Source organism: Catharus ustulatus, chromosome 1 (genome assembly GCF_009819885.2).
Source record: "Catharus ustulatus isolate bCatUst1 chromosome 1, bCatUst1.pri.v2, whole genome shotgun sequence".
NCBI classification, from domain to species: Eukaryota; Metazoa; Chordata; class Aves; order Passeriformes; family Turdidae; genus Catharus; species Catharus ustulatus.
This window is the reverse complement of record NC_046221.1, coordinates 70041808-70113400: the sequence shown is the minus strand read 5'-3', so window position 1 is coordinate 70113400 and position 71593 is coordinate 70041808. Positions and strand designations below refer to the sequence as shown.

Below are 71593 nucleotides of genomic sequence, written 5' to 3'. Positions count from 1 at the left end.
ACTAAATACCTGTGATGAAAATACCTGTGGACAGCCTGTGCTTTAAGGTGAAGGCTTGGAATATATGAAAACTTGCATGTGCCATCCATTTTTCTATTCTTTGCAAGCTTCCCACGTAGGTTCTCAAGTATCACCTACCAGAAGATCGGCAAGATTCCTTTCAAAAGATGGATTTCTAGATCACTGACTGCCTCAGATCACTTCTCATTAATATAGAGGAGAAAAGGAAAATGATTCCTCTGTTCTCTCAAAAAAAGCTGATTCTTAGCACTGTGGCAATCATATTAATCAGAGCATTATCCAAACTTATTTTTCATGAGCAACATTTCCTTCTGAAGACCACTGCTGGAGGGAGAGTGCTGGAGCTAGATGAAGAGAAAGTCTGGGAAAAATTTGAAGCCTCTATGCTCCTTTTCCCATTGAATACCCAAACTTTCTACTTTCCTTGCCTCACTGCTCCACATGGGGATGATGCTCAATAGGGTTGTTCCAGCAATCACAAGAAGAAGGGAGGTGGGCCAAGGCCAGCAGGGCCAGGACAATACAGACATGAAGGAGGTAAACCCACACAATATTTGAAAACAGACATTTCTGCAATCCAGTGGTTACCTGCAGTGCAGCAAATCCATCCCTTGTGCACAGCTACTGATATCAACAGATTTAAATGCAAGATGTGTTTGGCTCTGTGGGTGGAATCAAATGTTCTCTAATCTGGTGGTTTTCAGATTAGCAGGCAGGATCACAAGCTGCGTAGAGAGACCAGTGTCCTCCTTGAACCTCCCAAGCAACTTGCAGGAACCTGGGGAGCAAGGCAGGGGCCGCAGTTCTCCCAAGTGAGGCAAGAGGGGGCAGAGGGCCAGATCCTTACCCTCCTCTCATGCCTTTATTTAGCTGGAACTCAAACGAGCTTATTGGGGACTGGGATAATTGCATTTCGTACGTTGGGGGATGGAGGCCTGCCTGTATTTCCCCGTTCTTTAGCATGTGTGAAGACAACAGATATAACAGAAGGGACCATGAATGGAACATGCTGCAAAAAGAAGGTAATTGTCTTGATGAGATTGCACTTCATAAATATAGCAACTCTACAATCTGAGAAGGAGTTTCTGTGCCAAATCCTTCTATGTTAGAAATAAACCTATTTCATCATAAATCAAATATTTCTCCAGGCAGCGTGTTTGTGCAAACTGAACTTTTTTACCAGTCACTGAAATTAGTCTGCAGCTCTTTTGCACCTCAGGAGACCTTGGTTCTACTGTGCATAAGTGGAAGAACTAAAAATCCTGCCTGTAATGTGGATGGACATTTATATTTCTTAGTCTAAGTCAAGAGATTTAGATATAACAATACCCAGCTGGCATCAGACAACACCTAATCTTCTGCTAAGTCCTCCAAGGTACCATAAGCATGAAGTGCTATTTCACAGGATTAAATTAATTTCCTTTTCTTATACCAATGTTGCTTGTTTCAGTCAGAGCTCCTGGAGGCAAAGGGTTCCTGCTGCAAGAGGACCACTCAGGATTTCTTGGTTTTGGCCATACCCCATGTTACCCCTGGTCTTTTTAGGAGGTGAGTTTGGCAAGAGCCAGTTTTCCAGTGTGCCAGGCCTCCCTCAGGATATGCTGCCTGGCAGGGTTGTGAGGGGAGGGAAAGGCACGGCAGCTCTCTGTTGAGGCAGCACCACTTGACTGAAGCATGCCTGAAAAATCCTAACCACAGATCTGCTGTTAGCTGCAGCAAGATAAAAGGCATATTTTATGAAAGTAACACATGCCTGTATTACACATGCGAGTCAGGAGATGGACAGCATGCACATGAGTACTTGCTCTGTTTGTTTAAGTCCATAATTTTGCATCTATAGGATCAAATCTTTATTATTTCTGCTTAATAACAGACCTTGAGACCATCCTACCTGGCTGTGGTGTATAATGGGGGTGTAATATGCTTTGCTATTTTACTGTGGTTTCTCCTTTGTTGAAAGACATTTTTTCGAATATGCTGTTTTCTGAGGTCAAATGCAAGACGCGGGAGTGGAACTGTGGTAGATGAGATGATTTAAGAGTAAAAGAGAAAAAGGTTTGTTTTTCTGACTAAAAATCTTTTGTCTGGTCAAGTAATGTGGCTGGAAAGATGGACAAGCTTTCCATCTCAGTATCCCTTCGTCATGTCTCTTTTTTTTCCACCTAAGCCTACCTAGCTGGTCCCATACAAGGTGGGACTTGCTCACACTCTTTGCTAATCCAGGGATAAGGGGAAGTCAAACTGTCAACATTCATAGACCTGTGATCTAAAATGATCCTCTGAAGATGAACTTTCCCTCTTGAAGCTCTTAACCACCTGACATATAGCCATCTGAAGTAAAAATGGAATTGCCTATCTTCCCAAAAGTTAGGCTTTAACTCAGCCACAAAATGTAGGACTGATAAAAGATTAGATTTACAAGATGAGATTGCATAGTTTGCCCTGTGCCAGGGACCAATTCTATTATCAAACCAGTTCCTTCTGGCTTTAAAATTTGATCTCTGTGAAAAGTAGCCCACTGTTTTAAGCTATGGCTGAATGCAGGATAGAGCATACTTAGAAAATGGTCCCTGTTACATCTCTTTTAGCCATCCTGGCTGGCATATCCATCTGTTTATTGTGTTTGCTGTTTTCCTGCAAGGTAAAGGTTTCCTGATCTTCTGACAGTGTCTGAGGGCATTCACAGATGAGAAGAAGGTGTGGAAAAAGTACCCTTTACCTGAAGCAAACTGAGATTCCTGCAGTTGCAGTGCTGGCAGCCCACAGCTGGATGAATTTCCCTGTTCTGTCGTGCTGGAGGCACAAGCTGCATTTTTGCAGGCTGTGGCAGCCAGGGAATCCTGGGTCTCTGTAAACCTGCTGGGTTTCAAGCAGCAATAAAGTCCACTTCAAGCCCTGTGCCTACCCATGCCTGCATTGCTCCTGAATCTCCACATTGCCTTAAAAGGTTTTGCTGCCAAGGATCACACTATACCACAGTTTTACTGAAGTAAATCCTTAGTACTGGGTCAAGCTGCCCTCTGCTAAAAAAATTATAACATTCATAGAAAACGTGTATGCCATATGCAGAAATATTGTGTTGCTCTTTTCTACAAGAAGTGACCAGCCCTCTTCTTGCAGGTATTAAAGAGAAAGATAATGTCAATAGGTCTGGAGAGGTAAGATCTGTAACTCATACACAGAATTTTTTTCTCAAATCCCTTAAAAAAATGACAAAATGTATTCTTTCAACAGAAATCATTGGTATCTAAAACTTGCAGGAAAAAAACAAAATGGTATTTTTGTAAGTCCTTGCTCTCATGGATTATTCTAAGTGCATCTATTGCTGAAGTCAACTTTCCTTCCTGCCATGCTGCCCCTGCACACCCCCTCTCTCCAGGTTTTCCTGTCTCTCTGCACTGAGTTTGGAGCCTCTTGCATTCACAGGCGATGCCCTTCCTGACCCCTGTCTCTGTATCTGCTCACACATTCCTCCCTTATCTTGCTCTCAGGCTGCTCCAGATTCCCTCTGGACCATAGACCATACCAGACCACACGTGTTTACAGAGCCCAGCTTGGTGCCTTCTGACAAAACTGGCTTCCATCCTGACACTGAGTCAGATGACTTTCCTCTCTTTTTTTCCAAAACCTTCAGTACATGCATGAACCCTCGGAACGGAGGCGTCTGAAATGTTTCTCCATCCATCTCCATATTTGTAAGTCTGTATTTGTGATCAATGTTTATATTAGGTAGCTATTATGCTATTCTGAGTCTGTTCTAGCTGCATTTTACCCAGACTGTGGTGACCTCCAGGCAAAGGCTCTTCTGTGCATGTTTATAAATCATTAAATATGCCAATGATGCTCAAAAAATAAGAACATTATTCATCTTTGAAAGGACTTTGAAATTAATTTTATGTGTGGAAGCAGCTTAAGAAAAATCTGTGGGGTGAGAATTTAGTCAATGAAGTCAATGGGAATTCTGCCACAGGGTGTTTTTGAGTACAGTCTTACAATTATTGTCCTGTTGCAGGTTTAGGTTATTAGTTTACTTTGACTTTATTTTTACATAGATAAACATTGTCTATATTAAACTTCCTTTCTCTCTTAAATGTCACAGATTCAAATTTGGCTTTGTAAATTTGTAAAATTGACTACATTTTTCTAGTTGAAATAAAACATATTTTTTTCTCAAATGGGTCACATGGGGCAACACCTCCTCTTTTAGGGTGATACCCAGCTCCAGGGAGAGAAGACTCTAAAATACACTGAATGCATGTTGCTATAACATGCCCGTGCCTAAATATGTGGCGCTGTTACAAACTTCAGCCCTGTAGAAACCCAACTGTTTATCGTTGTGAGAGGCTCCACCCCAAACAGTAATTAGAGCAAAGCTCCTGTCATAAATCCGCTGGCATCCCAAGTGAAGCCGGTGCTCTCTGGAAACAGAGGTTATCTCCTCCTTTTGCTGCTGGTCCTTTGAACTTCCTGTGGTCAGGGAATCCTCCTGGTTTCAGCTAGAATAACAATTATGAAACTATCCCATCTCTCCTGGCTGGGGTTCATGTCTAATTAACTTTAACAGGAGTCATAATTTTAAGAGTGATTTCTCAAAAGCATTATAACTCAAGACAATTAAGGCTTGAGAGAGAGCGTGCGGGACAGGGAAGGGAGGAAAACAGAGGCACTCCTTGGGGCAGGGCACTTCATGCGTATTAAAGAGATGTGACTCATGCCTGCCTCTAGTCCCAGCAGAAGTAATACCTTCTGAATAAGTTCTGCATGCTAGATAAAAACTTGTTTGCTGGTGCAAAAATCGTATCGTGCGTGTTAGAACAAGCACCCTGATGGGCTATTCCCATGAAAAGCAAGGGCACACAGCAGTTTGTTGGTGTAAATTTTGTACGGGGTTTTCAGCTGTGGAAACTCATCAAAGTCTTCAGAGATGAGGGATCAAGAGGAAGGAAATGCAATGAGTGAATGAGTGCAGTCGCTCTTCTGGAGCAGGGTGTTTTTATTCTTGTTATGCATGAAATAATGTGGTAGTGTATATAGAGTACACCCATCAGTCAATTTGATAGGCAAAACCTGATTTTCTTGGGGACATGTGAAACTGGAAGGGAGATCATAGCAATGTAAACATGAAAATCCTGGGGACCTCTAGGTCTGACTTTTTATGTGTTCATTTAAAAGTACAGTAATTTCACGACTATAAGGCGCACCCTTTTGACTAAAATCTCCCCCCAAAACCGGAAGTGCGCCTTATAGTCCGGTGCGCCTTATCTGATCTACAAAGTTGCAACATTTGCCACCCCGGAAGTGAGAGCCCGTCGGCATCGGGGCCGCCCCCGCGCGGGCCGTCCCGCCGGCATCGGGGCCGCCCCCGCGCGGGGCGGACCCACCGGTATCGGGGCCGCCCCGCCGGCATCGGGGCCGCCCCCGCGCGGGGCGGACCCGCCGGCATCGGGGCCTCCCCGCTGGCATCGGGGCCGCCCCCGCGCGGGGCGGACGCGCCGGCTTCGGGGCCGCCCCCGCGCGGGCCGTCCCGCCGGCATCGGGGCCGCCCCCGCCGGCATCGGGGCCGCCCCCGCGCGGGGCGGACCCGCCGGTATCGGGGCCGCCCCCGCCGGCATCGGGGCCGCCCCCGCGCGGGGCGGACCCGCCGGTATCGGGGCCTCCCCGCCGGTATCGGGGCCTCCCCGCCGGCTTCGGGGCCGCCCCCGCGCGGGGCGGACCCGCCGGTATCGGGGCCTCCCCGCCGGCTTCGGGGCCGCCCCCGCGCGGGGCGGACCCGCCGGTATCGGGGCCGCCCCCGCCGGCATCGGGGCCGCCCCCGCGCGGGGCGGACCCGCCGGTATCGGGGCCGCCCCCGCCGGCATCGGGGCCGCCCCCCGCGCGGGGCCGGCCCGCCGACATTGGGACGGCTCCCTTGCGGGGGGTGTTAAAGCCGCAGGAATCGGATCGGCTGCTGCGCGGGGGGGGCGAAAGCCGCAGGGATCGGATCGGCTGCTGCGCGGGGGGGGCGAAAGCCGCAGGGATCGGATCGGCTGCTGCGCGGGCGGGGCGAAAGCCCCCGGAAACACGGCGGTCGCCGCGCGGGGGGGGGCGAAAGCCCCCGGAATCACGGCGGTCGCCGCGCGGGGTGGGCGAAAGCCCCCGGAAACACGGCGGTCGCCGCGCGGGTGGGGCGAAAACCCCCAGAAGCACGGCGGCCGCTGCGCGGGGGGGGCGAAAGCCCCCGGAATCACGGCGGCCGCCGCGCGGGCGGGGCGAAAGCCCCCGGAATCACGGCGGCCGCTGCGCGGGGGGGGCGAAAGCCCCCGGAAACACGGCGGCCGCCGCGCGGGGGGGGTGAAAGCCCCCGGAATCACGGCGGCCGCTGCGCGGGGGGGGTGAAAGCCCCCGGAATCACGGCGGCCGCCGCGCGGGGGGGGCGAAAACCCCCAGAAGCACGGCGGCCGCCATGCGGAGAGGGGGAAAACCGCCAGAATCGGAGCGGCTGCCACGCGGGGAGGGGGCAAGCAGCTGGAATCGGGGCAGCGGCGGCACGGGGCAAGCCTGCCGGCATTGGGTCACCCGGAGCGCCAGGGAACTCCCGGAACAGCGGGGCCCTGGGGATGCTGCACGGAGCGGTGGTGGGCATAGCCCGGCCCTGCCGGGTACAGGCAGGCCCGGGAGCCAATGGCTGCCGGATTGAGGCGGGGCCTCGGCCAGCAAGCGTGCGGGAGGAGCTGGGGGCGGAGCCTCGCTGCAAAAAAAAACCCGGTGCGCCTTATAGACCGGTGCGCCTTATCTGATCTACAAAGTTGCAAAATGTGCCGGCTCCCGGGGGGTGCGCCTTATAGTCCGGTGCGCCTTATGGTCGTGAAATTACTGTACTTCTTGCATGCAGTATTGTATATATGATAGATATTATCTTAAGCCAGGGCATCCTACAGACCTCTCATAGACATGATACCAAGGAGGACAGCATCTCCATGAATGAAGGATCCAGCCTTCTGCAAACATACAGGAAATCAGGTTTTGTGACAGAAATCTTAAATGTTTGAGATCTGAAATGGTTTTAAGGAAAACTCCTGCTGCTATTACAGTGTGATCCCTCTTATTACTAGTAGCATAAGGATTCTAGAGGAAACAGGGTGGTTTTTTACCACAAAATTGGCTCAGAGCAAGTTTAACCAAACAGAGCCAAAATCCTAACTGATGTTCCTGGGGATGGACTGTTGCTAAACCCACAGTGGACTATTTCACCAAAAGACTATATCCACAGTTTTCCCTGGAGCAGCATTCCAGTGGCCCTGCAGAAAGCTGCTCATCTTCTCCAGATGAAGCAACACAGCAAAATGAGTATCTCAGTATGACGAGAGACTACGAGCAAGCCTACACAACCCGTGGTCTGCTTGGGAAGCAAACCCTGACCGCCTTGGGAAGAAAAGTCTGACCTAGGGAGTGAAGCATCTTGTGTCCTTGGAGCTGGGACCTGGGAATTTTGTGCCCTCTGGGAGGGAGAGAGTTGATTTTCTCAATGTAGAAGCCTGGGGGCAAACCAGCACATAAGTGGTACGGACAATCAGGGGCCCAGGAGTGACAGAGGGAGCAAACCGCAATGATAGTGCAGATGTGTCCTAAGGATGATGCTTAATGCTTTTAAAACATATAGTTGTAAGCAATGAACATTAATCTTCAGCTGTAAATCAGCTTGTTTGCCGTTTACTCATAAGAATTTTGCATTGTTTTCTGCTTGTTGCATTTCTAATGTTAGCATAGCTGTTATGTTCTCATCTCATTAGATTTTTGGCTCCTTTGGCACCTCTCAGCGATGCCAAAAGGGGAGATTATTGGAAAGTATTTTGTCACTATTGTTACTGGCAAAAGTATGACCAGCTCTAATGTTTTAGCATGCTTGAATATGAATATCACTAACACTTGGACACATCTATGTCCCTTATTCTTCCATTATAAAAACAATGCTAACAGCTCCATCTTATAATAATTGTTGCCATCTAGCAATAAGAAATAAATTTAAAAAAAACATGCCCTAGGAAAAAACTTGTCTTGGTCCACCCAAAAGGCAAAAGCACCAGGGTCTCTACTGAGTCTGTCAGAATTTGTGTGTATGCTACTGAATAACAAAGAAGGTGATTTACAGTAAATTCACGAATACAAGCCGCACTGATTATAAGCTGCATCTCTGGGTCTTGGCAAATATTTCGGTTTTTGTCCACAGATAAGCCGCACCCGAATATAAGCCGCTTTGTCGTTCGCAGCGAGGACCCGCGTGCAATTAGTAACAGAACCGCGGGAGGGCGGGGTTTACTGGCTGAGCTAAGGCTGTGCAGGCTCGGTCCGCTAGGGGCCGCTGACGGGGCCAGGTGGGCCAGCACGGCGCTGCCGCTCGGGGCCGGCCGCCGCTGCCACTGGGCTCGGTCACCCCGGGTCGGCGCTGCCCCGCGGTGGCAGGCAGGGACGGAGCTTCCCCTGCTCCTACGGCAGCGGCGGCGGGCGGGGACGGAGCTTTCCCGCGCCCGTGGCGCCGGCGGCGGGCAGGGACGGAGTTTCCCCGCTCCTGCCGCGGCGGCGGCGGGCGGGGACAAAGCACCCCGTCGGCTCCCCGAGCCACGGCAATGGCTGCGCGGGGCTCCCGTCGGCTCCCCGGGCCACAGCAATGGCTTGCGCGGGGCTCCCGTCGGCTCCCCGAGCCGCAGCAATGGCGGCGCGCGCTTCCCCCCCCTCCCCGGGCCGCGGCAATGGCGGCGCCGGGCCCCCCCCCCGTCTCTCCCCTGGGCTGTGGCAGAGGAGGAAAGAGAGCTCTCCCGCCTCTCTCCCCGCCCCCCGTGCTGCCTACAGGGAGCCAGGCTCCACCCGCAGTGCAACAGAGTAGCGATTTGTAACAATCGCAAAATGCCGACTTTGCAGCTGCTCGGCTCAGCACTCTGGCAGGCACTTCTGAGGTTGTATTAGCCGCTCCTGATTATTAGCCGCATTTCCGGTTTAGGAGCAAAATCTTAGTCAAATTGGTGCGGCTTGTATTCGTGAAATTACTGTACGTCCTTTGGAATGAGGACATTCCAGGGCAGATGTGGTGTGATCATGCTGCTAGCAAAAGTTTTTGAGGGACAGTGGTGTATGCAAAAGCTTTGTTTTATGAATGAGAAGGTGTTGATTTGGAATAGTCAACATGGATTTACCAAGGCTGGATCATCAGATCACACAGGCTTTGCAGGACCTCTAGAGGTCTCTCATCCCACCCCTCCACAAAGTAGGTCTGGGTAGAGCAGGTTGCTCAGGGTCTTGCCCAGCTGGATTTTGAGTATCTCCAGGGTGGAGATTCCACAGCCTCCCTGGGCACCTGCTCCAATGTTTACCCTTATGGTAAACTTATTTTCCCTAATATTGACTGGGAATTTCCCCTGCTTGACAAAACTGATTGCTCTGTGTGATAAGGAAAGAAGAGTGGTTGTTATCTGCTCTGAGTTTGACTTAATGTTAGGCATGATTTCCTAGAGCACCTTTGTATCTAGGCTGGAACATTCTGGTCTGGGCAGGTGGATTAGTAGGTGAGTGAAAAACTGCGTTGTTTTTTGTGCTTAAAGGATTCATATTCTACCTGGCAGCTTTTATAAACAGAATTCCTCAGGGATCTATCTGGGCAATTTAATATCTTTGTCAGTGACATGAAAGTGGAGAGAGTATGCACCTCATCAAGCCTGCAGCTGACACCAAACTCACCAAAGTAGAGTGACTGGCACGTGCCAGGGCAGAACTGCCACTCAGAGAGACCTGAGCAGCTGGGGAAAGGGGTCAGCAGGAGCCTCATGTCATCTGACAAGGACAAATGTGAGGTCCTGCAACTGGGGCAAAGCAGCTCCTTGCAGCAGTACAGGCCACTGCTGGGCTCTGCAGGTAAAACTCCACAGCCAAAGCTGTGCAATACATATGAGAGTCCCTTCCTTTCCCTGCCCAGCACTGCTGCATAGGAGCTCTCCTTGGGCAGTGTCTCTCTCATGCCAATCCCCGTGTGCCCTTTGCCCAGCTCACAGAAAGCTGGAGCAAGCCCCAAGTGCTCCCACCTCTCCCAGAAGAGCCAGGCTGTGCTTCTCCTTCTTCTTGCATCAATAAGGTGCATTAGCTACAAAAGCGCAAGAAAGTGCAGTGCTCTACACAGCAGTCTAGTTCATAATTACTATTTTATTACTTTCTTGCAGACAAAACTTTTTTCAAGGATGTGGCTAGAGTCTGTCCTGGAGGTGAGGCCGTACTAGTTGTGCAACTGGCAGGATTGGACTCGTTCTTAGTTTAAACTCATACTGCATTTAACAGAGTGGCATGGGCAAGTGAAATTTCTGCTTATATTGAAGGAAATAATGTACACAGTGTGTTACATATTCTTTCATATTGAGTGGTTTTTTAGTATCTGTTCACAGGTGTTTCAAACCCTCCTTGAGCACACACAGGTCACTGAGACCTATGCACAAGGCATAGGAGACATTTGTACAGTGAGCTGATCTGGATTACTGCAATGCCATTTGATGACAGTTTTCTAGCAATCCATGCAGAAAAAAAATAAAACTGTTGACCCCCTCAACATAGCTCAGAGCTATGCCAAGAAAGAAGCATAAAGTAATAATTTTTCTTCCTTGTTACCCATCAAAGTAATTTTGTATATGTAGAGGGTTAACTCTGGCTGGATGTCAGGCATCACCAAAGCCATTCTATCACACCCCTCCACAAGTGGACAAGGGAGAGAAAACAGAATGAAGGGTTCACGAGCTGAGATAAGGACCAGGAGAGGGATGACTCACTGAATACCATCATGGGAAAACAGACACAACTTGGGGATATTAATTAAACTTATTACTAAAAAAATCAAAGCAGGATAATGAGAAGTAAAATAAATCTTTAAAACACCTTCCTCCCATCCCTTCCTCCTTCCCATTTCTACTTTCTCTGCCATGGTGGCACAGGGAAACAGAGAATGGGGGTTATGGTCAGGCCATCACAGGATGTTCCTGCCCAGAGAGCAGCTTCCCCTGCTCCAGCTTGGGATCCCTCCTACAGAAAACAGCTCTCCGTGATCTTCTCCAGTGTGAGTCTGTCCCATGGCACCAGTTCGCCACACAGTGTTCCAGCATGGGTCACCTTTCCACAGGGTGGAAAGGCACAGCCTGCTCCAGCGTGGGTCCCCTATGGGGTCACGAGTCTTGCCAGGAGACCTGCTCCAGGGTGGACTCCTCTTTCCACAGGTCCACAGGTGGAAAGAAGAGTCTGCTCCAGGGAGCTTCCTATGGGTTCACAGGCATTCACCTGATCTAGTGTGGGTCTCCTCCATGGGCTACAGGTGGATCTCCTCCTTGGGCTGCAGGGATACAGCTGCCTCACTGTTGTCTTCACAACAGGCTGCAGGGGAATTTCAGCTCCTGGAACACCTCCTACTGTTCCTTCACCACTGACCTTAGTGATAGATGATCTGCGTATATGTCTCACATATTCTAACTCCTCTACTCTGGCTGCAAATTACTTCAGTAATAACATTTTTTCCTTCTTAAATATGTTGTCACAGAAGTGTTACTCTCACTTCTGGTTAACTCAGCCTTGGCCAGTGATGGGTCGGTCCTGGAGCTGTCTAGTACTGGTTCTGGGGAAACTTCTGGCAATTTCTCTTAGAAGCCAGCCCTGCAGCCACTCTGCTACCAAAATCAGGCCATACAAACTCAACATAAATGTCAGCCTTGCTGGTTCTTATGCTGCTAATCATGGAAAAGATTAGCACTTTTTCTGGAAACAGCTGATGTCTCCTAAATGGAGCTAAATCACCCTAACAGAAAAGTAGATCTAAACAGAAAAAGAGTAAATTAAACAATAACTTTATTTCCTACATATCTTACTCAGACCTACTTACATAGAGAAGATATCATAGATACCCACACATCCAAATCAGATGGAGAGCTGGGAAGAAAACACTCATGCAAAGTAGCTTCTTTAGCATCTCATCATATTAGGGCTCTAATTCTCTGGTCTCTTTATCAGACTTTTATAATTACATGGAGCAGAGAATGAGAAGGTAGAAAACTAAATGGAATTGATTCTGCTATTTGAACTACAAGGTTTGTGTAGGTGTTTGGGGGAAGGAAGCAAAATGCTGAATGCTGAGCAGCAGAACCACAGTGCTAAGTGAGGAAGAGAAGAAGGAGGAGAATACTGGAAGTCTGAGAGAAACTTAGGCAGCAGTGGAATTTGGTCTAGGCTGGAGAACACTTCTGCATTTACATCACCACATCTTGAAAGCTGCAGAAATCACAGATGTTTCATGATTCCCAGTGGATGCCTTGTAGTATTCTGGTCCCTCTGATGGCAACAGCTCGAGGTTTAAATGAGTTCTAGCAATGGTTGTGCTTTTATAATGGAAGAAAATACAGCTGGAATAAAAGAACTCTCATTTCTGATCAACATGACTCAACTGGAGGGAGGAAAGAGGTTGACTTCAACTTCTCACTTCTGAATTTGTCATTAGAGAGTTAAGGGGGGGTGTGTGAGAGAGAAGGCAACTCTTCTTCCTTTCTTTTCTCACTTGTACTGCAAACTTGACACTAACAAAATCCCCTGTTGAATAATGAGAATAAAATGGACTCTTAGGAAACTTTCTGAAGTCAAGTTTTATTTATTTGGAAAGGCCTTTCCCGCACCCATCAATTCTTAAAGCTGGCTTTGCCAAGTAACGCGAGGTGCCTTTGGTGTGGTGAGCTCTTGCTGGCTGGGTGTACAAGCATGCACAGCTGGAGCACACAACACTGCGATAACATCTGGAATTTGTACAGAAGGTATCTTGGTAAGGAGGTTTCCAATTCTACCAGAAGATAAATTGCCCTCCGTAGCCTCAGGGCTTCGGAGAACAAAATATTCCTTCAAGGATGACACCTCCACTCCTCAGCTGTGAGAAGCAAAGCTTCTGGCACAGTACAGAACTGAATCTTTACTTTCCCTGGTTGCTATCAAAATAGTTGTGGTATGACCCACAAATTGAACATGAAATGACAGGTCTGCTTGCAAAAACTAGTGCAAAGTGAGTTAATTGGCATTCCTCTATATGTATTACATACAATTCTCCATTATCCTTCACAGTCTTGGTATATGCCATGGAAGTTCAGCATAAATATCTTTAAAATGTTCTACCCTTCCCTCCTCCATTAAGTTGGTAAAGATGCTTGGAACCTTTATAACTGCTCTGATCTGGTATTCCCTCTTACAAGGTATTTTAAATTATGGTGGTTATGTTTTAATAAGGCTATCAATGCCTCAGGCCAGTGCCATAACCCAGTTATTTGAGATGCTGGGTTGACGAACATCTGTTACGATGTGCAACCTTGCTGATGGAAGATTCACTCTAATGAGGGGGAACCGTGGGTGTCTACAGGGCAACTGTAGAGGCTCCCATTTGATCCTTCACTTTCATTTCAAAGAATGAGGGCACAAGCAGAAGAAAGGGATGGGTGTCAATAAAATCATGGCTCTCCTTATCCCCTTGGGCTTGAAGACACCTGGGTGTAAATTAGAGCAGCCCCAATGTGAAGCAAGTGTAAAGATCCCTTGAGAGCTTCTACTGTCCTACTTCTCACCTTGTACTGTGTGTGGTTGAACAGCTCTGTGGTATCTAACACCAATTACCAAACTATCTGAATAATGAGGAGCAGATGCACCTTGTCAAAAGTTCATATTTTATTAAAATAGTTCATCTTCATAAATGAAGGCATTTTGCATGCATGGCATGTGACTGAAAAGATTTTTGTCCAACTACTAAAGAATAATTAGTCAGAAATAGCCTTGTACTGCTTTCAGCAGTATTAAGTATCTTGAGATATGTTAACTTCTCAAGCTCTAGCAAACATCACCAGGTGTTGGTGAAAGAAACAGAATGATGAAATGAGACTTTAAAGGAACCACAATAATGTAACATTAAACATTTGACCTTGTGCAGTCACAGTTTGAGCTCTTTACTTGCAACAACATGAAATCAAGACACGTGTAGAAATGTTGTGTGCATGCTCTGTAGATCACGGTAGGATCATGCTGAGAAAACAACGTCCCATCCTGGTCTCCTCCACCTGAAGCTGAAGAGTGAGGCATCCTGAAACTTTTTGTCTGAGTAGTCAGTCAGGTTTGACAAGGCTGACACATCCCTTACCACACCCTCTACTTTTGCATGGTACAGAAGGAATTGTGCAGTCCTAAGCTTCATTCCTCTTGATGAATTCAAAGGTTTTTTCTTTAACCCTGCCAGAGACTGAGATGGTAATATTCCAGGGATTGTCTGAAAGGATAAGCTGTTCGGGAACCTGGAAATGACAGCTCTTGGCAGGCAGTTCTGTACTTGACTGGACACAGGCTCACAGTGAACACCCTATATCAATTGTACCCTGCCCTCCAAAAACTCTCCAAACATTCACTTGGGCATATCTACATTTTAAAGTGCATTTTGCTGCAGGGCCCTGTAAATCTGCCCATAATTAGATGCTGTTTGAGTGTATTTAAGATATATCTTCCCCATGACAGGGATACAGCTGAATAAGTTGTCTCAGCTCTCTGTTTGTTATTAATGACATTTTGGACCATGTATGCTCTTGCTCAGAGGTCTTCCTACTGGCACCAACCTCTCTTCTCATGCATAGAACAGCATGGACTCTGGAGTGTTAGCTGTCAGTTTTCTGGAGAGAATTCTGTCTGAGCAAAGGGAGGAAGTGCAAATTCCCAGGACTTTGTGATGACTTTCGTGTCATCACAAACACGGACTTTGTGAATGCTGCCACTCAGCCCAAACTGCCTCTTCCTAAGCAGCCCCTGCACAGGAGGGGTGATGCATATCAAGCACCTTACAAAGACACATAGCCAGAGTAGTGGCTTGCATGTGCAGACTTGTCCTTACTGCCCAAAAGTGTAGGAGTTAGGAACACAAAAGTCACATACAGGTTTGCCTGGATGATTTGATTTGTTTGGAAGGCCAGAGCTGGTTTTTTTGCAAGCTACAATAATGGAAATCAGTTACCAAGTCACAATCAGATTTGTACTTTGAATGTCAGATGTCACTGGTTATCAATGTGTTTTAGCTAGTTTAAATTTATTTGGTTCCTATCCAGGCAAGGAGGGCATTAAAGACAGGATGCCAATAAATAAGCTCAGAAGAAGCCACGTGAAATAGGAGGGGCTGGCAACTACTGCCAAAAGCAATGAATTAACAAGCCACTGAGGGGAATTTCAGTGTGCCCCTGGGAATTCAGTTCTTAAGATAAAATACAGAGGTTTCCCTGGTATAGACAGCAACCAACATAGTGTGTTAAGTTCATTTCAGGTAGTGCCCTGAGTAAAGACTCAATATCCAGCAGCCTAAGTCTAAAATGGGACTTTTGGGTCCACTGTTCGGGGCTGGAAAGGAGACTTTTATTAAAACTAAAGAGATATGCCTAGCACTAATGCCATGTGTAAAGGAGATTCCCTCTGCCTACTGAAGCAGTCATCAGCTGCTGACACTTTGCCTCCCTGGAACTGCTGTCTCCTAATATCCTCATTTGAGGCACATTAGGAAATAGGGCTGCAGAATGGACCCTAGCTCTAGCTTGGGTTCAGGTGCCTGTAGAGAATATGATGTCTCCTTTAGATTACTTGCTTCAAGAGGGTATCCTAAGATCTACACAATTTTAATAGGTCCTTACCTTAGGAGACAGAACTCTGCCAAAGGAGATGAACAGTAAACTCCAAATTACTGCATTTTATTCTCTCCTGCATGTAGTTTTTCCTTGGGAGGAAAATCATGCAATCATGGCTTGGTTTGAGTGGGAAGGGACCCTAATGATAGATCAGCTTCTTCCAACCCCACTGCCATGGGGAGGGTCACCATGAAAGAGGGACACTATGAGATTGCACTTTGCAGTTTACTGGCTGTTTGCACTCAAAAACTCTTTGATACCAAAGAAAGTCAAGGAACTAAGGATGTGGCCTCAGGTATGTCAGGACTGGGCCTTTCCAGGAATAGTGAAGCAAGGTTTAAGTGAGATCATCCAGCTATTACACTGATATTTTCATGCATTTAGATGAATTTCAAGCAATATCTATGTGACTTGAGTCTGTTTCAAGCTGAGTCCAGCTAGGGTAAGGACCCAAGAAAAATTGACTATTTCAGCAAATTTAATTATTTGTATTTATTTCTTTCATTTCTCTATCTATTAAAACATGTAAGATAGGAGAATTGTGCTGCTCACAGTATCATCTCAGTCTTATCCTCTTGTCCTCATTTCAGTGGGGCTAACTGTGCACATAGGACCACCAGAACCCTGTCATTATGTAAGTATTTAAGGATTTTTCTATGTGTCCAGGCAACAGTGACTCATCCAGACCTCTGGGTGTGTAACACACACGCTGTCTCCATCACAGATAATGGTGTGTCTCACTGAGCTGGCACACCAGTCCCAGCTGAAAGGTGGAGCTGATTTGAGGTGGTGCTAAAACTCAGCAAGAACCTCAAATCAGTGTAATACTTTTGGATCTCTAAATATGCATACATACAAATGGACAGCTTTCAAAGGGACTTGGTGGGAACAAAAAAATAAAAAAGCTTTATGTTTGTATGTCTAAATACAAATGCCTGGCTTGATACACCACTATGCAAAAGTCTGACTTTTACTTATATTGGTATTAATTCAGAGATCTGTATTTACGTTTCAAAAAGTTTGGACTGGAGAATCAAAGCACAAAGTCCAAGTTTCCCTCATTCTGCATTACCTACCTATTCTACCTCTGTTTTCTACTTTTTTCCTTCCTTCTTTACAGCATTAAGCCTCTATATTTGTTTTTCTTACTCATCCTTGTTTCGTATTCTGCTCCCTTATGGCTTTGAAATGTAATGTCAAACCATCCAATCGTGCAGATGTAATCTGTATTCAAAACAGCATCCCAAATCCACATATATACACAAATACGTATGTTGGTATACATATATATGCACTCATAAAGAATGAATCACATTACATATAATACAGCATATATATTACAGTATAAAAGTCACTGTATGACTTCACTTATAATAAGCCACCTTGCATTCTGCCTCTTCGTAGCGCTCTTTACTGCTCCGGGCGGTGCCACCAGGATACCCTTCAGGACCAAGCAACCCCATGTTTGCTTGGAGGAGCTCTTATGCCTCCTCTACAGCACACTTTGCCCATCACCTCCAGCAGCAGGGCAGGTTCTCATTTGACTTGTGCCATGGTGCTCCCACAGAGTCCCAGCAGTTTCAGTGGCACCGGGGAGAGCTGCACTCAATTGGTTTTCTCTTGAATAGTTTAGGAAGTCTTGTCCTTTGGTATGTTTGCCTAGTTGTTACTTACTGTCCCATGACCCATCACTTGGATTTAAAACACCAGGAGAATGAGGCGTGCAGAATAGACAGAAACATGCATGGTGTGGGCTGCTGGTAATCTCACACAAGTTTAAAAAACTTCCAGCAGGTGTGTTGTCACAGAGCATCAGGTGGCTGATACAGCTCATGTACTACACACTAGGATGAAACTCTCTGGATTATTTCAGAAAAGCCTGGCATGGTTATTCATGAGTGACTGCTGCTTCTTAAAATCTGGCCATCTCTGTTTTCCAACACCATGGGCAAGTGGCCAGACCAGCTGAGGCAGTGCCACTGAGAGTAGCTAAGAAATGGCGCTCAGTTGACACTTGAGACTAATCCGATGGTCACTGGCTGGCAACAACGTCCCCTCTGGGCATCCTACAGCAAACTGCCTTTGCCGACACCCTGTACACGCATGAATGTGTTAAAATGACTTTGTCTCCTAAGATATGGCCTATTTGAAAGTTAAACACAACTTTCAGGGCACCAAAAGGCGGGAATTAAGAAAATCTGAGGAGAAAAACCAAGTTTAAATGGCTGTTCCTGAATGTCTTCTTCAGACACAAATAGAGTCAGCGCATGGCACTAGTCCAGCATTTCATGTGCTGGGGTGCAAGTTTCAGCACTGTTTCAGAAATGCACTGGGCTTGGAGTGCCCGAACCCCTCCTGAATGTGGGACCCTGCGTATTTTGGAATTGATTAAACACGCACGTAGTTTTCCCGACGTGTATCAACACCCTGAGATGGGCAGGGCAGAGGGCAGCTGCCAGCGGAGCAGACCCATCCTTGACAGAGCGCTGGCGATTTAACCAGCGCTGCCTTGTTCAGGCACCGGGTTCTTTCTGGACAGACACGAAGGTATTTGGCGTCCAGGGCACCCTGGCTCCCTCCATCCTCCCCGCAGCGCTCTCAGCCCTCGGGCGAGCCGCAGCTCCAGGGCAAGCGCCAGCCGCAAACACGGGACTGGTCGGGAGGAAGTTTCAGCGGACTCCAACCTCCGCTGGCGACTCCTGAGGGCAGCACGCACACGGGACAGGCGGTGGGAACACCGGTGCGGCCGTGACAGAGCCCGCGCGGTGGCCGGGGAGCGGCTCGGCGGCGGGGCGGGGGCCGGGGCCGCGCAGGAACCCGGGGCGGCCGCCGAGGAGGCGCGGAGCTCCCCGCCCAGGAGCGCCGCTTAAAACCACCACGGAAAGGTGTGGCCTCGCCTTTCCTCCGCCGGCGGGGAGGGGACAGGACGGGACGGGACCTCCGCTCTTGCCGCCGCCGCCAGCAGCCCTCGCCGCCCGCCCGGCTCCTCACCGCGCTCCTGCCCTGCCCTCACCTGCGGGCCGCCCCGATCCCTGCTCCCGGCTCTTCCCGGCCCTCGGCGGACTGCGAGGGAGCGGCGGCACCGCGGCGGGCGCTGCTGGCCGTGAATGCCATTCGTGCCGTCGGGTCCGGCTCCGTGTCCCCGTCGCTTCGGCCGTCGGCCCGCGTGGCCCCGGGCGGCTCCCGCGCCGCCATGAGCATCAACGGCGGGTCCCACCCGCGCATCAACACCCTGGGCCGCATGGCGCGGGCCGAGTCGGGCACCGACCTGCGCTACGAGATGAGCTCCCATGTCGTGGGCGGCGGCGGCGGCGGCGGCGGCGGCACCACACACACCCACAAGACCTACTACTACCAGAAGACCTACGGCGGGGACTACGCCTCCGACGGATACGGGTAGGTGCGGGTCCGGCCGGCCCCGCTCCCTCGGGGCCACCTTCGGACAGCTGCCGTGAGCCCGCTCGCGGTGGGGTTCCCTAGGTGCGCCTGCTTGCAAGCTTCTTTCCGTTCCTCGCTCTGAGGCGTCTTAACTTCTAAAAGGCTTTTAAATGCAAGCGAAGAATTTATTTTTAAAAAAACCGCTTTTGGTGGTGATTCTCCTTGAAGAGAGTAGCAGGACTAAGAACAATGTCTCCCATTTGCACTGGGGGCTGTAAATGGGTCTGTGTTGACTGTATTGACCCAACAGTTCTGTGCTGATACAGCCCCACTTTGCTCAGTGACGCAAAACAAGCTGAAGTGAATTGCTTTATACCCTATACACCCAGGCTCTGCCTTCCCCAACTAGTTGCATAACTAGGGCTATAAAACAGTTTTAACTAGTGGGAAATGTTCTCTTGTTGGTTTTTGAGTTTGTTTCTAGCTGGTGTCAGGCCTGGGAGTTTAAGTCATGATCTTTTATAGAGCGATCCCTGACATTTGGTGGCCGGGGCAGAGATACATGACAAGCAACATCAGTCTGCTCTCCTTTTACCTTTTTAACTTTCTTCTTGCCCTGGTGCTGTGAGCACAGTCAAGATCTTGTAGGCAGGGTGCCAGCTGTGAATCCTGGCTTGGGGAACGCCTGTTCTCACGGATGCAGCTGTACCGGCAATCTGTGCACATCAAGTCTGACAAGGACTTTCTGCAGAGTGCAGTAATCATGAAGACTTCTCCATTTATCTCCTTGTCTGGGAGTTCACAGGACTGAAAAGCAGGCAGCAGTTACAGTCACTGGAGGAGGCAGTGCTGGTGCATGGTACAGCACCATCACAAAGCACAGCTGGTGATGGCTGGTTTGTGTGTGTGGGATGGCTGTATTAAGTCCATTGGTCTAATTATGGATGCCACTGACTCAGGAATTGATGCAGAAGCCCTGACATGTATTTTGTATTAGAATTTAAATCCTAATTTTATGGATAGTACATAATTAGATTGCAAAAGGGTTAGAAATAAACATACATAGTAAATAAACAGCAGTTGAGAAAAGGCAGGCTTTTTTTATATCAAACAGATCTCTAAGTGGCCACAGAGAATTAGGGTTATCCTAGAAGCACAGCATGCTCTGCTTAGGTATGTCAGACCTGGTGCTGGAGGACCACTGAATGAATGACAAAACTTGCATTCTACGGGTTTTTTGTTTATTACTTTGCCCAGTTCTTAGTTTTAGTTCTTCGTTTGTCTCTTGGTTTGTTGTGTGCATAGGTGAGTTAGTTACAATAAATTGCAGCTAGAGCACATCCAGTTACCAATAGAATAGTATAAGAATATCTATTTATTGCTATATAATAAGAGCAATTCAGTACTGCAGCATTGTGGAGTACATACACTAGGACTCCAAATTGCTGTTCTACCTGTGTGAGGATTTGTTTTGCTAGTGGTGCTTCATTACAAATACCTTTACTGTTTACAAGAGATAGCCATGAAAAATGAATGGAAGCGTGTGTTACTTCCTGGCTGTTTTCCTTTCCCTCTTTTTACACTGGTGCAACTCTATTTGGATTCAGTAGGGTGATTTCCATATCACTCCCAACTTTCACTAGAGGACAAAATGCTTTCCTTTAATTTAGCATTCTTTGGTTACATATTTTAAGCCAGTCTGTAGTTTTTTAGGCTCCTCGTTCTGTAGCATGTAATGGTGGTGTAGCAAGAGTGGAAAGGACAGACCTGATTAAGAGGTTAACAACCTTATATCAACATTGTTTCATTTGCTTTTTATAACATAATATTCATATCTCCTTTCTGGGAAGGTATGTCTGGCAAGGAGGTTGCAATGAAAGTTCCTGTTTACTTTATTGTGAGACTTCTGAGTGGAACTAAAGACAATTATTATTGAGATTAAAAAAAAAAGTGTATGTATGCATTACATATTGTTTTATGTGAAAAAATCTGACCATACCAAATGCAACAGAGTATGTGTGTTTGCCACCTTACTGAGTTGCATATGTTTAGTTGTAAGCAGTGCTGATGTGAGCTAAAATGTGTCTCAAAACCAGGGGTTTATTGTCAGTTAACAAAAAGAAGCAGTTTTACCTGATTTTGCACATATGTTTGTGTGCAGAAAATCCACTAAATGCTCTGCATGTTGTTGATCTCTGATGGGGATCAGGGCCATCATTTATGGAACTGGTTTTATTAATTGCATTTAGCCTGACATATTTGGTGCCAAAGTTTAGTGAACTACTGAACTCAGAAAACTGAGGCTTTTTTTTTCTATGGGGAAGATCAGTCTACCCTAATTTTTAAATGCAGTAGGATTCAAGTTAGGGTCTAGTCTTGTAAGTTTTGGGGCGTATTCTGCCAAACAAGTCTGTGCTGAGTGTTACATTACTCACAGAGCAATATGAGACGCTCCCTACCCTTAGGGCTCAGCAAGGTGCTTTTACAACATTCCCGGTTTCTTCTGGCTTGGGAACTCAGGATGAGCTTGGCCCGGAGTACAGATACTCAGCTTGACAATGACTCACACGCTGCTAAACTGCCAATTCATCAGTCAAATATTTATCAATGCCTTTGCTATGGAGATAGAAAATCTGATAAACCGTGAGAGAAAAGAAAAAAAATGCAAAGTTGTGCAGTTTTATTTGTCATTGGGCATTACAGAAAAAAATAACTTAGGAATCACGGTCACTGAGTGACATGAGCATAAATTAATTTACACAGTTCTGCTTAAAGATTAATGTAAGTGCTGTGCTTCAAGTCAGAAAAGGAGTTAGAAAATTACCTTCCATGCCCTGACACTCCTTTGAGGAAACAAAGTAAACGTGGAGAAAACCAACTCAGAGCCACACTTTGCCTTTCCCTTCAGTCTCGCAAGGATTTGTGGAGTCCTGGCTAAGCTGAGTGGTGGAAGAGCTGGCGCAGTAACTTCCCCTTGGAGCTGCTCGGACGGCGAGGGAGGAATGTGTGAATTGCTGGGGAATACCTGCGCTGCCGGCAGAGCCTGCGCCGGGCTCCGGCTGGCAGGGACAGAAAGGGTGACGCTGCCACGCCGTGAGCAGGGACTCGGTCTGTGCCTTAGCCGTGTGCCTGCTCCGTAGGGACGTGCAGGTGTGGAAACCTCTGCCGGGAGAAGGGGTTTGCTGCATTCCGAGGGGCTGCTCTCCGGCAGGGGTGTGTTTCCATGGTCCCGACTAGAGCCGGTGTTTGGCACCTCCCTGTCCCGGAGGCGGAGGTGGGAGAGGCAGCGTGTGAGCAGCCTGCTGCTTCGGGCAGGTACGGCCTTTGGGAACCGTGCTGTTGCTCCTGGTGATTCAGAACAGTGGGAAAAAGCATGAGGAGTGGCACGATCCCTTGTGAGACCCTGCATGCTCCCAAGGCACTAAGCCCCGGGGCTCCTAATAAATCAATAATTCACTAGTGCCTACTGGATTTTTGCGCGATTTTAATGGTATTTAGAGCCCGATTGTGCCAGATGCAGAGGTCTTTTGAGGTTTCCAGCCATCACGGAAACCCTAGTCTATGTGCATACTTGGCAGATGAACTAGTTTGGTGAGGCTGTGGTGTGCTGAAACTGGTCCTAGTTAGAGCAGGGACATATGGGGAGAACTCTTGATGATTTGACAGTTTGTATTCACCTCCTTTGAGGCAGGAGAGGGAAAGCTGGACTGTCGCGTTTTAACTCCTGGTTATATCCTTATGGATGTCGTGATTCACCGCCTTTATGCCGTTGCATTTTCCAGCATGCACACACCCAGCTGGCAGGTGGTGGCGATGGGCGGTGGTATGTGCAGCCTCTGTGCTGGGAATGCAGATTCCAGGTCAGGTTTTTCTTCTGACTTGCCTACCCTGGGCATACCAGGTAATCCCTTTATGAATCTTTTGCTTGTTCAAACAAGTTTGTGTGGAGGGGGGTGGGAAGTGTGAAGAAAAAGAAGTGCTTTTTTTTTTGCTCTTGTTGAGTTATGGGAATCATTCAGTACTCTGCATCTGCTAAAAGACTTTCTTTTAAAGCTTCCTTCATTTTTTGAATGAATAAAAAGATTAAAAATATTTTAATTTTTAAAAGTCTAGAAGTTCTGTGGAGGGCTTAGAAAATTTAGCAAAGATTTTTCTGATTTATTTTAAATAGTATCTTTGGGACGAGAGCAACCTCTTTGTGCTCCCAAAGCTTTAGGGAGCTGTGAAGCTGTGGGAAGGCTCCTCAGAATTGCTGGATGTCTTTCTGTATCTCCTTTGCCCTGCTTCTCTGGGCACTGATCACACCCTGGATAAGTCAGCAGCCTCTGGATGTGCAATAGCAAAAGCAGACACCAGAGCAGCCCCCACGGTCCAGGTGTTTGTGCTGGAGGTGTGCAGGTCTTGCAGCAGCAGGAGGCAAATGGGAAAGCAGAAGGGAGCTAACTTCCTTGCCCCTTGGGTTCTGCAGTGATGACATCAGCTCCCACAGTGAGGGTGCAAGCTGAGTGTTTAGGGGAGGTATTTGGTTTATTCAAAATGCATCACTTGGGATAATTTTTTGACTGCTCGAATAAGTTAGTGCCAGCAGTACTCAGCCCTGCTGTGTTCTGCGGACGTGGGGACTGCTGACATGTCTGTCTCTATGCTCATAACTCATCATATGGCCTTGAGCATGTTTCTCAGTCCCTTTTAGGAAAAGCAGGAATAGTTCTTTCTTGTTTCAGTAGAGCTGGGGGTCTTGTAAAGTTAAAGACAAATTCTAGTTCAGACACTGAGGATTCAGTAGTAAGGTAATGGCTGGATTTAGCTCAGGGTATATTCCAGCAGAGAGGTGTTGCCTGAGCTGCTGTCTTGCCCAAATCCCAGTGGCAGCAGGAGTTGGGCTGTCCTCTCATTTCTCAGGGAGAGCAGAAGGGTAGTGTAGCAAGGGAGCATTGTGTTCTGCCTTGACATGCACTGAAAAGGGTGGCTCCTGTACAGAATGACAACAGGGAGATACTATGCCTTTCCTAGGGCTCTCCTGACAGGAGAGAGCTACAGGACTACATTTCAACATTCCAAGTAAAAGCAATTAATCTGTGTTTTGAAGTGTTTTCATAATTTTAAAACAAAGACGCTACCCCCTTCTGTTTCCCTTTGTTCCTTTAATAGTTAATGACTATTAAAATGAAGTTATTTTAATAAAGAACTCTACTTAATAGGACCTTTTTGAAATTAATGAGTTGCCTTCCAAATAAGTGGCATGGTCTAAAATGAGTTGTAGGGACAAATACATAGTTAAAGTCAAAAGCAGTCCAGTCTGTTTCACTCAGCAGTGTTCTGCAAGGTTTACAAAACTAAAGCAGCACAGCAAATAGTCAGATTATTGCAAATTTATTTATTTATTAGTAGTAGACCCTGCATTCTTTTGTTATGAGTCCTGCTAAAAGATCTGCCTTCAGTTCTATCCATTTCTGCTGGAATGGTTCATAACATATGCTGCATTTGCAGGGGTGCAGTAAAAAAAAATGAAAAATCTGCCCATATTTTCACTGCATGGTGTGCCTACAGTGTTGGACACAGCAGGATCCTCTTCATAGGGTCGAGGTTTAGATGCTGCCAGAGTTAAATCAAATTGCCATAGCAGCAGTAGGTGTTACAATGACCAAACATTACTCTAAACTCGTTCAGTTTCATGTAAACAAAACCAGACAAAACAAGAGACACACTGACAAAATACCATGTAAAGTAACCCACTTAATCTGTGTTCTCTGAGGATTGTTGGTATCCTACATTTTTCTAAGGGACATAAATATATTTTTAGGTACCATGTAGGTTACATTTTTTTATTTTAAAAATCCGGCTTTGTTATTGCCTCCATGCTATGATGCTGTCTGCTGTCCAGCACGTTCAGGGTTTGCCTCAGTTTCTTTGGTCCAGTATTTTCTGTGTTGGGTATGGTTTTACTTTGGCTGTCTGTTTCCTACCGCCTCAAGGTTGGTTGTCTCATTACTCTGAATTGGAGTTTCTGCTTTGATCTGCTCATCTCCATTAAAGACCTGTTGGCTTTGGTAAGAGGTAGATTGTACAGAGGGACTTTGAAACTCCTAATGAAGTACCTTTCTATCACATGAGTGAAGAGTATTGAAGATATGTCCCTGTGAGATTGTGCTAGTGCCATCTGATATATCAAAATCAGTGTGTGTCTGTTGAGGTATTGTCTCACTAAGTATGTATTTTAAATTTTTTTTTTAAGTTCAGAGATTGGTTTATGCCCTTGGGCATGTTTGTACAGCTAAATCCCCTTCAGATTTGAAGTTCTTGATTCCTGTTGGCTTGGTGGAGGTCTGCCATCAAACATCAGCTCCTATGATGGCATCTGCTGTTTCTGATTGTACCCCAGTAATTCCATGCAGCTCTGTTTGGTCTTCTGACAAATTTGAAAGCCAGTGCCTCTAACAGGCCATGACCTTTTTGTCATTATCGTGGGATTGATCTCTGTATTTTCACTGGCAAAACTGGTTAGATTTTTAACAACAAAGAAAGCATTAATAAAATAGTGTGGTCTTTTCTGTTTTCAATTTGTATAGCTCCAGCTTCTGCCATTATTTTGATTATATCTTTATCTGCTGGATTGGAGAGCCTTAAATATGTGCTGCTTTCTTCTTGTGAAGGTCCCCATGAACTGTAAACAAGTAACTTCTTACTCTCTTTGAAGACCTAGATAGGGGGTATTTAAGCCTCTCTTTTCAAGGCCTCTGCTCTTGCTTTTGAAACAATTCTGTGCATCTATATTTAGCCGTCTTCAGGTTTTCAATTTTTAAAATTATTTGGGCAATAATTATGGATGTGGCATTCAAGCATCATTGCAAAAAATTAATTTGCAAATGAATGCTAAATGCTTGTATTTCTACTTCTTTATATTTTAATTTAATGTTTTGATTTATTTGAAAATAGCTTTTCTTCACGATTTCTTACCATGTTAACTATAATAGCTATTGTTTAGACTTCTTGTCACGGTGGAGTAATGTCTTTGAGTTCAGTGAAGCTACCCTGAAGCCAGTGGAGATAGACTGACTGGTTGCAGTTTGAATCTGGTCACCATCTATACTTCATTTGGCTTTAATGGACATCCACCATTTGTAACTGCCAGAATATGATGGAAAAAGTGATTTTAAAAAAATACTCTTCCAATGTTCTAAAAAGAGAAAATTGCTCAGAAGGTTCCTCTCTCTTCTTTATTATGTTTCATTCATGAGGATAATTGTGGGTGTAATTAATGGGTGTAATTAAATGTAGATTTCAGATGCAGTCAGATATTTCTATATCTAAATGCAGCAGTGATGCCTAAGGAGAAGGAATGATTTAGAAAAGGAAGCTGGCACAAAGCCTGGCACAAAATTAGACCCATATGTTATTTTTCATAATTGTTTTCTTTAAGCTGTTTCCAAGATACACAGGGGTGCATAGCACAGTGGGGCGCAGTGTTTGTGCAGCCACAGGGTCACAGTGCAAGCTGGGGGCTGCATGTGTACAGCTTGTTTTATGTCACCCAGTGACTCTGCAGTTCTGTTTCTGCACCTCTGAGGGTCTGTTCCCTGGTATGGGGCAGGCTGCTGGAATGTTGCTCAGACCTTTTCTGTTTGTTCCAGATGAGCTGGTAGGAGAACTGCGGGCTGCTGGTGCATCAAAAGCACAGAGCTTTTTCTTAAGAGCAGAAGAGCTCTTAAAAATATTGAATGTTTCTCACCACTCCAGTGATTATGTCAAGGATTGTCCTACTTTTTCGTTGTTGCAATTCCTTTTGTGAAGCACGGTCAGAGTCTGTTCAAGGCAGTAGAAAGATTTCCATTGAATCCTGATTGCTTGCTGGCTCTGAGTTGGACAGGTTCACACTGGTACTCTTGTTGCCATTAGTGTTGTAAGTAATGTTTGTCTCTTCAGTGATTTGTAATGGAAAAGGTTACCTACTGTGAGGAGTTAGAAAACTAGGCAAGGCTTGGAAACACCTTAGCTCCTACTGTCTGTTAGTGGTTTATTTTAGTTTCACTGGCAAGTGTTTGGGTTTAGGAGCCGCCTGGGCTTGCTTGGGAGGTCTGATCCCATCACCAAGGAATGGCTCCTCACTTGAAGCATCTCACCCCCATTCAACTGCAGTGGCTCACGTTGATGGCTAAATCCTAAATGCTGGAAAAGCAGCATTCTGGCTGTATGGATGCAGTAGATTATGTGCAAGACAACAATAATGAGCCCATTACCTGCCTTGGTTTTTTTTTTCCCTGGTGTTTTTGTTCTGGAGTTTTACTTGGAGACTCCAAACTGACACTTAATGTATTTGTAAGAAAGCATGTCCTCTGACTCCAGGCCCTACATCTGTTTTTGTAGTAGCCTGTGTATCTTGCAATTCATTCCTAAGACCCTGCGCTAACTTTGTGCATTTCTACTGATAGAAGGGCCCTTCTTACACTTGTGTGGACGTGCATGCTCCTGTGCTTGCCTAGCTAAGGATCCTGTTTTCCTTGTGTGCCCTGACATTTGATGGCTGGTGTGATAACATGAACAATTACATCACACAAAGACTATGCTCTAATGTATTGACTTTAGCAAAGATTGTGAATAATTCATTCTCGCTGTAATGCTGCCAAAGTTTTGTCAATCAAAACTACAAATACCTATGCTGGAAGAAAAACTTTCTCCTTTATGGCATGCCAGTTTCCATGTTCTGTTCTATCCTGCCATAAAGTCAGTCATGTCTGCTCTTGCAGGACTATAAAGGGGCTCTGCCATAGTGGAATTGTCATTAAAATTTCACAGTGCAGGTAATGTGAAACTATATGTAAAGATTAATGTGACACTATCTGTCAACCTATATGGGGTGGATTATTTTGTGTAACTTCTCTTAACTGTTCTGAATTTGTGTTACTTGTATTTCTTCAAAACATGCAATTGCTTTGTATGTACTTCATCTTCTTCTTCTCCCCCACAACAGCCAGAATGGGACCTGTACCATGTCCAGACGCCAGAACACCATCCAGGAGCTTTTGCAAAACTGTGCGGATTGCCTGACGCGAGCTGAGCTCATAGTACAGCCTGTGAGTGCTTCTTGTTCTTCTTATCCAAAGTTATTATGAATATTGCATACATATTCTGTGTTATCTGGACTCACAGGCTCTGCTTCTTCATCTCCTTTCTCCCCTTTCAGCTGTTTGTGTGAGGTAATTGGGGGTGGAATGACATACCTCCTTCTTAGATCTCCTTCTTCCCTCTGTACTCTGCTCAGTAAAACTGATTGAAATGCATCTGGTTAATAAAAGGGGTCTTCTTGATTAAAAAAAAACAAAAACAAGCCCACCCTCAAACAGATTCTACTGCATCTTATTTTTTAGTTTTAGATCAGGACCACTGTCAGTGTTAACACACTAATGATTACTTACACTCTTTTAGAGTGTTCTGTAGGATATTGACATTGTTTTCAGGGCCATAATGAACCTGAGCCACCTTAGGAAAAACTTTTATTTTATTTCTCTGGGTGATTCCTAAAGAAGAAAATAAAACTAGACTAAAGTACTTCCTGGCTGTTTCAGCTCCAATACGTACAGATAATCTCTGCCTGGGGGTGGGTTGCTCACTGGTGCTGTGTTCACTCCTGGTGAACATGGGGTGTCCTCTGTTCCTGCTGAAATCAGAGGAGGTGCAGGGTGGTGAGTGCATCCTGCTGTTGAGGCCACTGAGATGTGAAACAGTTTCACAGTTCTGGCAGTAGATGTGATTTAATGTGCACTTTTGGACCCTATGTGGACAGAAAATTCTTTCAGAAATGAACTCTGTGGTTGGGAGTTCATTTCCTTTTCAGAGATACAGGACGTGTGAGCATGTTTATATAAAAATCAGTGCCAGAGTAAATACTGCCTTTTGTTCAGGATTAATATTATTCCAGTGAAGTTGAAAGAAAGAGATGTTTAGTTCCAGCTTGGTGCCACAACATGCATTGCTTGCTTTGCGTTTTTCTATTCTTTCTAAGGGACAGAGCAATGAGGTCCATAATACTGTATTTGCAAAATCAGGTCATAGCTGCATTAAGTTTTGTTCAGCATGGCTGTGTCAGTGTGGCATGAGGTCAAAGAGCTCTGTCTTCCTGGTTGAAACACCATGACCATGCTGGTTCAACTGCACTGAGAGGGTGCATGGGGAACTTGCCTACACTTTGGGTGATAAGGTGGGGTGCAGATGTGATGGGGCGTGGAGCTGGACCCAGGCAGGCAGTACTGCTCGTGTTTTTGAAGGAGGGGGAAGGCTTAGAACCTCAGGGAACCTGATGGAAAATCAGGAGCAGTATCTACCATCTCCTAGGACAGTATTTCCTTCTCATCTTCTAAACACAAAAGCATAATGCCTTAAGAAGTTAGCACACCATGTGAAACCTTGGCTCCACTGAAGTAAACATCAAGATACGCTGCTCTTTATGGAAAGTTTTGTTTGATATCACATTTTAATAATTTTCTTCCATATTTTATTTTAATAAGCACTTTCCAGTGACTGCAGATCCTTTGCTTGTCAGCCTTCTGCCAGTTAAAACTGGCAGTTGAAACTTACCATGTTTCCTAAAGAAAAAACACAGTCCTCACAACATCTCTTTTAAGACAACCAAAGGAAGCTTAAATGATGAATATTTAATTTAATCTCCCACCCTTTTTTTTCATTAGGAATTGAAATATGGAGATGGCGTCACACTTAGAGGAAACAGAGATCTGGAAGACTGTTTTGCACAGGCAAATGACCAAATGGACATGCTCGATGGGCTGATCAGAGAGATGAGGCAGATGGGCCAGCCCTGTGACATGTATCAGAAAAGGTATTGTCAGGGAAGGGTTGGGGTTGGGAATGTGACTGATAAAAGTTTGTGGTACCTTAAGTGCTCCCCTTCCCTGGTGTTGCAGGATAGAATAGAAATCAATAAGGTTGAACTAAATCTGTTTGGTCACACTAACATGGAGAGAGGTCTTGCAATAACATATTTCTGATAGAAATTCACGCCTTAGTTTTCTCCATGAAAACATAATCAGTATATTTTTTCCACAGTCTTTGCTTTCAACACTTTGTTTTGAATAGTTGGTGGTCCAGTAGGAGAGATAAATTGAATTGTCTGTGTGTGTTTTCTGGCTGTTTTGCTCGCAGACACTAAGAGGTTCCTTCCCTTTCAGGCTACTTCAGCTCCAGGAGCAGATGCGTGCCCTATACAAAGCCATCAGTGTTCCCCGCGCCAGGAGGGCCAGCTCCAAAGGCGGTGGCTGCTTCTCCTCTCAGAGTGGCTCGGGTTGGGATGAGTACACAAAACGTGTCACAAGTGAATGCTTAAGCTGGATGAGGCAGCAGAAGGTAAATCTGTGCAAAACTCAGGGACAATGCTAAAACTTGGTGTTGTTCATGAATGTCACCTCATATGCAGTAATGTTTTCGGTGTCAGTAGAAAAGTAAAGGTACACATGAATGCTCACATGTTACTCCAAGTTCATTTTTTTCTCTCCCAGTATTGTACATATAATGAATTCTCACTGAAATCCAAACATGGATTGAGGTCTTCTTTTGCAGAGGAGAAGGTGTGGGAGTTAGATTTGAAAGCTAGATGAAGCACAGTTGTTAACAGAACAAAAGGCATTGGTGTGTTTGTGTTAGAGATTATTGGGTTCAATATTTCCCTCCTTCCTTCCTTGCACAGATTTCCTTTGATTCGTATTTATTTTAACCCTTTACACAGACAGGACTATCTTCACAAATATAATCATTATGGTGTTCTACAGTTGCTCTTCTCCTCTAGTCTGTCTTTATCACAAGGAAGTAGAGCTAATTGCCACAGGACTAGGCTTTCAGAAGTCAGTGCTGAAATGCACACAGAAGTGCTGAAGCTACTGTTTGTTGCATTCTGAAAACAAATTTGCCAATTCATAGGTGTGTCTGGTGTAACCTGGAGTGGAAAACACACTCTGGTTTTGTGCTGCTGGGGATAAAGTTGTGATTTTGTGGTTGGACAGCACTTTCTGACAGACAGGTAGGGAGGATGGAACAAGGTGGCTGAAGTCACACTTTTCAGACTCATTGTAAATTGAAAGTGTATTATTTTTATCTCCCTTTATTAGGTTGTTGCTTTGCGATTCTTTCATTATTATCTGCATATGGCATTTGCCAGGTGGCTTTTATGCAAACCAGGTGAGGAGGGTAGAGCTCTCTAGAGCTGCAGTATTTTTAAGTGAGTGCTAGTTGTAGTCTAGTCTTTCAGTGTGGCATGTTTTAGGGGAGGAAGGGAGATGCACTCCTTGCGTGGTAATGTGTATAACATTGTGCCTGGACAGCAACAGCCAACATAATTGCTCTGCACATGCTGTGGGAGAGGAGGCTGATTGTCAGACCTGCCATGGCTTGAGGAGTGATGTTGGACAGACTCTGGGCACACTTCCAGCGATGAAAGATGGTGAACAGGCTACACCTCCCAAAGACACCACGTGATGCCCTGCTCAGACACCCCTCACTAAACACAGGGAGCAAAGCAAGTGCTTTGTAGCTGTGTTCCCACACTAAACCTCCTGTGAAAGTAAAAGGCTCTTTCTCCCCCCGCTCCTTCATGCCTACAGCAAAGCTGAGGTGGGGCCAGTAAGCTCTTACCTCACTAGGAAAATTTATTTTGAACTTGCCACAATGCTGCTTCTTTCTGTTATGCCTTGCTGTGTCCCTTTACTTGCTCACACTGAGACTAGGATAGTGCTTCCCCTTGTAATGTGATGAGATGTGGGAAAAAGTTCTGAGCAGCTGCAGTTTTTGCTGTTTTTCTGTTTTTTCTCTGGATGGTTTGCTGGTAGGAGAATCAGGTGGGTAGGGAGGGTTGGTCAAATTTCCAGTCCAGGACTGGGGAAAGTGCAGTGAGATCCAGACAGCCTTTGTTCACATATGGCAGCCAGCCATGACTGCCACTGTTGCTACAATCTCTTTAGGCTGTTTAAATATAATGAGAAGGGTCAAAGTCCTCTAACTTTTAAATGGCTGAATGAAAAATGGTTTTGTTTCTTGGATCGTTTTCAGCACTGCCTTTGAACCCCTACGCTTGAGTTCTGGCTTTATTGTCATCTGTTGACTCATAGAGATTTGACTCCTGGCTGGTAATTACCAAATTCAGTCCCAACCCAAGATTAGGATACCTCTTTCTTTACTGAGCATGTGCACAGATAGGCATTCAGACAGAGTCACAGTGTGTCTTTGCAGCTTGAAAGAGGATTTAGAGTTTGAGGAGTTGAATTTAAAGTTAGGTGGCTTTTAATATTAGAAAAAAACTAAACAAGGAACTGCAGTGAGTTTTTAGGTTAGTAATTAGCTGGCGTATTACTGGTTTTCAGGGCTATTTCTGGACATTTTCACTTGGCATCCTACAATAAATGTTGCCAAAATGCAAGACAAACAACACTTTTTCTAATAATTTAATTTTATCTTCTGTGGAGTTTTTTTAGTGTGACTGCATTTAACTGAGGTTATTGAAGCTTACATGAGCAAAATTAAAATGGAAATCTGGTCTACTGGGCTATAGAACTTAAATGGGCATTTTCACATGAATTGCATGGATAGCATTGTTTGATAAAGTCATGGTTTTCAGACTGATGGGAAAGTAATTTTATAGTAGAACATAAAATAACAGTTTGGTCCAAAGAAAACTAGATGAAAATACACTACTGAGTGTGCTTCATCTAGTGTAACTATAAACAACTGAAACATTTTTCCTATTTTGTTTCTTCTGCTTTGGGAGTCTGTCACACAGTTCAATTGATGGCAGTTTAAATAAACTGTAAACCCCTATCCTGAACTTCTCTTCATTTCAGCTTTACTTTTTACCACATAGTCTGTTTCCTTCAGTTAATTCCTTTATGCTCCAATTTAGGTAGTAATGTCGGAAATGAAAGAACCAATCCTGTTTCTTGTCCCTAGGTTGAAATGGAGCAAGTGAAGTGGGGGTTTGATGCAGCATCCATTGAGCAACAAATTGGTGAGCACAGGAGAACTCACAATGCCATAGGAGACTATCGTTGGCACCTGGACAAAGTCAAAACAGATCTGGTAATTACTGTCCTCCCTCACACATTGCTTGGTCTAGGTATATAGCATTGGCTTACTGGTGTTCCACTACAAAAAAGAAATGTTGAAAAGTTCATCCTCTTCAGAAAGCACTGGTGTCATGATACAGCAACCACTTTCAACTCTTAATTCCTCAATAATTTTGAGTTTAATATCTTTCCTCAGAATTTAAAAATAAATATTTGGTAGTAATTTAGCTTTTGTTGTGCATCAAGGCTGGCAAATAAATATTGCCATGTTATTTGTGAGACAAATGACTAAGAAGGATTATTCTCACTTGCTGTCTCAGTATATTAAACAAGAAGGTGAAAGAGTAAGGTGGGTGCTCAGATGCAGCCTTGAGTCATCAGGTTTTTTCTGTGAAAAATGCCCAAATTCTGGGCTAAGATTAGAGCTTTTCTAAAGTGTTGTTATTATTTTTTTTTAAATTTTTTTTTAATCTGAGACTTCTGTTGCCCTCTGAATTTTGTGATTGGAATAAAGAAGTAACTAAAAATGCACTTCTAACTTCTTCTCCTATCATCCCAGCAGTTAGGTATAGGAGAGAGGAGGCTTATTTAATTTCCATTCATATTTTCTCTTATTTGGCAGGAGAGAATTCAATCTAAAAAAAAGGTAGTCTGTTCTGGAACCCTGATCTTTCAACCAAGCTGATGATTGAAAAGGATTTTTCTCCCTTTTCCCTTCTGCTGCAAATAGGAAAGGTGATAGTCTGCCTGTGGAATGAATACCAGTTCCAAGGCTGGGCAAGTTCCCAGCTGTAGAAATAAAGACTGGAACTGTCTGCTCACATTATAATTTATTCTAGTTCACAATCTCCAAAGCTTGCTCTAGGACTAGCTGGTGTAGGAGTTTGGTGCAGAAAGAAATCCAGTTTTGAGTGTATGTGCAGACTTGGTTATGTACCAAGCATCCCTGAGAGTAGTAAGTCCAAGCCTTGGTTTTGTACTTCCTGAGTCATCCAGTGGAGCAAATCTGCTATTGACAGATGTCTCTTGCAGGCATTTGTCATTACCACCTGCAATTATTATGATATTGACACTGTAAAGGAAACACCAGCAAATAGGCAACTTGTAAAAGGCTCACTAAGTATTTGCTGTCTCTGTTCCAGCGGGAGAAGGCTGCGGTTCATCAGCTGGAGGAAGAATATGAAGGCCTGCTGGTAAGCATGGGATGTGGTCATTTCTGAGACCCTGTTTGCTTTATTAACACCCATGTGATTGTCAAGTGACACTTCAGGTTTTGACAGAGTGACAGATGCACATTTAAATAATTCTATTCAGCACTAAACAGAAGGTGCTTTGTAGGTTCTGAAAGATTTGTTTTGAGTCAGGGACTTGAGATTAATGCATTGCCTGCTGTATAATTGACTTAAAATAAAGTTTCTAGTTTGCACCTGGTAAAGGAAGTTGGTCACTAAGCAGGTGAAGAGTAGAACTCTACCTCCTTAATAGGTAAATGTAGTGATGAAATTAGGCTGTACATGAGGCTTAAAAAGTTACTCAAAGGTGGGACTAGAATCAAATTCTGGGTAGGGCTGTGCATCTTCCTTGCTGTGGATCTTCATGTAAAATACAGCAAGTATCTTGTGCAAATGGTTTAACACTTGGGATCAGAATCTGATGCCTGGAAACCTGATTTGGAGTAACAGGATGTGTATTATGATGTGAAGACAAATAATTTTTTCTTGGAGCATCAACTGTGCAAAAAATGCTGCTATAACATTAAGGATGTGCTATGAGCTGCAAATGGAAGTAAAAGGATGTTAAATGCATTAAGTACATACATAAATGCATAAGTACATTTCTTGTACTTCCCGCCATGCCTTTTTGCTTGCTTGCCTACATGTCTGCTACACGTGTGTTTGAAATATCTTTGAGAAGCTACTGACATCAGGTTCCCATTGTTCTGTAAATCCTGACACATTGTCCACTGTCCATTGCCAACAGGTTTCATGGCTCAATAAAGCCAGGCACATCTGCCATCCATTACCAACAACTTTTACAGACGTGTGGGTTTTACTGTTAGTTTATTTAAAAACAAAACAAACAAAACAAAAAACAGCAAAGAAACCATGCTGTCTCTTGGCTTTCCTTTCTCCACCCAGCTCAGGTATTTATGTCTTTATGGCTTCTCATTTCTGTACTTCCTTGCAGAAATATTCCTTTGAGAGAATGGATCAGCTTCGCCAGTTCCAGAACCTCATCCAGGCCACCAGCAGAGAGATCATGTGGATCAATGACTGTGAGGAAGAGGAGCTCCTCTATGACTGGAGTGACAGGAACACTGATATTGCCAGGAAGCAGGAGTCCTTCTCTGTAAGATAGCTCAACCTCCCCATGCTTCCCATCAGCCCTCTCTTGGAATAGTCAGGAAGGAACCTTTCTTGGGAGAGACTCATCACAGGGTGTTTCTTCACTGTTTTGAAGTTCCTGGGGTTTTTATCAACAGTTTTCAATAAAGTACTATGTAATAACCTTTTGAGTCAGGACAGGGCATTTTTTTGGAGGATTTTGCTCCCATTCAGTCGTAGTTTATTTTGACCTTGGAATGTGGCCTTCTTGGTACACTACAGACCAGTGATCACCTCCAGCTTCTGCACACAGTCATTGTGCTGGCAATGCCAAACTAAGGTGCTTGAATCAGGCAGTTTTAATTCTCCCTGTTGGGACTATTCAGGGGTCAGAGGTCCCTGTATTTGGCCCAGATTATCTGTCACCAGGAAGTACAGCTGTACTCTCTTCCTCTGATGGTTCTGCCAGCAGCACACTGCGTGCATGATCAGATGTAATTTGCCCTGCTCCTTGTTGTCTGTGGGTGTGTAGGGAAATTGAGCATATGTGTTTGTTTAGCCAGTATTGGTGCTGATCACCGAATTGAATAAGGCATGAAAGTTCACACTGTTGTGGAGGTGCCTTTTTTTTTTTTTAGTTCAGTTGTTCTGTTGTAAGGCACAGTCATTTTTGCTTCCAACATTTTTAGAAAAGGCAGAACTTTGTGTGCTTTGCTCTCTGAAACAGCAAGCCTAGAAACTAGAATTGAGATGATTACACCTTCTTTGATTCTACTGTCTTTATAATTAACTTCAGTACACCTAAAGGAAACGCTTTATAGTGTTAGAGGGGATAATTTTACATTGTCACAACTATCTGGGAAATTTTAAGCAAATCATCCTGTGCAGTGTACCTTTGGAGTTTGTTTAATGCTGTGTTTTGGTTATTTAGAAACGTATGAGTGAACTGGAGGTTAAAGAAAAAGAACTCAACAAGCTGAAGCAAGAAAGTGACCAGTTGGTGCTCAATCAGCATCCTGCTTCAGATAAAATTGAGGTGAGTTAGACTTAATGTGATTTCACTTGCTCCTTTAGTTGCTACAAGGGAAAGGTTCTCAGTGAAAATTCACATACAAAGTGCTGGATTTGGGCTCAAGAGGAGTTTGCCTGCCCAAAATCATGTCCATTTACCCAGCTGTATAAGCTGCTCTACAAACCTGGCCATTAACAACTACACGGTGATAGATGCAAGTAAAAATTAATTCTAAGCTTAGGGAGTTACCTGAGTGTGTTGAAATTACTGTGTCTTGTTTGAGCTGACTACAGCGCAGCAGAATTTATGGTAGGAAGACATGTCATTGCTGTTCTGCTGTCTTAGCAGGCATATTTTGAAAAAGCCACACCCTTCATTGAGGCTTTATGTTTAATCCAGGTGCAAATATTTTCTGCAGCTGAAATTCATAATGCCTTTCTACAGCTTAGCCAAGACACTTGCTTTCACAGCTTGGTATACTCTTTAATTAAAAAGGCTGCAACAATTTGGAAGAGTTCATTTTATTAAGAAATACTGCATTTGTTGCAATTTCAAGAGTGCATAAGAACTCTGCAACTGAAGAAGCTAAAAGGAAAAAAATAATCCTTTCTGCTTTTCAGTGTGTTTACTTGGTTAACTGTTATCATATTGTTTAAAATCCTACTTGTTCTGTAGTCAGTTTCTCTCTTAAAGGAAAGATTCTTTTAAACTCCAGCAGTGAAGTGAAAGTTGTGTGTATTTTTTAAACAATATACATTATGGCTGCTTGAGTATTTTAAATCTAAGAACAACCAGCATAAAATACTGTGTTTGGAGGTGTTCCTTAAAAGATGGAGAACATGGCCATTTGCAGCTGAAATACTTTATTTGCACTTTATTTGTTTGCGCATTTCACCCCTTTTTGTTAACTCACCTGGGGCTTCAGGTTGGTCAAACAAATTCAGGTCATGAACAGATTTCTCTTTGTGTCTCACACACAGGTATTTAACTCATTTCAGTTAGGTGGATGCTTAGAAGTTATGAAATAATTTGCATGAATTACACTGTTCTGGTGTGCATTAATTTGTTTCAGCAGATTTTTCATTTGCATTTGTGTGGAGCATAGATAATTTTACTTGAGTCTAGGTGTGGGAGAGACATCAGTGTGGTGGTTTGAATTGTGTATATTGCTGTTTTTCTTAGGCCTACATGGATACATTGCAAACTCAGTGGAGCTGGATTCTTCAGATCACCAAATGTATTGATGTTCATCTGAAGGAGAATGCGGCTTACTTCCAGGTGAGTAGTGATGTGGGGAATTCACACTACTTTTAAAAAAGTGTGAATCCCATCAAATATATATTTACTGTGCATGGCACGCTGTTGCCATGTTATCATTGTGCCAGAGGTGAACTGGGATTTCTCATTAAAGGAGTCCATCAGTTTTTAGCAGACATTTTCAAGAGCTATGCACAGCCAAATTCACAACTTTTTTCCCGTAGTTCTTTGAAGAGGCCCAAGCCACAGAGTGCTACCTGAAGAACTTACAAGACTCTATCAGAAAGAAGTTCATCTGTGATAAGAGCATGTCACTGCAGACTTTGCTGGAGCAGATCAAAGAGCTGGAGGTACTGTCACGCTTGCCTGACAGGTTATGTTCTGCTTTTCTGGGAGATCAGCTGCCCTCTTTGGATATCAAATGTAAACCCAAGTGCTCTGCTGTGTTTAAATACAGTGCTGTATGAACTTGAGACCATTATGTTTTTAGTCTGGAACAAGCCCAACAAATTCCGAAGTTTCTGACATGCTAACAAATGAAAAGAAAAGGAATACTTTCATTCTTAGGTGGTATAATAGATTTTGCCTCAAAGGATAAATACATTTGATAAATGATGTCACTCTATCACCATGGTCTCTTTAAAAGAAGTCAACTTTTTTAGCTGTTTCCTTATCTTGAATTAAGCATTACAGTCCCAAATCAGAGAAAAAATGGTCAGTGGTGTAAAAGGCCAGTTGATGAAGTCAGTTTGAAAGTGTAATTGTTTCCTTTTTTTGTTAGCATTCATTTTGTTGGATTCTTTCAATTTATGCCTGTGTTTCTTAAACATCACTTTAACCACATTGAAGATCTGTATGAAAAATGTGTTGTGCAAATTTTGCAAACTTTACTTCTTTCCAGAGCTTCAAAGATAGTTACAGTAATTTCATGATTATAAGCCGCACCATTTTGGCTAAAATTTTGGTCTGAACCCAAAGTGCGGCTTATAATCAGGTGTGGCTTATATATGGACAAAGAATGAAAAGTTGCTGACACCCGGAAATGCAGCTTATACTCAGTGTAGCTTATAATCATGAAATTACTGTAGATGTTTCTCTGTTCTTTTTAAACTGCGATCTTACACTGTAGGCCAAAGACTCATTCAATTTGAGCTAAAATAAGTTTTGCCTACTATAAGCTCCAGATGTATCCCTCTCTTAATAAAACAGTGGGAACTAGATGCCTTTTCTTTTTTAGAATAAAATTGTAACATATAATTAATCTTTGCAGAATGAACGAGAGAGAATTCTTGAATACAAGAGGCAAGTGCAGAGTTTGGTGAATAAGTCCAGGAAGATCGTGCAGCTGAAGCCCCGTAACCCAGACTATAGAAGTAACAAGCCCATTATCCTCAAGGCTCTGTGTGACTACAAACAGGATCTGGTATTGTATCCCTTTTTGGCTGGGAATGAATATCGTGTAAACTAGAACATTGTAAATTACTTAGTGAGCAAACCATTCAGCTGATAGGTGTAACCCCTTTATCTGCTTGAATTTCTTTGACAGAAGAAGCTCTACCTTTCTTGCCATTATGAATAAACAAGTAGGTTCTTACTGGTTAATACATCTAGTCAAAATTACTATTACTAATCTATTAAATAACATTAATACTCATGTTTCAAATTAGAACATAAAATTCTTGTTGATAATAGGATTAAAATTGTTGTACAGGTGCCTCTCAGCATCCACACCTTATTTTTTTGTGATTGTTCACCTTTCCAGTGGATCCTTAGGTGAACAATTCATCTAATGAAAGTGAGGAATATACAGTTATTCATTGGTATTCCCATTTCTTTTCTGGATGGGCTATGAAATGAATGGTGATTTTTTTCTTCCTCCGCAGTACTGAGGGTGCTTGGGTTTATTTCTGTATTTTTTCCTTAGTAGTAAACTTAGATGTGCTTTCTGCTTATGTGCTTTTTCCTGCACTGTGGCCACATTCATGGCTGCCTTGTGTCAGGATTTCTGGCAGTTGGAGCTGGTGAATCTGGCTCTGCCACACTCACTCCAAGTACCTTTGCAAATATGGATACAGCACTAAATATCCTCACGCCGTCAGCTCCCTGGCTTAAAGCCATGCATGGCTGCATAGCTTACCAAGCCATGTCTCCACATTCAGTCTTTGTCAGGGCAGGCCCCAGGTCTAATGATCTACCAGACTGGCAACTGCTCAGAGTGTTCCCTGGCTCACTCTTGGGCTTTTTTGGGTTTCCTTCACGTGGAAACCAGATTCAGGGAGAAGGGGTTTGTCTGTACTAATCTATTTTCCCTGTATGAAGCTGAGATGCACACCCAGACCTGGCAGCCGGGAAGCACTCCTGTTTCTGTGATCTAGGTGCATCTTCCTTGTCTGTCTCTCCTGGGAGCCCCACCTTATTTAACTAAGGAAAATTGTTGTTGTGCATCCCTTACAGAAAACGGTGCGCAAGGGAGATGAGTGTATCCTGAAGGACAACAATGAGCGCAGCAAGTGGCTGGTGACTGGCCCCGGAGGAGTGGATATGCTGGTGCCATCTGTCAGTCTTATCATCCCACCCCCCAATCCATTGGCAGTGGATCTTGCTACCAAGTGAGTTGCTGCCTGAATTTGGACACTTGCCTCTGGGGTTAGAGTTCTCTCAAAATAGCAACCAGGCACAAAATATGTTCTGTGCCTTGATCAGAGTGCGCTCTCCCCAAGGTGGGGGATTAAGGACTAGACGCTTGACTTGAGGAAGCTCACTTCAGTGAGTTCAGGGATCTAGGCTGGGGCCTAGAAATGATTAAATGTTAATGTCTATGAGGTTTTCTGCATCTGTACTAATGGAAGTCGTGTATAAATTAATTTCCAAGATTTTTTCAGTGAGCCTTTCTCAATTTAGAGAATGAGCCTTAACACACTCAACATCTGGTGAATGTTTCTTGAGATGTTTCGTAGCTATGCTACAAGGACAGATGCATTCTGATCATGCTTTTTTTTATTTCTTCTTCTCATGCTAGAATTGAACAATACTATGAAGCTATTTTAGCTTTGTGGAACCAGCTGTATATCAACATGAAGAGCCTGGTGTCCTGGCATTACTGCATGATTGACATTGAGAAAATCAGAGCCATGACTATTGCCAAGGTAAGACACCAGCTGGCCTTGCCTGCAGACCAGAGACATCCATGACCTGATGTCAGCTGTCCCCAGCAGACCCTGCAGTATCCTGTGCAGATGTATGTTCTACAAAACCTTCCTTTTGCTGGATTGCACAAACACTCGCACATATGGAAGTTGTGATTTTATTAAAGGAGAAACAAAATGCTTTCCTACTCAAACACAATACAGATAAGCAGGAAGATTAGCTAAGGGAGTTTATTACATGCTTGCTGTACTTGTTCCCACTGTACAAGGGCATGAATTAACAGAGTGAGAGGCAGGATTTTAAATTACTCCTAAGGTATGAAATGCTGGTAACAAGGATAGATTAACTCAGATGGGACTCTAAGCACCATACTTTTAGAGACAGCCTAGTTAGGATTTATTCCAAAGTGCGATTACTTTGGGTTTTTTATAGGTTTATTAGTTTGTTCCTTAATGATTAGCTAGTCATAAAACTTCCTCAATTGCTTTTTTCCCCTTTGATTTCAAAATTCCCTTCTTCCTTATTTCAGCTGAAAACAATGCGTAAGGAAGATTACCAAAAAATAATAACTGACCTAGAGATACATTATCAAGAATTCCTCAGGAACAGCCAAGGCTCAGAGATGTTTGGTGATGAAGACAAGCGAAAGATCCAGACTCAGTTCACTGATGCTCAGAAGCACTACCAAACACTGATCATACAACTGCCTAATCAACCACGACAGCCACAAACAGGTTTGTTGTTGTCCTAGCTTGTGTAGAGTTTGGATTGCTGGGGTTTCTTTGTTCCAGAGGTGGCAAGTGGTGCATTCTTTTTATGTGAAAATGTTTTCTTCAGCATACGAGAACTTCAAGAGCTGTCCTGCTGTCTCCCAACATAACAAAACTAGCTGTGCACAGGGGAAGATTTTATTCTTCTTTCCTTTGGTGAGAATCTGGCAATAGCGCTCCAAAATTCATGGAACTTGCTGGGAAAATGAGAGGAATTTAGTCCATCTGATATGTTTCTGTTATTAGGAAGCAAGTTTATATTTTTGTGAAGTTGAGATTTTATTTTCTGAAACAGCTGCCTAAGGGCTCAGATCTTCTACCTGTTCTCAGTTCTATGTATAACTCAGTGCTTGGATCACTTGGGCACTGCCTTGTCTTCCTACATGCTCCTGCTCAGTTTTCTGGCAGTTGATGCTTACATTTACATGTTCATTTTACAGTGGTTCCAACTGAGAGCTGTCCCGTGGGTTCCTCAAACACCATCATTGTTAATGAGAGAAACCGAGAGCATGATAAGCAGGAGGCCTGGCTGCTGATAGAGCTGCAGAAACTTCGGCGTCAGATTGAAGCTTCTGAGATTCAGATGGTTCAAAGAGCTCCTCTTGGAGTGGATCAAGGGGCTATGCACGACTTTTCAGTCAGAATAAAGGACTTAGAGGTAACTGTGGATGTTTGAGCATCTCAAGTTCAGTATGACTCTGTGCTGCGTTCTGTTTATGATCATTTGGAAAAGACACGCATCTCGTGCAGAAAATTTTCAGCTGGAAGCTAACCATAATGATTTGGATTAATATTTACCTTTCAAGTAGAAAAAGTTGACTCTTGAATTTTAGAAACCAAATTCTGCCAGGCAAGGAATACAGAAAGACTGATGTCAGGTGGCTGTGAATTCATCTTAAGCCTCATCCAGAGTAAAGTCCTTTTCTAAGGACTTCACTTTACCACTTAACCACCACTGTAAAGTGCTGTCTGTGGGATACAGACTGGATACAAAGACTTGCTATCCCTCTCCTAGCTCTTTAGATTTGTAGGAGACCATGGAGAGATTGTACAAAAAGGTAGCGGGTTCAGCATATGAGCAATTCCCATGGGGCAATGAGGTTGCAAAGGTCTTAAGAACAGAAGGACCTTAGCATGTCAGAACTGAGTTTTGTAGTGGAGATGCTCAAAAAGACACATGACTATTGTGGGCAAAAAAGAAACTGCTCAATAGTGCTTGCCTTGAAGAAAGCAAGCTCAGCCACTTCTGCAATCCTCAGTCAAGCTGGTTGTATAAGAGCAGACTTATTGGATAAGGAGACCAATTCCACATAAATATAGAATAGAATGATCATTCAGCCAGCCAAAAATGTGTAAACCAGGCATTCTTTTTCCTTAGGGTGTGCAGAACGACTCTCAAATAATGGCTGAAACCCTCAATAAGCATAAGGACTTGCTGCCTAACTTCAGAGGCTGTGAAAAGTATGTGTACTTGCAATCAGAGATAAATGCCCTCTTTCAAAAACTGGAAAATATTAATGGTGTTTCTGCTGGCTACTTAGACAGGTAAGTAAATTGAGGCTATAGCAATAAATATTCACTTTCTCCCATAATTCTTAGTCCAGAAAGCTACCTTTTGTTACCAGTAGTGTAAAATAACATCTTCTCTGCAAATTGTGTACATGTTGATAGAAACAGACATTTACATGAATTTCTTCTCTTTTCTGGAACACTTTAAAAAAAGAAAATGAGAAGCGTGGGTATCACACAAATTTCTTATGTTACCTATTCTCTTCAGCCAATCATCTCAAATTAATTAAAAATATAACCGTTCCTTCCTTAGTCCATAATGTATTTGCCTTGTATCATCTATTTTAGCTTGAATGCACTGAGGTGTCTGCTCCAGGTTATTCTGCAAACAGAAGATGTGATCAGAGTGTTTGAAGTCAGACTGTCTGAAGAGGAGACTGTTCCTTTGGATCTTGATAAAGTGGAGGCTTATCGGGCTTGTCTGAAGGTGAGGGGCCAAAACTAAAGACGCAGCAAAACAAAATTTGTAGCTGCCAGCACTGACTTACTGAGCCAGGGGAAACCCTTCCAAAACCACAGGAGATAGAAATGCTGATCCTGTTGTATTTTATGTATAGACATACAGTGTTTTGTAAATGAGGCACAGTGTTGCTGGCTGGTTAAGGGAGGGGATTGTCCTGCTCTGGTCTGCACTGGTGCAGCCTCCCCTTGAGTCCTGTGTGCAGTTTTGGGTGCCACAAGATTAAAACATAGATAAAGTTATTAGGGAGTCTCCGAAGGAGGCTGTGAGAATGGTACAAGTCTTTGGGGAAGCCATATGAAGAGCAGCTGAGGTCGCTTGGTCTGTTCAGCCTGGGAAAGAGGAGACTGAGGGGAGATCTCATTGCAGTTGCAACTTCCTCATGAGGGGAAGAGGAGGGTCAGGCACTGATCTCTTGTAACTGGACTTGGGTCCAGTTACAGGACCCAAGGGAACAGAAAGGAGCTGTGTCAGGGGAAGTTTAGGTTTGGACATCAGGAAAATGTTCTTCACTCAGAGGGTGGTTGGATACTGGAACAGGCTCCCAGGGCAGTGGTCACAGCACCAAACCTGACATAGTTCAAGAAGCATTTGGACAACGCTCTTGGGGTGTGCTGTACAAGGCCAGGAGTTGGACTCAGTGATCCTTGTGGGTAATTTCCAACTCAGGAAACTGATTCTGTGAAATTATTGAAAGTAATATACGGGTTATTATTTCTTCCACCCCCTGATTGTTGCTGCTCCCACAGCAAGGGCAGCTGCATGGAAGGTTTCTGTAATCCATATTATCTGTGTTTATGTGTAATATTTGTATTATCTTTGTTGTCCTCTAGGTGTAATGAGTAAATTTGAGTGTTATTGAGTGTCTTGGTTTTGCTACAGAGTTTGTGTCAAATCTTAGAATGAAAAGTATCCAGCCTGTACAAGGGGAAAAGGGAAATAACTGCTTTGCTGAGTGCAAAGTTGTCTTGCAGATTCAGTCTTTTATCTGCCTTTATCTGCTGGTCCTTTTGTGCACTGAATACACTTGGGAGAACAAGAACTCTTTCATTTTTTTCTGTTCTTACCTTTAGTAGAGGAAAAAAGGGTGTAGGTGATGCAAATGTAGCACAACTCAGTTACCTTTTTATCATGTCAAATGAGAGCTGCAGTTCAGTTGCTGGGGGTTGTTCTTAACTGGTGTAAATTTGAGCTACACAAAAAAACCCCACAAAAAACCCCACAAAAAAAAACCTACAAAAAAAGAAAAAACATTGAGCATATCACTGAAGGCTGTAGCCATCCCTGTGAGTGGGGGAGGCAAGGCAGACCACTGCCTGTGCTGTATATTCCATCTAGTGATGCGCACAGTATGAGAGTATGTGTACCTAAACTACTCTGTTTGTGTATGTGAAAAAATATCTCCATGGAAGATGTTCATAAAAATGTAAATAGGGGAACAAACCACAATCTGTTCAGATTTTTAGGTGTTTGAAAACTGGATATGCCACTCCTGAGGCTTGATCCCACAGCTGTTGCAAGTGCAGAAATCTTTTGTACTTCAGTGAAATTTTCTAGTCAGTTGTTTCTAGGAGCAAGCAAGGCTCTTGTTCTGCTCTGATAACTGTTCTGCAGAGTTCTAAGAAACTGAACTGTTGACTTCAGAATATAACAGCAGAGGGCTTTGGTTTAGCAAATTATTTGGTCTAACTTTAAACACATTTTTAAGCCAAACTGTTTACCAAAATAGGTGCTTCACTTTAAATAGGTTCAGCTGACATCACTACACATACCTTATTGAGTTACAAACATCTTTAGATCCCAGCATATTGTGCATGCTGTTAAATTGGCTAAATATCAGTATCTTCTCAAGAATAAATTAAATGACAACATTTTGGTTTTTTCTCCAGAAAATGAAAGCAGACCTAAATATGAAGAAGTCATTACTGAATACCTTGGAAAATGAGCTGCAGAGAACACTTCAGATTCACTCACAGTCTTGCCAGTCATACACCCTGTATGACATGGACATTGGAAAGTACTGTGACAAAGTTACCCAGCTAATAGACCGCTGGCAGAGGGCTGATAAGCAGATAGATAACAGGTTTGTTCATGTTTTCAGAGCATTTTCCTTATTGCTATTGCTACCAAGATCATCTTAGCAGTGAAGTCTAAAAGAGCTTATGTGCACTAATCTTTGCTTCCAAAGGACAAATGGTGACTTCAGGGCAATAAGACTTGAGCAATTGTGAATAGGTCGAACCTACTTCAAAAGGAATTGTGTAACACCAAGCAGAAAAATGTAGTTAGCCATGCAAATGTCTAACCTATGTGCTAAAGAGTTGTTCCGATTTTTTTTTTAATTCCATCTAATGTTCTTGGATGAAGTACTTCCAGTATTTCATCATTTTCCCTCTCAAAAAAGCAACCATGCTTATTCCTCAACACCCTATACTTGTACTTGAGGGTTAAAAAAGTAACACTGGAAATTAAGTAACAAAATCGAACCTTGAATTTGAATTGTGAACTGTAAGCATGTTCTGATTGTTTGAGGGGGTTAGGTGGAGGTTGGGGTATGGCACATTTTAGTTTGTTTTATTTTGGTTTTATCTGAGGACAAAATGTAGTCCTAATTGGTTGCTGGTTCTTCAGTGAAAATTAAGAACAGGAGTACTGAAGTCAGCAAACTTGATTTTTGTCACTGCAAGTTTTATTCATCCCTCACTTTGGCAGGAAGGCCCAACCTCTGTGTATTACAGAGTTACTCGAAAGTGATGTATTAAAACCCCATATTGGGTGACTAATAACAAGTACAATTCTTATTTATTTATCATTCTTGTTCAGAATCTTCTCAGTGCTTCCAATAGTTTTACCTCAGTTTATTTCTGTGTCTTATTTCTGAAAACTGTGTAAACAGAAAGAGAATGCATTTTCCATTTTGACAGGTTTTTTTCCTTTTTCCCTCTAGATCATGGGATTTAGAAAGGCAGATCAAACAGCTGAAAACCTACCGAGATCTCTACCAGGCTCTGTGCAAGTGGATCTGTGATGCCAAGCGCCGGCAGGATTCCATCGAGACCGTGAAGCTGTGTGATTCCAACACTATCATGAGATACCTACATGATCAGAAGGTATGCAGCACCTGAATGAGCTGTTTTCAGTTATCTGGATTTTAAATTGTTTTGCTATACAGAAAATGTCAGTATCAACGCAGTCTGCAATGCACTGGCCTGTTTTCAATTATAAAGTATACAAGCTACCAAAAAACCACCACATATGTGGAAGGCAGGAGGGAGGAAATATTATTGTCCTCATTACTTTCTGTCAGCACTGCAACAGATTATGAACAAGACTATGTTTGGCTCCTACACATTCACTGACACTTCTACACATCAGCTTTGAATTAATTCAAGGGACTGTAAGATGGTGAGAGTTATGGGACAAATTACAGTACAAAAATAGAAATCAAGTAAATACATCTAAGCTAAAGTCAAGGAACTCTGCCTTCCCAGCTCTGGGGGTATTTCAGTTGCTGGGTGTTCTCTCTGAGAAAAGCCTTCTCATGCCCAGAGTGCTTGCTGTTGTAAAAACTGCCCAGCTACAGGTCATTTCAGGTCTCAGTCTCAGGGGTTGCAGGACTCTCCTGCTGCAGGTGCTTTCTGATGGAGGCAGTGTCTACAGGAGGAAATACTGGTAAATCTTGCAGGAGTGTTTCATGGCTCACTTTTCTCTTGACAGAACTTGCACAGTGAAATCTGTGGGAAGCGAGACAAAGTTGAGGAGCTTCTCAAGCATGCAGATCAGTGCTCCGCTGCAATTAAGGTACTTAGATCTCAGCATTTTTGTGGGTGTGGTTTTTCATGGTCAGGCACATCCCATTGTCTCTGCTCTGCTGACAGGTGAAAAGTCAGCTCCCTGATGTGTGTACAGAAACTGCTGGGGTGAAGTGTTCTGGGTACAAAACACAATGAAAGCAATTTGTGTACTTGCCATCTGAAGACTATGGGATCATGCAGCAGACACCAGTGAGAGCTTCTCTCATGAATCAAAGCCTCCTTCTAACCAGAGCAGACCTTCCAGTTCACATGTTAAAAAACATGAGGAAGTCAAGAACAGATTGGTACTTAATGAATTAGGCCTGGTTGGGATCTGATCTAGGAGGCAAGACAAATGCAGATTAGCAGGAGGAATGGTGTGCAATAGCCAAAAACCAATGACATACAGAGGGAATGTTTTTGTGATCCCTGCATTTTTATGTCACCTTTATATCTGTGCTTTTTCCAGTTCAATCTTGGTCTCTGTGACAAAGATTTTGCTATATATGTTACAGGGCATATGTGATACAAAAGAGATGCAGAGACTGTTATTTCTGATGAAGTTTTGGTGGATAACAGTACTTAGACCAGCTATTGTCATGAATCTTTTTCATTTTCATGTAGCCCTCAACTTACAGAAACAGTTGTTTTCTTGTTTTTGAAAAATGTTTTTCCTCTTTTTTGCTCGTCATTCTCATCCATGAATCTCCACAGGGGTACTTGAACTGATGAGCTTCTGTCTATGACAGAGGATCATCTGTACACGGTCAGAAATATAAACAAGGGAAAAATTTAGCTTTTAATGAAGAAAGCAAAACCAAAAAAACCCAAAAACTTGCATTTTTTGAAGCAGATTCAGAGGGAATTCTTTGGCAGCTTCTAAATGGGTCTTTCTTTTTGTCTTGCTTTTCAGGATTATGAACTACAGGTTGCTTCCTACAGTTCGGGATTAGAAACATTGCTCAACATACCTATCAAGAAGAGTGTGGTTCAGTCTCCTGCAGTGCTGATTCTACAAGAGGTATCTTTCTTTCCTCCCCTTCAGTCTTATGAATACATTTGTTTGTAAGCCCTTGTGAGTCATACCCAGCTGTGTTCTAATACTTAGCACTGTCACTGGTAATGTGTGCTAAGCACGTAAGCACAACGAATTAGTGCAGAATAATCATTGTGGTGTAAAAATCAAACCTGGTCTTGTTTAGACTTTAGATTAGCCCTCGGGAGTCTTTCTCATTCCTGTGCTGTGTCCACTGCATACATGCTGTGAGAAAGGTAGATCCATGCTCCAAGTGGTTGAGTCACTTTCAACCTGGGAACTGACTGCTCTTAAAAATTAAACTTGGGTTACTTGTGACTGTCAGACAGGAAGAGTGTGATGAACCAGGAGATTAAAGCTTGAATTTAATATCACATCAGCAATGGGGGGCAAACAATCCTGAAAAACCATAAAAGGTGTGGATCTTCCATAAGGAAGAATTTACACTTTCAGGGTTCTCAGAAAGTCGTGTGAATTTGTGAGGAGGAGAATCTGCTTTTTACTTTGTCAAGTGATGTGTTTGCTCAAGTAGATTGGAATCCTTTTAATGGTCTGAACATAGGTATGCTCATGTCTAACTCTAGTACAAGCTGCTAACAATTCTGTTTCTTTTCAAGGCTAATGAGGCTCAGTCCCGCTATATAGAGCTTCTTACAAGATCAGGAGATTATTACAGATTCTTGAGTGAAATGTTAAAGAGCATGGAGGATTTGAAGGTATTTAACTCTTTTATCTTTTGTGGCTTTCATTTTTATCACAGATTAGAAAACTGTCACTGGTCAGAGGCAGAAAGTACAGTGTAAACTAGCTCACAAAACTATATCCAGAACTCAGAGGTATCCCACAAAGGAGGTATATTAGCAATGTCATGCATCTTTTGTGGAAGAGTACAGTGTTTTACGAAGTGACCTCCAAGGTCTTGTGTGAAGTGAGGTAGAGAACTGATCTCCTTGGTAAATATGGAGGTGCTTATCAAGGCACATGAGCGAGCCTTCCCTGCCCGTCCCAGCCTTGACCTCAGTGACAGCACAGCTACCTCAGTGCTGAAAACTTGCTGCTTGTGGTTGAGGCACCTCATTTTAGACCACATTCTAAAGTGTTTCGAAAGAAGCAACTTCTCATTTGATACAGCTCAGTGAAACAGAGAAGATCATTAAAGAAGTTGCATATATAGGGAATGTGATTTTCACCTGTTCGAAAACTGGGGAGGGTCTAAAGGTGACTATTTCATACTTCGCTGGTGAACTTCTGCTACAGCACATTTTACTATCAGTAACACAACTCCCTCCCCCTATCAAGTATCTTTTCCCTTTTAAAAATCATTATGTGCTGATTTCTAAATAAGGTTTGACTCTGAATAAATAAAGACTCCAGAATTTGTCTTGATGACATTAAAAAAAAGTGGGTTTAGCTCTCATTGAAGCAGTGAAAAAAAAATATTTTTAAGTTGTAAGTGTTACAAATTTATATTTTATTGCATGTAATGATTTTGAAGCAGTTGTCACAAATTTTTATGGAAATTTTTCTGTTTGTTTGTTTTTCTGTTATCATTTTGCAGATGAAAAACACCAAAATTGAGCTCCTGGAAGAAGAACTTAGGCTTGCTAGGGATTCAAATTCAGAGACAAGCAACAAACATAAATTCCTAGAGCAAAATCTGCAGAAGTACCAGATGGACATTTCTCAGCTCAAGGCAAAGCTGATGAGTTTGGAAGAAATGAAAAGACAAGCTGAAATGGATGGAAATTCTGCTAAGCAAAACCTAGACAAATGCTATGCCCAAATAAAGGATCTAAATGACAGAATAACCAGGTTGACTTATGAGACTGAAGATGAGAAAAGGAAAAGGAAGTTGCTGGAGGATAGATATGAGCAGCAGAAGAATGACTATGACCAACTGCAAAAAACAAGGCAAAATGAGAAAGACAGCCTTGGTTGGCAGAAGTTAGAGTCTGAGAAGGTCATCAAGGAGAAGGAGTACGAGATAGAAAGATTAAGGGTTCTTCTTCAGGACGAAGGCACACGGAAGAGGGAGTATGAAAATGAGCTGGCTAAGGTAAGGAACCAGTTTAGCGAGGAGATGAGTAATTTAAAGAACAAGTATGAAACAGAAATTAATATTAAGAAGACAACAATCCAGCAGATAGCTGCACAAAAAGATGATGATGCAAAAGGCCTCAGAGCCCAGGTTGACAGACTGACAAGAGAGAACAGAGACCTTAAGGATGAGATCGTGAGGCTGAATGATGCCATTCTGCAAACAACAGACCAACGGCGGAGGGCAGAAGAAGATGCTCTCCAGCAGAAGGCTTGCAGTTCTGAGGTGTCACAGCAGAAGCATCAGTTAGAGCTGGAGCTGAAACAGATCATTCAGCTTCGAGGGGAAGACAACTCGAGATACAAGCAGGCTCTTGAGGAGGCTGCCTCAACTATTCAGGATAAAACTAAGGAGCTGGAAAGGCTAAAGCTTCAGCTTCAGGAAGAGGCTAAAAGCCGATGGGAACTTGAAAATGAGTTGGCTAAGGTAAGAAACAGTTATGATGAGGAAATTATTAGTTTAAAGAACAAATATGAAACTGAGATTAATATCACAAAGAACACAATTCACCAGGTCACCATGCAAAAGGAAGAGGAGACAAATAATTATAGAACACAGCTTGATAATGCCATGAGAGAAAATAGGAATTTGTGTGAGGAAATTAGGCGACTGAAGAATACAATAAGTCAGACAACAGATAATCTACGGAAAATAGAAGAGAATGCTCAGCAGCAGAAGGCAGCTGGCTCAGAGCTTTCTCAGAAGAAACAGCAGCTGGAGATTGAGCTAAAACAAGTTATTCAGAGACACTCTGATGAAAGCATGCGGTACAAACAGTCACTTGATGATGCTTCTAAAACCATTAAGGAAAGAAACAAAGAGATTGAAAGGCTGAGAAAGTTGCTGGATGTAGAAACAAGTCAGAGGAAAGAAGTGGAGGATGAGAACAGTCAGTTGAAAAGAGTCCAGTTTGACCTGCAGAAAGCAAACACGAGTGCAACTGAGACAATTAACAAACTGAGGATCCAAGAGCAGGAACTGGCCAGACTGAAAATTGACTATGAAAGAGTTTCACAAGAGAAAAAAGGCAGGGATCAAGAAAGTGCAAAGTTCCAGAGCACTGTAAAAGACTTGCAGATCCAGAAACATAAGCTGGAGGAGGAACTTTGTAGACAGAACAAAAATTTAATGGAGGAAACGTCCAGGAGGAAAAAACTGGAGGAGGAAATAGAAGGCATGAGGAGATCTCTGAGAGACCAATCGGTTAAAATAACTAATCTCACACAGCAGATAGAGGAAGTATCTATTGTAAAGAAGAGGAATGAAGATGACCTTAGACACCAAAGAGAAGTATTAGATGGTCATGTGAGAGAGAAGCAAAGATACATGGAGGAGTTAAGAAAATATACATCTGATATTGAGACTTTACGTCGTCAGTTGGTCCAAGAACAGGAGCAATTAAAACAGGCTCACCTACGATATGAGCATTTACAGAAAACCTCTGAGGAAAAAAGCAAAGCTTTGAATGAGTGCAAAATAGAGATTGAAAGGCTTCAGTCTCTCACCGAGAACCTTACCAAGGAGCACTTGTTACTGGAGGAGGAGCTGCGAAATGTTAGATTGGAGTACGATGACCTCAGAATGGTCAGAAATGAAGTTGATGAGAAAAATACCACCATTGCTGAACTAAAGAATCAGCTTCAGATGAGCAGCAAGCAAACCCTGGAGCTTCAGGGGTTGCTTAATGATTTACAGAAAGAAAGGGAAAAATTGAGACAGGAAATTGAAAAATTCCAAAAGCAGGCTCTAGAGGTATTCACACATATTTTGATCCCAGCTTTACTGTTTCTCAAATATATAATTAATTGCAGTGTCGATTTGAACAAATTAATTCACCCTTTGCAGTTTGAAGTCACTGTACTTGTGACTAACATCCCCTTTATGACCCTTGCTCTTGGTTAAGTTGTAAATAGAAATGGCAGGATTTGGCCACTTCCTCTTTACTTGCTGGGAACTGTTCTAGGGAGCCATAAGCTCTCATCACCCAGGAGAACCTTGTTCTTAGGCCTTGCCCCAGAAGAAATCTGAGTTCTGTGCCACTGTCCAGCAAATCATCCTAGGCAAAAATGGGAGCATACAGAGTACCACTGTGCTTTAACAGTTCCCTGTTGGCCATATGCTTCCCCAGCTGTTTCAGCCAGGATGGGTTAAAGCTGTCCTTTGAGGCTGACCTGAGTGCTGTCACGAACTAAACTGGCTAAAAACCCCAGAACCAACAAGCTGTCACAGTGCTGATTAGCTGGGTAAGATGTTGACTCCAGGTGAGGATTAAAAGTCATGTTGTCAGCTGTACCTAAGGTACTAAAAGCTTATATTTCATGCACTGTTTGGGTGATTTATGTTCCTAAGTCACCGAGGGCATTTGCAAATTTTACTATTGGCCCTTGTTTCTTAAGCTTTAGGTGACAACATAAACAAGTTAAAGAAAACATTATTTAATATTTTGATTTTCTGTCTGGTTTCTTATATAGCAAGCTACTCTTTAAATAAGTGAGCATGTGTGAAATTTTTTTTCCATAAACTTGTCCCTTATATTTCTTTTCTCATATCCTTTATTCAGTTTTTCTTTCCTTTATTCTAAAAATCCTAATACTGATATTAAAAAATACTAACATTTACAATTATATAACACCTGTGCATATATATATTCACTTACATATGCATGTATTACAAGTAGATAAACTTGTATTCAGTTTAATATGGACTGCATACAAATTTGCATGCTTGTGGGTGTTTGTGCATATGCATATATGAAGACACTGCGTGAATTAAAACAGAAGGCAACGCAGGTAAAATTGTTTAAAGTGACATGTGAAACTAAAAGGAAAGCAAAAATTGAGTCATATGTTTCCTTTTTATCCATGTATTGCCAGTCCTTAGCTGATGCAAATTCCCCTGTATTGGTAGGACTGCCAGGACATCTGCTGAGCATCAGGCTATTTATGAGTCTTAAATGCTATGTGTATTTGGCAGTGTACTGTGAGACGTATCAAAAAGTTACAGAGAACTAAATCAGGTGAAGATCGAGGCTGTGGGTAACAGAATGAAGTCTCTTGAGTCTCTGGCAGTGCTGGAGACACTTTAAGTGAAGGGATAATGTGCCTTCTCTGGCTTTTGTGTGTTCGTAATCTTGGTAAGGCACTGTTGTGACTGGAATGTTTTCCAGTGGGAGCTTGCAGGTTAAATGACAGGGTGGAGGGCATTGTAGGCAGAGGTCATAACTAACCAGCATGAACTCTGACCATCCTTTCTTGGTTTATTTCTCCTCCCCAATTGTAGGCATCCAGTAGGATTCAAGAATCCAAAAATCAGTATAGTCACATTATGCAAGAAAGAGAAACCCTGCTGATAAAAATGAGTGCTTTGGAGCAAGACAAAGCCAGACTGCAGAGATTAGAAGAGGAGCTGAACCGTTTGAAAGTTACCCTGGAGTCAGAATCACGTTCGAAGCAACGCCTGGAAAGTGAGAAGCAACAAATTCTGAATGACCTTAATCAGTGGAAGAGCCAGCACTCCCGAACCGAAGAATCCATAAGGAAGATCCAGTGTGAGAGGGAGAAGAGTGAGAGGGAGAAGAACAGCTTGAGGAGTGAGATTGAAAGGCTGCAGATGGAAATCAAACGGATTGAGGAGAGATACCGGTGCAGACTGGAAGAGACCGCTGTCAAAAACCAGTCAGAGTTGGAGTCAGAGCGCCTCAGACTGCAAAGAGAGATTGAGAAACTCAAGCAGCGCCCATATGGGGCTCACAGATCTACGCAGACCGAGGAAGACTTCTGTATTGATGCCTCCAAGCTGGTGTTCAGTGGGCTACGGAAGAAGATCACAGCCATGCAGCTGTATGAGTGCCAGCTGATAGACAAACTCACACTGGATAAACTGCTGAAGGGGCAGAGGTCGGTGGAAGAGGTCGCGGCTGACATCGAGCCTTACCTCAAAGGGGCGGGTGCTATTGCAGGGGTGTCCCTTTCGCCCAGACAGAAGTACTCTTTTGTAGAGGCCAAACGGAATCAGCTGCTCACAGCAGAAAATGCAGTCCTGCTCCTAGAAGCCCAGGCAGCAACAGGAGGTGTGATAGACCCACATCGAAATGAGATATTAACAGTGGACAGTGCTATCGCCAGAGATCTGATTGACTTTGATGACAGAGAGCAGATCTATACAGCAGAAAAGGCTATTACAGGATTTAAGGATCCTTTCTCAGGCAAAACTGTGCCAGTGTCTGAAGCCATCAAGAAAAACTTGGTTGACAGAGAAACCGGAATTCGTCTGCTTGAAGCCCAGCTGGCTGTAGGAGGGATTGTTGATCCTGTCAACAGTGTTTTCCTACCCAAAGAGATAGCTTTATCTCGTGGGTTGATTGACAAAGACCTGTACAGGATGCTAAACAACTGCCAAGGCAATACAAAGAACTTCATTGATCCCACCACCAAAAAGGCAGTCACTTATATGCAGCTGAAGGAAAAATGCAGGATTGAACCACACACTGGTCTGCTTCTCCTTCCAGTGCAGAAGAGGAGTATGTCATTCCAGGGGATCAGGCAGCCTGTCTCAGCAGATGCACTGCTTGAGGCTGGAATCATTAAGGAATCAACAAGGAATGACTTGGAAAGAGGTGCAATTACAGTGGAAGAAGTGAGTGAGAGAATTATTGATTTCCTTCAAGGCTCTAGTTGTATTGCTGGTATCTACAATGAGGCTACTAAAGAGAAACTCGGCATTTACCAGGCTATGAAAATAGGTTTGGTTAGGCCGGGGACAGCCCTTGAACTCCTAGAGGCCCAAGCAGCCACAGGGTTCATAGTGGATCCTGTCAGCAACGTGAGGCTGCCTGTTGAGGAAGCTTACAAAAGAGGCCTTGTTGGAATTGAATTTAAAGAGAAACTTCTGTCTGCTGAAAGGGCTGTCACTGGGTACAAAGACCCAGAAACTGGAAACATCATCTCTCTGTTCCAAGCAATGAACAAAGAGCTCATAGAGAGAGGCCATGGCATTCGTCTGCTGGAGGCCCAGATCGCTACTGGAGGGATCATCGACCCCAAAGAGAGCTACCGCTTGCCAGTAGAGACAGCCTACAAGCGTGGCTACTTCAATGAGGAGCTCAACCAGATCCTGAGTGATCCAAGTGATGACACCAAAGGGTTCTTTGATCCCAACACAGAGGAAAACTTGACCTACTTGCAGCTGAAAGAAAGATGCATAAAGGATGATGCAACGGGGCTCTGCCTTCTGCCCCTGAGAGAGAAGAAGAAGGTGGTGCACACCTCACAGAAGAACACCCTTAGGAAGCGCAGGGTGGTCATTGTAGATCCAGAAACGAACCGGGAGATGTCTGTTCAGGAGGCGTACAGCAAGGGCCTCATAGATTATGACACCTACACAGAACTAGCTGAACAGGAGTGCGAGTGGGAAGAAATAACTATCACGGGATCAGATGGCAGCAGCAGAGTAGTCCTCGTTGACAGAAAAACAGGTAGCCAGTATGACATCCAAGATGCCATTGATAAAGGCCTGGTGGAGAGGAAGTTTTTTGACCAGTACCGTTCTGGCAGCTTGAGCCTGACCCAGTTTGCAGACATGATTTCCTGCCGTAATGGCACTGATGAGGTGTTCCGGCATGAGTCCGTGACTCGGTCTCCCACCGTGCTGAGTGTCAGGAGTTCTTCTTCAGTGATCAGGAGCGGTTCTTTCTCAGAGACCCCAGATGAGTGCAGTCCTATTGCAGCCATATTTGACACAGAAAACTTGGAGAAAATCTCCATTTCAGAAGCTATACAGCGGGGCATTGTGGATAGCATCACCGGGCAGCGGTTACTTGAAGCCCAGGCCTGCACTGGCGGCATAATATGCCCTACCACTGGCCAGAGGCTTTCCCTCCAGGAAGCCACTAGCCAAGGCATCATCGATCAGGATATGGCCACACGTCTCAAACCAGCCCAGAAGGCCTTCATAGGGTTTGAAGGCATAAAGGGCGGACGCAAGAGGATGTCAGCAGCTGAAGCAGTAAAGGAAAAATGGCTGCCTTATGAGGCTGGGCAGCGGTTCCTTGAATTCCAGTACCTCACTGGAGGTCTCGTGGACCCAGAAGTGCGTGGAAGAATAACTACTGAAGAAGCCATTAGGAATGGATTGATTGATGGTCGTGCTGCCCAGAAATTACAAGACACCAACAGCTATCCCAAAATTCTGACCTGCCCCAAGACCAAGCTGAAAATATCTTACAAAGATGCAATGAACCGGTCAATGGTGGAAGACATCACTGGGCTTAAACTGTTGGAAGCAGCTTCTGTTTCCTCCAAAGGCATATCCAGTCCCTACAATGTCTCCTCAGCACCTGGCTCTCGCTCTGGCTCTCGCTCTGGCTCGCGTTCAGGCTCACGCAGTGGGTCTAGGAGAGGAAGCTTTGATGCCTCAGCAAGCTCTTCATATTCCTACTCATACTCAACCTTCAGCAGTGGATCTATTGGGCGCTAATAACAAGTGAGGGAATGTATCTGCATTTTGTTATGGTTTAGATTATCCTATATTCCATTTACTAAAAGAAAAAAAAAAAACACACCCAACAAAGTAACTCAAAGCAAAGCCTTGAAGTCTTTTCTGAGTGTGTTACACTTTTCTTCTGAAAAAGCTGTAAAATGCTTGAGTGCAAACTTATAGAATATAGATTAGGAAATGCAAAAGTAATATTTGTGCATTTGGAGTTTCGGTTCCCATTTCCTTTTAATCTTTGAATTTTAATAGGTCTCTGTATATTTTAAGTACTGTGTCACGTGCCTTCTCCTGTTATCTGTAACTATCAACCTATAAGGTGATAACTGAGGTTTGAAAGTCTTGCAGTAGTTAGCATTTTATTCACATAATAGACCTTTTTCAATTTACTATTATGGAAAAAAGATATTAACAATATGGACAGAAAATGCCCTTAATACTGGTTTAGAATCTATACCATAAACATGAAACTGTCTTTCGGATGCTCTACTTCTTTATGTTTGGCTAGCCATTTTCTGAAGTATAACTTGGTGGATGTAAAGGGCTATTATTAGGCTGGGCTTTTGTTTTGCTGTTAACCCATATACATTTTCTACTGTTCTGCTTGATTTCCCTGTAACAAAGAAAATAAAAAAATCCAACTGTACCATGTGAGCTATTCTGGAAAATAAACTTCTGGAGTTTTAAAATATTTGGTGTGTACTTAATAATTTTATCTGTGGATGTTCTTGGAAGTGCAAGTGTGAGAAAGAACCATTTTTAGAAGAAGCAGACATTAGCTTGTTGTAAAAAGTGTGCAGGCATGTTACATTTCATGATGCTGAGCCATCACTTTTATGAATGAGGACTTTTGATTTTTCAGTAGGAAAATGAAGATAACACCAATAATAGAAGCTGTGCCCTAGAAGCAGAATTTGCCTGTTGGCCCACTTGCTTGTAGAGTTGATGATAATGGGAAGCATATTTCTTCTGCTTGTGATCCAGCTCATTGTCTCTGCAGCTACAAGGGACTGAGTCAGATTTTCCCTTACACATCCATGAACTTTGGACAATGAGCAGAACAAAAAACTGGCTGGTTAGCTGGCCAACTGTGGCACAGGAACATCTTTCAAAACCTGAACAATTGCCTCTTGTAACATCCTTCTGTCTCTTCTGTTGGCACCCAAAAGCCTAGGTTGAGAAAACCACAGTAGTTTATCAGTGCTTGCATGATATCTTGCTGTCATCAGTTTTATGTAGGCTGCTGGCATCCTGCTGACTCCTTTTATCTGAGCTGAGAAACCAGAGCAGGACTAAATAACCACAATATTAGAGGACACAAGAGTGATTTGAAATCACTTCAGCCAGCACAGAAACTTACTTGTATACGTGGAGGCTGTCCTGTCCTCTCCCCTGTGGCTCACAGTGCAGGTACCTCTGGATAGGCACAATGTTCTCAGCAGGGTGATTGATCAGTTACAAGAATTTAGTATGGTTTTATACAACTGCTTCAGTGACATGCTATGGTCCTCTCATAGTGACTGAAATAGGAGATGATATCATAGAAATTATGGTGACAGTGCTTTCTCCTTGCACACATTCCAGCAGCAGCTGCTGGCATGGTATTAATGGTGGCGTTATGTGGCCAGAGGTGTGAGACTCAGGTGCCCAGGGTCTGAGTAGCAGCTGAGCCAGAGGAGGCAGCAGGTGGGGCAGGACACTGCTGATGTGGGAAGCTAAAGAGATAAGTGGGGAGTTTTCCTCCACCATCAAAAGGTGCTGAGGAAGAAAGTTTGGAGGAATCTCTTTTTTCCATTTGCAGCCCTGTGGGGAGGTCAGCTGGCAAAGAGAGAGACATGACAGGTGAGCACACACAGCAGGGCAGTGTGGAGGCTGTGTTTGCAGCAGTGCTCAGCATTTCTGGGCTAGGAGAGCCTTGCCTGGGGGTTGAAGGCTGTGATTCTTTGTAGTCGGGTGTAGCAGGAGCATGGGCATGAGTTGGGGGGCTGCTGCTGTGTATTTGGGGCAGGATCTTCATAAGATCTGTCACTCTTTTGCACCACAGGTGTAATGAACTCCGTTCATGCATTTAAAAAAGAAAGACTGACAACTTTGGATGATTGGTGCTGAGACAGTAATTCCTTGATATTGAAAAGCCTGAGTGTACCTGCTGGCTCAGCCTGTGGCTGTGAGCACTTCCCTGTTCAGGAGGAGTGCTGAGCTGGTGTACTCATTGTCAGCCTCATGCTTTCCAGCCACTCCTCTGAATCTGCTGCCTCTTGCTTCTTGTGCCTTGGGATAGATGATTCTCACCCTTCAATGGCAAATGGGTGCCCAGTGTGCTGACTCCGCACGGTAGCTGGGGAGGGTTCTCATTAACAGGCTCAACTCTTTAGAGAACTGGTCTGTGCTCTGAGCAGGATAGCAATTCATTCGTGAGGGTTTTACTGACTGATTTAATGGCCTCGATGTTGTGAATTTGCTGTCCTTCGTTTTGAGGCTGGGAAATGACTGGTGGTTAGGGCCCAAAGTGTGTAATGCACCATGAAGTTTGCACAACACAGCAGTGCTCAAGACATGGTTTTGTCATCTTAAGCTATTTGGAAATGTACACTGCCATGGTTAATTAAGTCCAGCCTATGAAGATGGGAGAGGAGTGGGGAGATATACAGAATAGCAGCAATATCACTTAATATAATAATGTTTAAATTACTAGCAAATTGTAAGTATTTAGGCAGAAGGTGGGTTTTGATTGGTTTTTGGGTTGAGTTTGTTCCTATTTTTATACATTTTTATAATATAAATCTGGAAGAGTCATTTACTTTGTTGGCTTTTCTGTGATACTCAGCTGTTCTTAAATGAGCAGAATTTATGTACTGTGTAATGCTTTCAGAATAATGCTATACTCAAAAATGCTTTTTTTACGTGACCAAAATATATGAGTCTAATTCCTGTTGCTTTGACCAGGAGTGACTCTGAAACAGGGTGAAATTGTACTAGTGTAAAATTTGAGGGACCCAAGCCTAGCACATACATATGAGAAATAGCAGTGAGGATTAGGAGATCAGTGGAAATTGAGGAGCAAAGCCCTGGGTAAGGGCATGCCATCTCTTAGATTCTCCAGTATGTGCAGCACCCTCCTCATGCAAGTCATGCAATCACTGAGGACAGTAAAGACGTCTAGGATCTTTAAGCCTAACTGTTAACCTAACACTCTCAAGTCCACCACCAAACCATGTCCCTAAAAAAAAGTGCCACGTTTAGGGCTTTGGGGTCATTATCACTTAATCACCATAGGGCAGATGCTTAAAGGAGACTGGCTGGGTTTCCTGGCACTGAAAAGTGGCTGGGAGAAAAAGCATGCATGCTTGTGCCATTTTTCTCACCAAGGCCTAGGGACGCATCCCATTTTCTGCCTACATGGTGGGAACTGTCAGACAAACTCAGTTTCTGACAGAGGTTAAATGAGTACTGACATCACAGCACAGCTACCACAGTAAATACATGGAAGTTGCTGCTGCTGCTGTTGCTGAGTATTGTTATGTGATTATAAATAAGCCAAATATTGTATGCAAAGCTTTCCTGTCCTAAAACATTTAGTTTAATGGTTGAATTGACAGTAAATAGAGGATGAAAGTATTCCATAAGAGGTGGCTGTCATTCAGTGTAAGCATTACCTCCAAGTCCACAGCATCTGTCTAAGCTAGAGAGATCTCTTCCCAAATTGTCCTTTTACCTCTTAAAGCCTTTGTCTCTTGCAGGGCACAAAATAAGGGAAGTACATCTGGCCACAACTCTTCTTTGTGAACTGACCCTAGGGGCTTTTGGATTCCTATCTGCTTTCCAGCTGTTTCTTTCTGTCCAAAAAATCCCTTAGGTCTTCTGGGGTCAGGCTCACCATTAAGTCTAGGCAGATTAGGTTTCTCTTTTTTTAAATATTGCAGATTTTTTTTTTTTTTCATTTAGACCAAGAGTAATGTGGTTGTTCTTTTTTTTTTTTTTTTTTTCTCCTATGGAATCAAAGCATTGGGAAATTTTTACAAGCAGCCAGGGATAGAACTGGGATAGTGATTTCTTGGCTGAGTTAAGGAGTTTAAAAACATAATCCAAAGTTTCTTTTTCATATGGCTTTATTTTTAAAGCTGTATTATTAAATTCAGTTCAATTTAAAAATGTAACTATAAATATTTACATTTAGGAAATAGCAGGAAAATCTTTAAACCTCTCTAACTCTTTTTCATCTATAAATCTGTTTAGTGCATGTTTCGAAAGTAAATTCACGAATATATGCTGCACTGAGTGTAAGTCGCATCGCCGGGTGTTGGCAAACATTTGTTTTTTGTCCATAAATAAGCCGCACCCGAGTATAAGCTGCTCTGTCGTTCACAGCGAGGACTTGCGTGCAACAAAGTTGCCAAATAGTAACAGAACCGTGGCAGGGCAGGGTTTACTGGCTCGGCTCGGGCCGTGAGGGCTCGGGGCTGCCGACAGGGCTGGGTGGCCCAGCTCGGTGCTGCCGCTTGGCAGGATCGCTCGGGGCCGGCTGCCGCCACCGCTGGGCTCGGTCACCCCAGCCCGGCGCTGCCCCAGGGCGCCAGGGGGAGCACAGAGCCTGCCTGCTCCTGCGGCGGCGGCACGCGGGGACGGGAGCCCCCCGAGCCGCGGGGCCAAGCGGAGAGAGCTGCCCGCCTTCCTCCGAGCCGCGGGGCCAGCAGGAGAGCTGTCCCTGCCTCCTCCGAGCCGTGGGGCCAAGCAGGAGAGAGCTGCCCCGCCTTCCCCACCCCCTGTACTGCCTGCACAGAGCAGCTCCACCCACCGTGCAACAGAGTAACAATTTGTAACAATCACGTAAATGCAGGGTTTTACTGGCAGGAGCTTGACTTTGCAGTTTGCACTGACTTGGTTTGCACTCGCAGGGTTGAAAATGTCAGAAAATTATTCACATATTGGCCGCACCTGAATATTAGCCGCATTTCTGGTATGGGAGCAAATTTTGGTCAAAACAGTGTGGCTTGTATTCGTGAAATTACTGTATTTGTAATTGATCTAACATTGTCAGTTTTTCTGGAAAATAATTTGGGGGGGTGTGTGTGGAGGAAACTTTAGAGCCTCCATTTCTTTCAGGTTGCTATTAGAGATTACAATCTAATGATGCCAAATCTATACTTGCCTGTGGACCCTCTACTATGCAAGTTGGAGGAGGAAAGGGATGACTCCCAGCGTTGTTAGACACATTTGGCAACATTGGCCTTTGCAGATGACTTGGTTTTATTAAGTGAATCTTGGGAGGAATACAGTTATTTTTTTCTGAAATTTTATAGATCTCTTGTGATCTGACAGACCTCAAAACACAGGAGGAGAAGTGTCACAGTTTTACATCCAGCCTGCAAAAGATTGCTATGTGAACAGTGGCTGTCTGATGTGGGCTATTAATGGCACATCTCTCAATATTATTGATCCAGATAATTCCAGAAAAATACCTTGGTATATCTATATAAGGACCCATGGGCTGGGATATTTGAACTGCTTCTACTAGAAAAAAACTGAATGGGTTGTAAAAGCAGGGTGGGCAAGTTCTACTGAAACTATTTGACAAAGTGGGCATATTGAAGGGGTGTACTATCCCAGGAGTGATGGACTTAGCAGGACAAGTTAATGGGAAAATCATGTACCTACAAACCCTTGATTTGGCAATCAGGGATCAGGGTTTGGTTACCTTAGCTACCTGTGATGTGTCCTGTATTCCAGCACTTGGGATGGATGTCTGGGTATTACCACACCTTCTGGAGTGGTTCCTAGTGTTCAGGTCCAGAGTCTGCACTGAATTACTCAGTTGTCAGATGACATCGCAGGATTGGTCATCTGGTAGGTGTAAAGAGTTGAGCAACTATGACCTGTGGCATGTGGTGATTAAGAGAAAATTCCTTCTATTTAGGACCCCAGAGCAATCATGGTGATCTTGGAATTTGTGGGTGGTGAGAAACTTGTCTTGGGAGATGGGAGACATCTTTGTCAAATCTCATCTTTCCAAGGCCTCGAGACTGGCAAATAGTGGAATTTTTGAATGGGACCAAGTTGCTTGTGTTGCACACCTGTGGGACTGTGTGATTGGAGCTTTAGAAAGGATGAAATCAGTGACAGCTGGATCGAGCATGATTGGGGCATTTCTCTCAGAAAGCTCATCACTGTGTTGCAAGTAAGCTACTCCACACTTCTGGCAAAGGTAGGGAGGACACCCAAGAACTGTTGGTGCTCTCAAGCAGAGGTTGAGACTTGCTCAGATATTAATGGGTATTGCCCTTCAGTTCAAGATGGAAGGCTAAAGAAGCACAACCAGTTTTGTGAACTATTGGCAGAGTAAGCTTAAGAATGGCTAATATTTCAGGAGTCGCTTTTAAAAGACCATAAAAATTAATTGTATAAACATAACCTCTCAAGGCAGTTTGGGCTTTCTAGTGGACACAACTGTTAGATATGAGAGTAAACCATCACCACTTGCTGATGCAGTGATGAATGGCTGAGAATTCTACATCTGGAGGAGCAAGTTCAGGAGATGGCAAATGCCAGTAATATAAAACTCATTTGATTTCTTATAAGTATGTCTGGAAAGTGTTATGAGGGCAATTACAGGCTACTAGCTGAATTAGTACTCTCAAGTTCCCAGTAAGCAAATATTTCCCACTGTTGTTTGAATCAGACTCTATTTACACCGGTGGATATTTTACTTATATTCACGAGTCAAGCAAGAACTATTTTCAGTTCTCTCTTAACCAGAAATGAGACCTGTTCCAGAGGATATAGAACAGCAGACAGTGTCTTGAGTTCTCTGCTAATATTCACAGAGGCTGCAAAAGAGGTCAGTTATACATTTGCTTGATTTTACTTGACATCAATAGTGCATTATTTTCTTTAGTTATTTTATATATACTTAGTGTGAGGTTGGTAAGTTTGCCCTCCACCCCTACCCTCTACTCCTCCCCATATGACACTTTTGGTTTATTCTTCTAAAGGTCACTTTTAGAGCAGATTTTTTTGAGATTTGCCTGCTTTACAGTCCTTTAATTTTAGTACTTGAACTATCTTTATCTTAAATCCAGACTTGGATCTTGAACTCTCTCAAAGATTTGGTGAGCAGGTCTCCAGAAATATTTACAAAGATCTTTCTTCCCTCCACCCTGCTTCTGGAAACCAAAGTGTCTCCTGAAGATGAGGCTTTCCCCTTCTGCTGGAAACCTTGAAAACACCTTTTGTTAGCAATTCTCATCACACCTTGTTGAGCTCTGAGTGTTGCACTGTACCATGTACATTTGGCAAGTAGGACTTTGCTTGTAGCAGGGACATGATACTTCCTTTTGTCCCAACCACATCCCAGATATCCACATAATTCACAGGAAGATTGTAGTTATATGTTTCCATGAGAATGTGCTGTTAGGCCTTAGCACCAGGGCATCTTCTTGCCATCTGCCAGCTTCCCTCCAGACATGGATTTCCTGCTGGGCTTTGCAGCAAACTGGAGATGGCATTTGAAGAAGTGAAAAAAAAAAAAATTAAAATGCTGCTTCCTACAGTGTTGGCACATGTCAGATGCACTGTCACGTGTGTTGGTACCACACTGGGACCTAAAACTGGTGCCCAAGTTCCACTACTGAATATCCAGTCTGTGTGTGCTGTGTAATACAATAAGGCCCAGACTTCTTGGGGAGCCTCCTTGGCCCTGCTCTCCTGCCAAAGTAGTTGAAAACATCTGGGATCATTCACCTCTAGAAAAAGGCAGTTAATGGCAGTAGACTTTGATACAAGCTCACTATGCAGTTAAGGTGAATCTTAAGAGAGGTTTAAAGTCAGAATTATCATGAATTATGAAACTTTTATTTATTTTTTTTCAGTTCTGGAGGAACAATAAAATATCTATTTCTGGTTAATTTTTACAGCAAGCCTGACTAGCAGGAAAGAAGAAACTTAGAAGGCAGTAGCCAAGGATTGTGTGGCAAGCCTCTTGGTGTAATCATAGTAGAAAATTAGGCTGTAAAATCATTCTGGAGTTCTTTAGCTACTATCAAATTTTTGGCAAGGATTTTTGCAGTAAAGTCAGTTGTGTAGTGTTGGAAGGTAAAGTTTTGGAGGACATTAATTTCTGCTATAATTTTATTTCTTTTGTTCTTCATCCCAGTTATCTTGAGTACTAAAACTGATTTAATGCTCCAGCCACACTATGTTGTCCTTGGGACCCAGAAATCCTTTCTTGCCTCCTAATGCTGTGATCCCTGCGGGACCCTGAGCAAACAACAGAATCTTTGCTAGGATAAGCCTTTTTGCCTGAAGAGTGCTTTCTTTAGCATTTGAAGCAAACCTTAAGTCCCTTCCCTGAACTGCCATCCACTCCTGAGATGCCACATACCCTTCATCACTGTGAAAATGACAAAGCACTCCAAATAAAACTCTTCATCCTGCTCAATATTTCAGAAGATCTATTTGCTATTGCTTATATATATAATTGAATTTAATCCTCTCCAATAATCTTGTTTTATACCACTGGATAGTTATTTCCCATGCAAATCAGGAACTGCTTCAAAGCTGGAGGTTTGCCCATGGTGTTCCACTTGCATGCTTTTCATTAGACATCTTCAGGAACAAGAGTATAACTTTGGTTTCAGTACTTTCTTCCCTTTTTAGTATTAGCAGTCAGAAGATAAGGATTACAGTCTGTTTTAAGAAAGCACTCGCTACCTAAACACAGAAGGAATTTTGGATTAAAAAGCTGTCCAGGAAAAGTCGATGAATGTGGGTCATGGGGCAGAAAAGTGGGCAGCTGTGTAAAAAATGTTGTTCTCACTGATTTCTTGTAGTACCTGTTTTTTAATAGCCATTCTTAGCATTTCATGCATTTCACCATATTAACAGGCCCCATCACTTTCATTTAGATGCAGTTCAAATGCAAGATACTGTCTTTTATATCTGGAATAAATTTACAGTATGATAAAAATTCATTTCTCAACATCTCACAGATAAGTATTATTTGCTATTCCTAGGTGTGACTACATGGCTGTCCTCCCTACAGTTGTAGAATTACAGAATAATATATACAGTAATTTCACGAATACAAGCCGCAGCAATTTGACAAAAATTTTGGTGGAAACCCGGAAGTGCGGCTAATAGTCGGGTGCGGCTAATATATTAATAATTTTCTGACATTTACAACCCTAGACGTGCCAGCCAGAGTGCCGAGCCAAGCACCGGCCAGTAAAAGCCGGCATTTCGCAATTGTTACAGTGTTACCGTGTCGCCCTGGCTCCCTGCAGGCAGCACGGGGGGTGGGGAGAGAGGCGGGAGAGAGGCGGGAGAGCTCTCTTTCCTCCTCTGCTGCAGCCCAGGGGAGGAGGGGGGGGGGGCGCCGCCATTGCCGCGGCCCGGGGAGCCGACGGGGGGGGGCGCCGCCATTGCCGCGGCTCGGGGAGGACGCGGGGGAGGCCGCGCCGCCATTGCCGCGGCCCGGGGAGGACGCGGGGGGGCCGCGCCGCCATTGCCGCGGCCCGGGGAGCTGACGGGGGGGGGGGGCGCCGCCATTGCCGCGGTTCCGGGAGCTGACGGGAGCCCTGCGCAGCCATTGCCGCGGCCCGGGGGGGGGAGGGGGGGGGGAAGTGCGCGCCGCCATTGCCGCGTCTCGGGGAGCCGGCGGGAGCCCCGCGCCGCCATTGCCGCGGCTTGGGGAGGGGGGCGGGAAGTGCGCGCCGCCATTGCCGCGGCTTGGGGAGGAGGCGGGGTGCTTTGTCCGCGCCCGCCGCCGGCGCCACGGGCGCGGGAAAGCTCCGTCCCCGCCCGCCGCCGCTGCCGTAGGAGCGGGGGAAGCTCCGTCCCTGCCTGCCACCGCGGGGCAGCGCCGACCCGGGGTGACCGAGCCCAGTGGCAGCGGCGGCCGGCCCCGAGCGGCAGCACCGGGCTGGGCCACCTGGCCCTGTCAGCGGCCCCTAGCGGACCGAGCCTGCACAGCCTTAGCTCAGCCAGTAAACCCCGCCCTCCCGCGGTTCTGTTACTAATTGCACGCGGGTCCTCGCTGCGAACGACAGAGCGGCTTATATTCGTGTGCGGCTTATCTATGGACAAAAACCGAAATATTTGCCAACACCCAGAGATGCGGCTTATACTCAGTGCGGCTTGTATTCGTGAATTTACTGTAATATACTAACATTTTGCTGTCTTTGATATTTATGACTTCTCCCAACCCAGTGTATATCACTCTTGGTAAAAACTAATGTGCCTATGAAGAATGAAGAAAAGTATTCAGAGACTAGGAAAAGCCTATCTTCTGAAAATTTGAATTTGCAGTGGCTCTAGAGCTGAAATTTACACTTGGATTCAAATACAGATCTCAATCAGGGTAACCTCTTTGTAATCTTAGGTAAATTAAGAGGAATTAGAAGTACTTTGATTTGCAGCTATAAAGAGAGAGGCTTTGCCTCCTGGAGATCTAGGATTGAGTTCTGGCTCTACAGAAAGAACAGGGAACAGACTACTGATTCCAGTGGGACCAGTTTTCCACCTTAGTCCTTTAATATTTTCAAACAAATTCAATTTTTTAAGCAAATGAGTAATACAATCTTGCAACCCCCTTATGTTTCATGTATTGTTAGATGCTTGCTTTGCTTTATAATGTAAATGTCTGTTCTTCTTACCAGGCAAACTGGCATGACCTAGCTCTCTGAAAAGCACTGTTCCAACCTTTGTGGAGTTTCCATATATCCCAAACTAGCACTCTCTCCCATTCATTTCTAGTGGTAAAGGAAAGAAACACAAAAGCAAACAATTAAAGAACAGATAGGCTAAACTTGGTTCATTTAAGCATTTCTTGATACACACTTGTGTGTAGTAACTTTAAAAAAAATAGTCTCATTTCCATATTTACAAATCAATAAAATAAGAAAGTTGCCTGCTCATCTTTCTGTAAGGAATATGTGAAGGAAAAAACAACAGTGAAAACTAGGCAGATTAATTTGTTTAAAACCTCAGGGAAAAGAAACCACAAAGATGTCTTATTTGCTGCCAGCTTGCCACTCCAGGAACTTCACAGTAGTTTTCCTCTGCTGCCATGTTATGATCTGCAAAAGGTTCAAGCAGTGGCACATGAATCTACAGGATAAGTGAACAGGAAGGTGTTAAAATCTCTGAATAGGTACAATCTAGGTCCAGTCTGTCTCCCTATCCATACAGGCACCCTCTCTAGGTCCAGTCTGACTGTTTATCCACGGACACCTTCACTAGCATAGTGAGCATTTCCCAAATATAGGACTAAACTAATTCCCAGTTCATGGGAGAAGGACTTCAGTAGGTTTGTGAATTTGTCTGCATGGGATAGAGAGGATTTCTGGTGTGGTGGTGCTTTCATAGTAAGAACTAATTGTGGAAAAACTAAACATCAAGGAAATCTCTCGTGCGTTTAGTTTGGAGTGTGGTATGGTCTGAAGCAATCTCAGCTGGAAGTGAGTTTCTAGAGTTTTTTTGTGTGTGAAATCCTATGTTGCTTTTCCCAGGTTGGATAGCCCTGTATTGTTTCAGTGGTGGCGTTTTGTACCAAGTCAGGGCCACACAGGGAAGACAAGTGCTATGACTGCTAGTTTCAGTCTCCACAGTTATTTTGACTATGAAACACAGACTTGTTCGGTATTTTGGAGAAACCAAAGCAAAAGCCAGAACACACTCCTCAGTCTCTTTTGTTGAACAAAAGGTTTAAAGACTTTTGAGCCAGTCAGTTCTAGTTACTGTGAGAACATCCTTTGCACCTGAAGTAAAACAAGCACTGTTCTAGAGCACTAGCTACAGCTCTGTTTCTATCACAGTAATCCCAAGGTTGATGAAGTAATAAACTCCTGCTATTACAGCACACTTCCCCTTGCAAGTTTGTGCCAGGATCCATCCAAAACCTTTCCCATGTTCTCAAAGATGGGTCTCTCACTGCCTGACCCTTCTTCAGCTGCATTGCAGACCCTAATTGCCTTGCTCTCCCCATGAAGAAGTAGCTTGAACTGGTCAGCCCTATCTCTGTCCTTTATCTCCCATGTCATCTTAGAAAGGCTCCCTTCCCTTCTGAAAAGCAAAGATAATAGATTATTCCTCAGGAAGAGCAAATCTAGAAACAAATTATGGAACAATTTTTAAAGTATTTCTTCTTTGTTGTCACTGCAACATTATGGAATCCTTTTAAATTTTTTTTTTCCATTTCCAGGGAATTATGGCTGTCAGTGGAAGGGCAATAAATGTACCAAATAGGGCATTAAATATATTGTACCACTTTTTAGGAAGGAGAAATATCTAGGTAAATGAGTAAAAGAAAATAAGGTAATTCTCATACATTATCTTCAATCTGGGAAACCTACTGAAAATATCAATAAACTAACTGGAAAAGAATAAAAATAGATGTACTTTCTACTTGCTTTTGCCTTTTGTGAAACTCGGTTAATTGATTTAATAGCATATAACTGAACTGTTTCCAGACAGCTCTGCTCCTTTGCTGTGGAATGGCTTCACAGCAAGGCAGACTAGAGTCCAGGATCCCACTATTATCCATGTCAATGGGACAACCTGCTGGTACAGCCAAAGACCATCAGGACCTGTGTAATCACAGAAAGACAAACTTTGTAGCTTATGGCGGATCTACAGTGTCGTTGTAGACTCTTCAGGATTTTAAAAGTTCTGAGTTCACGCTGTTGCCTTGTGTCTGATGAGTGAGTTGGACAAGATGATCTCCCCAGCACTGGATCATTGGAATGATCCAATGGTCCTGTGATGAGATACTATTGCAAGGCAACATAATAATCTGCAGAGAAGAACAATTACAATTACAATAATAATTTCACAATTATAAATCACACCTGATTATAAACCGCACTTTCATTCGCAGCGAACTTTCACAAAAGCTGCCAATTAGTAGTAGAATCTTGGGATCGCGGAGTTTACTGGCAGGTGCTGACCTTGGAAACATTATTTCCAAGCAAAAAAAGATACAAACAGCTGCGGCAGCATACCCTGCAAGTTTTATTTATAAGCGGAAAAAGATACGAACAATAGCGTGGTCATTTTACAAGCATTTCCAATGAATCCGCATTGCCTTTAAACAGCCGTTCACTTGGGCAGCTGCACAGCCGTGTGGGCGGACGGGCAGCTGGGTGGATGGGGAGCCAGGTGGCCGGAGAGCCAGGCGGCCGCGCAGGCAGACGGGGAGCTGGGCAGCCATGTAGGCAGGTGGGGAGCCGTGCAGCCGCACAAGACTGAAAACACTGAAAAAATACAGAGAACTATCAGGGACTTCGGATTGGCAGCACTACCCCGCCACCAGGGCCGTACGGGCTCTGGCTCAGCTTGGGGCCGTGCAGGCTCTCACTTCCAGGTTGGAAAATTTCTGAACATCGTTCATATATTAGCCACTCTGGAGTACAAGGCACACTTCCAGGTATGGACCAAAACTTGAGTCAAAATGGTGCAGCTTATAATCGTGAAATTACTGTACTCTTCAGGAGACTTAGCACCTTCATTAATGCATATTTTTTGACTTTTTTGGTAGATAAAATACTGCAGTATTTTGGTATACAGATGTAATAAATTGCTGCATTGCACAGCTTTTGCAGAACGCTTTTTTCCTAGAGGGGAATTAGTCTTTGCTCTTTTACAAAAACGTCTCTATCACCAGGAGTTGCAGCCCTCAGGAGGAGCTTAAATTATCACCTACAGTGAAAGAATATGTTCATCTCAGAGTGGGTAATCTTTTTTACTGTCTTAGTTATAATACCTGAAATATGCAAGGCTTGAGTGCATGCCAATGGGAAGTACTAGGCTTAGGCATTTACAGTAATTTCACGACCATAAGGCGCACCGGACTATAAGGCGCACCCGCCGGGAGTTGGCAAAATTCGCAACTTTGTAGATCAGATAAGGCGCACCGGACTATAGGGCGCACTTTTTTTTTGCAGCGAGGCTCCGCCCCCCAGCTCCCTCCGCGCGGTTGCTGGCCGAGGCCCCGCCTCAACCCGGCAGTCATTGGCCCCCGGGCCCCGCCTGTACCTGGCAGGGGCGGTGCCGCGATGGCCCCAGGCCTGCCTGCATCCGGCGGGGCCGGGCATGGCCGCCACCCCTCCGTGCTGCCTCTCCGGGCCGGGCTATGGCCGCCGCCCCTCTGTGCTGCCTGCACGGGGTCGGTGGGTGCCTGTGGAGGGGCGGCTCCGCCTCCACGGGGCCGGTGGGTGCCTGTGGAGGGGCGGCTCCGCCTCCACGGGGCCGGGGCGTGCCTCTGGAGGAGCGGCTCCGGCTGCACGGGGCCGGGGCGTGCCTCTGGAGGGGCGGCTCCGCCTGCACGGGGCCAGGGCGTGCCCGCCGCTGCTCCGCCCCGCCTCCACCTGGCAGCCATGGCCCTGCCGGCTCCCCCCATGGCTCGCAGCTCGCACTTCCGGGTAGGCAATTTTTTTGAACTTTGTCCATCAGATAAGGCGCACCAGACTATAAGGCGCACTTCCGGGTTCCAGGGAAAATTTTAGTCAAAA

At 44.1% G+C, this 71593-nt stretch overlaps 1 protein-coding gene across 4 annotated transcripts; it reads left to right on the top strand.

Annotated features, from left to right (window-relative positions):
• Positions 1-18888: 18888 nt before the first annotated feature.
• Positions 18889-57780, top strand: LOC117005055 (desmoplakin). 4 transcript variants are annotated; one of them, XM_033076306.1, is made up of 24 exons: positions 18889-19091; positions 28042-28144; positions 29756-29904; positions 30254-30428; positions 33018-33146; positions 34276-34326; positions 35321-35482; positions 36389-36493; positions 37652-37747; positions 37951-38076; positions 38997-39149; positions 40181-40335; positions 40746-40872; positions 41403-41607; positions 42084-42301; positions 43022-43188; positions 43501-43639; positions 45562-45755; positions 46620-46782; positions 47390-47473; positions 48380-48487; positions 49120-49218; positions 50061-50558; positions 53880-57780. In XM_033076306.1, the coding sequence occupies exons 1-24, from the start codon at positions 18889-18891 to the stop codon at positions 57072-57074; spliced, it is 6804 nt and encodes a 2267-aa protein (XP_032932197.1). In that variant the 3' UTR covers positions 57075-57780. The 4 variants fall into 4 exon arrangements, with proteins under 4 accessions (XP_032932197.1, XP_032932193.1, XP_032932178.1 ...); XM_033076302.1 differs by having other exon boundaries at positions 50061-51026; XM_033076287.1 differs by having other exon boundaries at positions 50061-52352.
• The last annotated feature ends 13813 nt before the right edge of the window (positions 57781-71593 follow it).

Bases quoted from the DNA above. Each gene is read 5' to 3' on its own strand.
- LOC117005055 (XM_033076287.1), top strand. From the start codon at position 18,889: ATGAGCATCAACGGCGGGTCCCACCCGCGCATCAACACCCTGGGCCGC. The intron at 38,077-38,996 runs GTACTGTCACGC...TAATCTTTGCAG, and splicing joins AGCAGATCAAAGAGCTGGAG to AATGAACGAGAGAGAATTCT. The intron at 40,873-41,402 runs GTAAGACACCAG...TCCTTATTTCAG, and splicing joins GAGCCATGACTATTGCCAAG to CTGAAAACAATGCGTAAGGA.